This window comes from Aquila chrysaetos, chromosome 12 (assembly GCF_900496995.4).
Source record: "Aquila chrysaetos chrysaetos chromosome 12, bAquChr1.4, whole genome shotgun sequence".
NCBI lineage: Eukaryota > Metazoa > Chordata > Aves > Accipitriformes > Accipitridae > Aquila > Aquila chrysaetos.
The window spans coordinates 23235581-23307669 of NC_044015.1; the positions used below are offsets into that span (position 1 = coordinate 23235581).

The 72089-nt window shown below is 40.0% G+C and overlaps 1 protein-coding gene across 2 annotated transcripts; it reads right to left on the reverse strand.

Moving 5' to 3' along the window:
• Positions 1 to 213: 213 nt before the first annotated feature.
• SLC44A3 (solute carrier family 44 member 3) lies at positions 214 to 41296 on the reverse strand. 2 transcript variants are annotated; one of them, XM_030032817.2, is made up of 16 exons: positions 41245 to 41296; positions 40819 to 40926; positions 38164 to 38306; positions 37446 to 37582; positions 35997 to 36090; positions 34325 to 34494; positions 33682 to 33771; positions 32883 to 33007; positions 31118 to 31304; positions 22838 to 23003; positions 16663 to 16819; positions 14057 to 14140; positions 4242 to 4379; positions 3525 to 3761; positions 1591 to 1689; positions 214 to 467 (listed from the first exon to the last, which is right to left on the reverse strand). In XM_030032817.2, exons 1-16 carry the CDS (start codon positions 41269 to 41271, stop codon positions 462 to 464), a joined length of 1968 nt encoding a protein of 655 aa, XP_029888677.1. In that variant the 5' UTR covers positions 41272 to 41296; the 3' UTR covers positions 214 to 461. The 2 variants fall into 2 exon arrangements, with proteins under 2 accessions (XP_029888677.1, XP_040983886.1); XM_041127952.1 differs by lacking the exons at positions 214 to 467; positions 1591 to 1689 and adding an exon at positions 1696 to 3229 and having other exon boundaries at positions 3446 to 3761.
• Positions 41297 to 72089: the final 30793 nt, after the last annotated feature.

The window sequence follows — 72089 nt, forward strand, 5'->3', positions numbered from 1 at the left end:
TGCACTGGCTGTTCAGATACACAGAACAAATCAAAAAACAGTCATCTTGGAGTGCCTCCTCTACAAATGTGTCTATGTTCACTGATCCAGGGACGACTGGCCCAGTGTTCCCAGAGAGGCATGAAAAAACCCCATGTTAGCTGACACACCAAAAAGCTAAAAAGGACGGCCCAATGACTTTGTAGACTTAGTATTTTTAGTCTGACAACATAGTAATTTACAAGGAGTTTGTTTATTAACAACTTTCAGACCATCATAACTAGTATATTAAAATCAGATGTGCTGACACACAAAATACATTATTCATACAAACAGATTGTGTCATTTTACCAGTGCAGAAAGTACAACAAAGATTTAGAGAACTAATACTTTGTCCTGGGGTATTGGTAACCTTTACTTTTTTTCTATGACTGTTTTTGCTATTGCTGGTCTGCCTTCATACTTCCTGGTGCACTTCACATTCAAGTCTACAAAGAGAGAAAAAAAGGAGTCAAATAATGTGTAGCACTAGTCCTGTTACTGCATTTAAATGTTGTAAGAGTAAACTGGGAAAATAATTAAGGTTCTTTTGTGTCTCAAATCCACAATCCTCTCACAGGGAATAACCCCCCCACCCCACCCCTGGTTTGTGTGCTTGGCAAAAAAAATTACTGAAGAATGCAGTAACAGACCCAAACAATGAAAAAATCAAGTACAACTATCCCTCACTGTCGCAATAAGCTGAAGCAGTGCTCTGCCTATAGCAGAATGCCCACAAGATTGCGTGACAGTTTGCTAGAGCCTAGTACCTCTTGAAAGCACATCAAGAAAAATCACCAACATCTGTTACACTCGTGTAAGAAGTAGCAAGGAGGGCACAAGACAGTGGTAGTTGTGCCCAGCAAGCGTAGGTGCCAGAGTAACTTGCTGCAGAATCTTTCTCTGGCTTGGCCCCCGCCCTGATGCTGGGGGAAAATTAGCCCAGATTCTGAACTTGCTGGGGCAGCTTCTCAGGCTGGGCAATTTGCAATATTTTTTCAGATGTCAGTTAGTGAGCATTTACTTTCAGGACTTTCCCAAGCCTGGGTGTGGGGGAACACTCCCTTCTGGCATCTCAGCTCTTTAACCCTAGCATAAAACAGAGTAAATAAATATATACACTGATAGGAAAGAAAGAAAGAAAAAGGGTGAGGGCAGAGAGGGAAGGCTTCTAAGCTCTGATCTTACAGCTCTGGAACTTCAGCAGTTCCGGCGTGAAATCAAGCAGCCTACTGCTCTTCTGACTTTCCTACAGCAGACACGTGAAGGACTCTCTGAATGGGATTTATCTCCCACCCCCTTGCCATAGTCCGATCTTTCTCTTCCTCTGCTCGGCACACTGGGGAATGGGATGAAGGATGAGAACAAATATTTGATCCACCCACATTTTGCACCAGCAGAGGGTTTCCTGAGGAGGGAAAGCAATAGAAGGAAAAACAGAATACTGGGTACAGCATGTTGGTTGCTGTGAGACATCAGGAGATACGTGAGAGTGTACATCCATTCTTCCTGGGACATAAAGGCAAACACATTAGCTAGCAGATAAATGCATATCCCACACTCCTGTCTCACCATAGGTTGGAGCTCTGTCCCATCTTCATTGTCCTGGAAAGGTCTCACGCTTCTGTATTTTTGCCCTTCTGTTAACTTGTTACTCTGACTCACCAATGTCTACAAGCAAAAACCAGGGTGAGATTATTTGGGAATGCAAACCATTATGTAAATAAATACACCTGGTAAAGGAAGATAATTAGGTCAAGGCTAAGAAACTGTAGCTGGTTCCTAGCTGGATGACACTGAGTGATACTGGGAGGGACTCTGCAGAGGCAGCAAGGGTGATGAATGCAACAGAGAAGGATGAATCAAGAATCTCTGTTACATCTCCTACTACAGGAATGAGGACTCTGGCTGTCTGAAATCCCTCACCCAGCTCTCTGCCCACTGCTACATATTGTCCTGAGGGCCACAGAGCCTGCCTTCCACCCCCAGATGTTTGTAACCTGACAGTAACACAGATGTCCGAAGTCAAATGCCTTCATGTATTGGGAAACTCCAAGTTCTTGGCTATGTGAGTAAACTTACTCTTGATCATGCAATGAGGAGGAGTTTGGATGCGCTGCCCCCAGTTTTTCCAAACAAGGTTACACAGCCTGTCCTGCTTGGAAGGCTCCTTACCCCTGTGGGAAATCCTCTCTTCACCCAAGGCCCTAGGGCATGGCTAATTACAAGGATTAAAACCAGAGTTAAAGAGAAACTACCACAAAGTTTGGAAGTGGAGAAAGGAAAGCCTCTGTTTGTTTCATGAAGGAGAATTGGCTTAAGTATTTTAACATTTGGCAAAACAGAGGGAGAAGAACAGAGGTCAAGGCTTCAGAGTTTTCCATTCAGTAACCTATTCGGAACATATGCTTAAGTACTGTTCTGAGTCAAAGCCAAAGAATATCTATCTGCTTTCTTCTGTACAAAGGGTTAAGCCTATCTTTAGGCTGCCTTTGTGTTGTTTTTTGTTTTCAACAAAACTCTATGAACATTGCAGGGAACCCAACAGCAGCATTAAAAAAAAACCCAAAAAACAAAAAACAAAAAACCCACCAGTTCTTCTGACACTGTCCTGAAGAAATCCATCCAGAACATTCGTATCATATGAGCTATTCTGGCTGCTGAGTTTGTTTTTCATGAATCACTAAGATTTTCTTTGTTGCATGGTTTATGAAGGAAAAGACAGAACCGGCAAAAGTAGCATAAAAGGAAAAAACATCTGCATCTTCAGATATTCTCTTAATATGAAAGGGATGGCATATATACATTCAAATGCTTCAGATACAGCTATTAAGTAAAGCTCTCCATCACTATTAGCTATGTAATGATTCTCCATGGAAATGCTTGTAATACAATACAGTAATTATGAGGGTAAAGACACAGAACAATCAGCCCAGAGGCAGAAGAATTCAATCAAGTGACAGAAGACAGTATTTTGGCAAAAGAATCTGTATAGGTATGAAGCAGAATATCACGAGTTTGCATGAAGTTTGTTCAGAACTACAGCATCCATAGGATGTAGACGGATACCTGACCTGCTTGCTGGCAACAAGAAGCTCCTTGTTTACTTTTGCTCTTCGCTGTACAGTAAGGCACAACACAACGTCTAATCTTAGGGCACCCCATGGATTGGTCTCTGCAGCTAGCTCATCTATTCATTTATATTTTCTAATTACCAACAATATATTGAACATATATCTAACAAGGCCTAAAAAGTCAGCCATGACTTACGTGGTATGATCTAAAAGGAGGCAGCAGATCATAGCTAGCACACAGGGTCAGAAGGAGCCATTTACTTCAGTTTATAAATTCACACATGATTTGTATCCCTGAGTCCATCCTGTTCTAAGGTGTTGGGAAGGAAATAGCATGGGTTGTGGGTTCAAATTACTATGTCTTGGGGAAAGAAAAAGTCCCCAAAAGCTTAGAATGCCTCAAGTATCTTTGCTGTTAGCACTGGGGTTTACCAGCAGTTCCTGATCCACAAAGTATGGCTTCTCTGCAGATCCATCATTTGTCTCCATATCAATAGCAAAGCAAAGGAACACGGCATCCGCTGTCACTTCAAACACAGACAGAAAGCTGTGGGACATCATGTAGGCAAAAAATCCAACCAGCAACAGAGGAACTACCCAAGCTTGCAACTCCCGATGGTAGTTAAATGCCATCAATCCTCCAAAAACAGTAAAACATACAACAAACACCTGTAAAGGGCAGTGAGAGAGAAATTCAGCCTCATTAATGATGTAGAAATGTTTCTTAAAAAAAAAACAAAACCCCCAAAACCCTAAGGCAAAAACATTACAGCCAATATTTTAACAGCACATCTCATCTGGGAGGTAGCTATGCAGTTTCTGGCATCATGTAGTTGTCACACTTTGTGTTCAATTCAACGTGTAAATTCTGTAGGGCAGAGGCAACTTTTACTATGTATTTACCAAAGACTTATTGCAATGGGAACTGTGAGAGTGGTGCCAAGGACACTACTGTCATACAACTAAATAACTCTGTAAAGACTATGAAAAAGATTAAATTCCTCAAACATTACCTTCACTCCGAAACTCATTTTACAGCATTAACAACACTGAGTTTAACAAAGATTAACCTTATTTACTTTAGCTGTAAGAAAAGAGAATCAAACCTGATTTTTCACTTCATTCTTACAGAACATTTCTTACTCTTACCTTTCCTAGAAATAGGATAAAATCTCCAAAACAGCTAATGGATGCAAGTTTAGCAGAATTCTTTGCCAACATAAAGACAGCATCCTTTCCTGACGTACAAAAATTTGTCCCATTTACGGCTGTAGTTGTGTATGCATGCTGAAATTACAGAAGATAATAATGCAGTGAGAGAGCAGAGGCTCATATCTAGATTTTACTTCAGCGAGATGCAAAGCCTTAAACTCTATTTGGAAATACTAACTTTATGAATATAAAGAGTTATTTTGCATAATATGGCAATTTTATTTTAAGGGACTGTAATAACTATGTTTCTAACGTCAAATAGCTTTTCTACATAATTTCCACCATTAGTAAATGCTAGAATAGGGACTAAATAAATTTCTGAACCCACCTTTATCCAATTTATTTTAAAATATCAAAGTTCTCTACCCTAATTCTTGTTAATGAATACGGCACAATTACCACAAAACCCTTACTTACCTGGAGTCGCGCTATCCAAACTTACTTGCTTATTTTCTACAAATCTATCTCCAAGTCTGCTAGCAAACTATGCAAGTGGAACAATCAAGTTATGTAGTTATCAAGCCATTTAAAAGTTGATGATTAAAAAAGCTTTTATACATGGCCCTTTCAAACTATTCATATGCAACTGACATTCAAGCTTATGGCTATAGCCATAAAATAAACCTCTTCATGAAAGATGGGATCAATTGTGAAAACGACTGGGAAAGAACAGCTAAAGGATCCCGGAGTAGACCAGCATTTCAACGGACAGTAGGGGCGGCAGTCACAGATTTTTGATGTATTGAGAATTTTAGAAGATTTCTCTCTGTGGAAACTTGCCAAGACAGGTGGGGAGGACAGAATATCTACCTCTATGGATTGTTTTACCACTTGCTGTGCATAACTTGACATATATGTCCCATTTATGGAACTCCTCAACAAGGTTTTGAAACTGTCCCGAAAATACCAGCTAAGAAAAACAGCACTCAGGATACCTGAAATGTATGCTGAACTTTACCAGCAAGTCTTATGAGTAGTTTCCCTTTACTCAAAATATTAGAAGGTGGATTATGCCACAAAACATTAGTTACATCTGGTGTGGTCAGTAAGAACACAGTGTGCAAGAGGTGACTATTCTGAAGGAATTTATACACCACAACATGTACTCGGTGCTCAGATACTTTCTGCTTCACCTGGAAGTGAAAAAAACCAAACCTGGTTTGCTGAAAGTGAATTATACTGGCCTACTGCAAAACACTTCCTTTTCAAAAATTTCAGATAGCTGAAGGCAGAGAAGATTTATTTCTGCAGAGTCCAGTGCCACCCCACAGCAATTTCCATAACATACTGTAGTGTAGCAAAGCTGTATTGACATTATCTTAAAATATTACAGAGAAGGAAAGCAAGCAAATGCAGTCAAAGATCCTTTGTCTCTTTATTGTGGATATTATTTATTCTGTATATGACAAAGGAATTTTTTTTCTCTGATAGTAAGCAAAAAAAGAGCAGAAGTAAACAGTGACATCCTGTAAATATTGTACTTACATAGTAGCAAATACATCCATAGATGGAAAAAGTATAAATAAAGACCACGGATTTATTGCCTACTCTAAGAAAAATCAGAGACTCCACGGAACTCCACAGAAACGCGTCGAGTGTCTGCATAAAAATCTGTTTCAACAAGCAAGTTCACTTCATTCCTAAATAGGAAAAACCGCTTTCTGCGCTAGCTTTCATTTATACCGACGCTGACCCTTTCCCCGGGGAGCGCCGTAACAGGACGGCAGCGAGGTGCACCCTTCGGCTCCGTCCGGCGCCGACTGCAGCACCTTCGCCTTCTCAGTTGCCTACGCCTCTGAAAGAGAAGCGTCCTCGTCCCACCCGCCCGCCCCAGCCCGAGCGCCGTGCGAGCGGCCTGCTGCCATCCCCTGCGGGGAAACCCGCCGGCCCGCAAGCTCGCCCGCAGCACCGTCGGCCCAGGCCGCGGCAGCCGGGGAGCTGGCGGCTCCGTGGGGCCAGCGCCAGCCCTGCCGGGCCACCACCTCCCCAGCACACGGGCGTAGCGCGGGGGGCCTCGAGCCAAGCTCCCTCTCCGTCTCCCGTCTGTAGCTGTCGCCGCGTGTTTCACACGCGGATAGACCTACCCTGATAACATGCTGTGAGTTAAGTCTGTTTCATCGTTCCCATTAACAGACTGGAAATTGAGATGCAAAGTGGAAAAGGGTTTTCCAAGTTTGTTTCTGTCCCTTAAGAACTAAATTCACAGAGCAGATCCTGATCCGGTGAGGTCAGTATAAATTTTGCCAATAAATTAAACAGAGATTCTGTATTCATTATAAATAGCAAAAAGTGTTCCGTTTCAAAAATTAAGAAGAATGTTGAAAATGCACGTGCACTTGTACAAACATTGTTTCCAAACTTAAAATAAATAACCATTTGTTTGCACTCTTGAATTAGCCACTTCGGTATCTGAGGAATGTGCAACGAAAAGAATTTCTGATATTCATTAACTAGAACAGTTATCTTGGAAAGACTGAAACTAATGCTGGAGACTGAATACTACCTGCACAGGGATTTGTCATCTTACAAACCAGTTGATAAAAAATGGCATTTATAACAATTACAACCTCAACAAATCATGTAAGTATCGACTAGTCATAACATCCAAGCAAGAAAGGCAGCCAGGTAATAATCCAACATTGTAGAAGGAATAAAAGACACGGAAATGAATGAACTGCTGAAGGCTACAAAACTAGTCATTGACATAGGTGAAGCAAGAATGCTACTAGTACAAGCTGAAGACTTAGCCAAGTGATCTCTACCTTCGGCAAAAAACACACTTCTAAGGGAAAAAAAAAAAAAGTTTGGAGGGGTTTTTTGTTCAGCCTAGACTGGGGCTCCACACACTTTCCTCACAGTTCCCAGGTTCCCCATACAGACGCCATACCCTGATCCCATCCAGCCACACAGAAATCTACACGTTCTCACTAACAAAATACGTGCCTAACACTTAAGCAAATGTATGTTTCCATGAAACCGAGTTGCACAGAAATGAGCTCAAATGATTTCTCAGCCTTACCCACCGAAGAGCATCTAACACACTCAAGCTATTACCAATATTTGCAAATCATTTTGGATTTTGGACTACGAAGCTTAGATATCCCATTAATTTTCCAGTTGCAGGGTATGTGCAACAGCCCAATCCCTTTCAAAGAAAAGATAGTTGCGAAGGCTAAGACGGTAAACCGTGGTCAGTTAAGAACCTGCTATCATTTAGAAACAAGTTATTTAAATGTGGCTTTCTACAGAATGCATTCTCTTTTCCCATGCACAAAAGCTTTAGTGGACTTGAAAATGTTTGAGAGAAGGGCAGCAGGAATGATCCAAAAGGTATGGAATGTCTCCTCTCTGGGGAACAACCGAGTACACCGGGCTCTTCTGTCTGGAAAAGAGAGGACTGAAGGAGGATGTGGTAAGAGGGCTACAAAATCATGAGAAATGCGGAGAGGGTAGGTAGGGTTAGATGGCTCAGTGTTTCTTCCAGAACAAAGACTGGGCAGGGGGAGGACCATACGAAGTAGTAGGAGCCAAATTTGAATTTTCTTCTCACTGTAAGTCTGTAAGCTGTGAACTGCTGGACAAAGGATGCTTTAGCTGCTAAAAGTTTGCGTGAGCTCAAGGGAGACTGGGAAAGTTCAGGGAAAAGGAATCCACTGAGAGTTATTAAACACACAGAAAATGTACTCGGCTCAAGAAGTCCTCAAGCTGAAAAGAGATTCAGAAACAGCATGGGGACAGGGAAATATACACTTGTACTACCTTAGCGTTCACTCACAGCCACGGTTGGAGATGGGATACTGAGCTAGACAGAGACTCAGTCTGGTCCAATATAGCTACTATGTTTTTACCTTTGCTTAATGAATTGATGCTTATATAGTAGTCTCTGCTATGGTGACAAGCAAGTAATAATGGAATCGATAGCATACCATTGATCAGAAAGCGTGGGAGATAGTGGGTCAGGAACAGTCTTTATCCTTGCACCAGCAAGTTGGTACAGTATCACCACCTTTGTGAAGAACACAAGCCTCCTCTGGCTTGGAGCCTGGGAACTAGACACTAGTTTCTCAGCGTCAGGATGAATAAATAAGGAATGTGAATGTTTACATATTTCCAAATACCACAGTATGCAAAAAAACCTATTTAAAGAATAAATCCTTCTGTGCCTCACAACACAGAATGTCAAGGGTCTTGGAAAAATTGACCTGCTGGCTTCATGAGAAAGGCGCTGTGGCTCAGATCCAGGCCATAAGTTCTCCAATTGTTGAGAATAATTGCTACTTTGTGTAACAGCTGAATTCAGTCCTCCATTCTAGGACTTGCTTTAATAAAATGAGCTTGGGGAAGAGAGGATTGCCATAGCAACAGAATCTTCTTAAAAAAGAAGCAGGAGACGTGCTGGTTTCGCATCCCACTTCAGCTTTTTCTGCTCTGCTGGTATTTTCGGCCTGATCTGATCTTGTTGCTGCCAACTCTCTTGGGGGCTGCCCTGGTTAGCTACACCCAGTGCAACGCTGTGCAGCTCAGGCTGGACTTTAAAGGGTCTTAGCTTGCAAGTGTCACAGCTGCCAGTGGAATCCCCTCAGAAAACAAAATCCAGTGGTAGCAAGAGGCAATGACATTTCTGCGGCTGCTGTACAGCAGTTAGTGACTCGGTGAGAAAGCTGTATCGTGCATCTCAGATGGTGGTGGGAAATTGGAGCAACACGGGCCCGTGAGGCCCCACTGAAGAGATGAGGACACGTAAGACTGGAAGGGACTTTCAGCCACTCTGGTCCCTGGCTAGTTCAGATTAGCACATTATACAATTTCTTCTCTTACGTGGAAAGCTCCCTCTTTAAACTGCTTAGGGCTTTTCCCTCTCCCAGCCCGTACATTTGGAGCTATTCCAGACAGTTGTCCCTCTGGTCCTCAGGAACCTTCTTCCAACTTCCAGACAACATTTGCTCACGAACAGTTTACATCCACTCATTCTTCTGCTGATCTTGTCTTGGCTCTTATCCCTCCCTGCTGTTTCTCTTCTTGATATACTCATAGACAGCTAACAGGCTTGCTCTTACCCTTTATTTGTCTAAAGTAGACACACCAGGATATCCCAGCGTCCTGCCCCCACCCCACCCCAAGAGATAAGCCTGATCACCTAACCAGCAACTTGTACAACAGCATTTATGCCCCTGTTTCTGGTGCAAGTATTTCATCTCATACCTTCCAGGACCGAATCTGCCCTTTCTGCAGCCTTGTTAACTAAAGGCTATTGTCCTGTGGTTGACAAACACATGGAGAATATTCTCCTCCCCCGCTTCTAACCAATAAGTACACAGCTAATACAGAAATGGTTACTATTGATTTTTAGGCTAATTACCATCTGTAAGAAACCCTCCAATAGCCTCCCAAATTTTCCCAAGCAGTCCAAGAAACACAACTTTCCTTTATTTCCATTCCACCTTATGTTTGCAGTCTGGACTTACTGGAGAAAATCTTGTCCCTCAACTTCCCTTGCTTCCTACTCCGTGTGTCACCTACTCCCTCCATGGCTGTCATCCAGTGGGTAGGACCAACACAACTTTCTCCTTGGAGGGTAGTTGGGTGTCCTTCCCTACAGCATCGCACTGGTACACCTGGGCTCCATTTCAACCACAGGGGTTGGACCACAAGGATCCTGCTTTAAGTACCCATTGCATCATGATTACATCATTGCTGGAGTTGCTTACAGTGGCTTCTGCAGTTAGTGCGACAATGCTCTCATTTAGGATTTCTGAAATAAAATCAAACTGAACATTTCCAGAGAGTTGTTCATAAATTGCTGTGCTTAAAAGCACTGAATTATTGGTCACTTGCTTCATTGCCTTTTATTTTCTCTCTCCCACTTTTTTTTTTTTTAATGGGATAGGGGAGAGGAGGAAGGTATCAAAGGAAGAATTAGTCAGCCTTGTTCATCTCTGTCCCCACATGATTCATGCTACAGAGCAAGTAAAGACCTAAGGAATTTTATTTCCTGTTATCACATACATAAACCCCATAGAGGGAAAACAAACATATTTAAAATACGATTTCACTGGAGGTGAACATTTTAGCCAACTGTATTTTCAAGATGAATGAAAATTTAGCTTAACATCTAGAAGCAATTTTGCCAGTAACATTAAAATGAAGTATTGTTTTTGGGAGGAAGAAGTAGTACTTTATGGGGTGAGGCACAATGTGTTTGGCAGTGCAGAGGCGAACTGTGCTTACATTAACATGCATGAATTTTGCTTTTATCTAGGTCACTTCTCCACAAGGCATTTAATGCAACCTCCTGATAGGCTTCCATCCAAAGTTTAAGGGACAACCAACTGCCATGGATATACAACCACTAGACAGACTTGCTTCTGGTTTTTTTACACCAGACAGTTGCTGGCTTTCAGTATCAGTTGAAGGGTCTCGGTACCAGCAAATGCAGGCTTACACACCGCTGACTTCAGTAATGGCTACCACAGGGCCCAGAAGGCTACGCTGCAAGTAACTGTGCTGACGAAAATAAAGAAACCACGTACTGCTCAGCAACTCCTTCAGAAATCCATGTGCTGCACTTCGGAGCGGTTGCTTGCCAACTGGCTGCACATGAACTCAAAGCAGACACAGAAAAGCAAAACTATTCTGAAATAGATACATTGTTTAAAAAAAGTCACTGCAACAAGGCTGTAAAGGGGGAAAAAAAAGTGAGCACTTTGATGCATCAAAAGTTAAGACTGTCACTACAATTTAAGAAAGCAGGAGACAGAAAGACCTTGTAGCTCCCAAACCACATTAAAAAAACCAGTATATTCTTTTTACGGAAGAGAAATTTCAATCTCCCAGATTTCACTTGAGATGATTGGATATGTTTATCTGGAACATACTGAAACCATCAGAGCCAGAAGATGAAAAATCTGTGGTAATTCTGACAAGTGTTGGCAAACAGAACTGTCAAGTAAGGATAATGACTTTATATTCACAAAGCACTTTTCATCCAGATAGAACCCAGAGTGCTTTACAATTGTTACTAATGGATTATACACACACATGAATCACTTCGCCCATGACTGAAATGGAACAGCTTAAGGAGTGAACTGTTTAACAGCACATAGCAACACTACACCACAGTTTAGCACAGGATCCAGTTGCAAATCCGAAAGAAATTTAGGAAGGCAGAACGTAATTATCCACATGGCAATCTGCACAGGATGCTGGGTTTACATTACCCCTCCTCCAACAACCGCCACTGGAAATACAGCAACTGTCAGCGACCAGCACAGCACTCCGTCACGATGGGAAGATGACAGGGTACCTTTCTGGCCCCGTTTCAGTTAAGCTCCAGGAGAGCTGAACAAAACTTAGCGGAGCCTGCAGAGAATGAGCCACTTCAGGGATGCATGAAACTATCAAAGTCAGTGTGAAATCCCACCTGAAAGATGGCACCTCAGCCCGAGAAGTACTCTTTGATAACGTAACGGAGCACTTCATTGATACTGCACGGGAAGAAAGAAGCTCACGCTCTGTCACCAGTGTTACTTCCTCCAGCACCTGTTTCTCATCTGCAAGTTTCCCAAAGGGAAAACAAGGGGCTCTGTTTAATCCCGATTAAACTTGTGAATGAAGGAAGACAAAGAATTTAAATCATCTAAGCAATATAACAACAGGTTGAAGAAAATAGTGCAGAAGTGATGGGGAAGGCTTGCTTTTTTTTTTTTTTTTTTTTTTTTTAGTTTCAGGTAATTATATGCTTATTACTATAGTGAAGGTAATACTGGAATAAAAGGCAAAAACATAGTAAAGGAATGTTAATGCACACAATGAGCTTTGAACCAACTTTTGTAACAGCTTTTCCACATTTCAGTAATTTCAACTCAAAAAAAAAAAAAATCGAAATCTGAACTAAAAATACTTTCAAAATGTTAGAAACATAGGTACAAGCAATTTTTTAATCCCTCTCAAGTCCATGTTCAACACCTATGTGAAATTTCAAGGCTGTACCCAGCAGCTTTTACCACTCCGTAAGAGCTCTTAAGAGTTCAGTACTTCTGCTAATCAAGCCATATGTTAAGCTGCTTAAAACTGCAGACTTGTCTTTTATGTTTCCCTTTTTTTTTTTTCTCTCTTATATTTGGCCACAGATTTTATAAAACTGAAGATTTTCAATCTTAGTCAAAATGGTTTTTTTAAGAAATAGGCTTGAATACATTCTTTATAGGAAAAAAAAAATTAGATTCATTAATTACTCTAGGAAATACAATAACCTGAGACCAATGTTACCCCTTCATACAGATAAAAATTTCTGTTAAAATCTTACAGCATGTTCTTGCTTTTCTTCTCCTCTAACCCTCGCCCAAATTGCCCTGGATTTGGAGCACGTGGAACACCATTGTCTTTGCCAAAAAGATGTTCAAACAAACAATTCTCTAACAGCAAACACAGTATTATGATCATTAGGTTAAAAACCACAACTCATATAAAAACAGAAATTTGCCTACAATAGATTAGGAAACAGGAAATCTTTTAAGGGAACATGAGCTACAATACAGACTTCTGAAACAAAAGGAAGAACATTACAGTAATTAATTCTTCTTTTAACAAACACATAGCATACAACAGCAGGAGAAAGTAAACACTAGGATGCTGGATATCTCTTTGAAAGGCAGGAAGCCAAGGGGAAAGGGTGACTACAAATGGAAAGCCTGGAGTCAAGATGAACTCTGAGATTCCTCACCAAGTCAGTGACCATAAGATCTACCTAAAAAATGTAAGTCTGGAAAATTCATCGTCTAGAACTAGAGGTTTCACTGCACAAGTATTTAATCTAGGCTGAACTAAGCGAAAAACTTTCTCTTCATATTTGTCCAAGATTAAGCTTAATTTATGCACCTACTTTAGAGAAGAAGCCAGACCCTTTATCAGAATTGTCTTGTTTACTTCACTACTACCCTCAGCAGTGAGAACAAAGAACAACAGTCAGTTAGGAATCAGCATGAACATCTGATTCCCTTTCACATTAAGAATACCACAGTCACCAGAGATAACAAAAGGGGACTGACAAAGAGAAAAATTAACTATTTACATCAATGTATATAGAGCTGGAAAACATTTGGAGAAAAGGATCAGAAAAAGTAGGAGTCAAGTATGTGAAAAACTGCTGTATGTCAGAAATCATCCATTTCCAATAAAAACACTTTTGAAACAAAACTGCTAACAAAACAAAGATGTCTTTCAAAGAAAGAGTATATTATATCATCTGGCTTTTTCATCATGGATCATATTCCCAGATATATTGATAATGGAAATCAGCCAGGAGTTCAAGTTTCTTTATTCAGGACTTTCAAGTGGAAAATACTGTATCTAGTTTAATGACACATCTCCAGGTGGGTTTCTTACTTCTTCATTGCTTCCTTCCACCTGGACCCGCTGTAATTCAGTAGTCTGTCTGGCACAACTCAATAAAATGTTAAGTCTTCCTACCTACAGAAATAGCAAGTGGCCCTCTGAAAGGGCTATCTCAAGCTGTATTAACAAGTTTTCTAAAATCTTGCACCTTGCATGTTTGCCAATTCCCTGTTTCTTTGCAACAAGTTCCATCTACACTTCAAGACTTTTTTGTTTGTTTAGTTTAGGTGGCCAGCAGGAAACTTTGGCTTGCATGCACTGGATATTGCTTTAGTCGTGCTAAAAGGAGCTAGCATACACACACCGTTTCTAGGCTAGGTATGCAGATGGTTGAGTGACAGATAGATGAGAGAGTGTACCTGGTTAAAGTATCTCAAGCAATTTTCCTGGCACCAAAACCAGCAGAAACAGCACTTGAACAGGCACTTTGCACATGCACTCTCCTGCAATAAAATGAAATGTTCGGTTACTGGACACAGAATTAGACTCAAACAGTACTGCCGTTTTAGAAAAACTTGCTTTACAAGTGACTGACTCTTCTAATAAAGCATTCACTTAGGCAGCAGATATTTCCTTTAGGATTACAGGAACTGTTTTTAATTCAGACCCTTCAGTATTAATGACTGATGAGCTGAGCATATTTTTTTTCTTCCTGTCGATGGAAGATTCTTCTCTAGGAAAAGAAGTGCTGCAAGCAGCTTTGTGAGCTGACAGCTGCTTGGAGAACAAAACAGGCAGGCAAGTCAGTAACCCTTACAGTACTTTGCAGCGATCAGGGAGTGCACCGACAGATTTTTAACTTTTTTGTTTATCAAAAAACCTCTACAGTTCTGAAATGACTGGTACCCTAATGAACAGAAATAAAAGAATGGGCAGAAGGACTTATATGCACATGTGCGTGTATTGACTCAGAGCATACATTCATTTTTCAGGACAGGAAGAAAAAGCATGTATTGGAACAGACCATTCATAGACCATTGATTGACACCCCCCACCACCACATCACATCACGAGCTCAGAACTGTTTAGCATATAAAGATTTTACCAGGCAAGACAAGAAAAAGACATCTTGGTGGCCATGGTAGCCTGCCAAATTTAACCGGCTGTTTTTCTCAGCAAAAGGAAATTCAGTTCAGCGATACTTGTGTCTTTTTAACCTTCTTTTTCCAGAGGTCAGAATGTTTTTGTTTTGTTTCGGAAAGCAGAGATCTTCCAGTTACCATATGAAAACCTCAGGTCCCCACAACTACCATTCTTCGTGCAGAAATCACGAACCTCCCAACTTTTTTTCCAAAGAGGTTCTTGAAAATATTCCAGGAATAATTCCTTTAAAATGGTGACTGTACATACAAACTCCTGACAGCAGAGAAATACTTTAATCTTGATGTGTATTGCTGGAGAGATGATTTTACTAAAACTGTATTAACCCCAGTAAGTACTGTTTATTAAAAACCTAGAGCAAGGAACTTTAACCACAATCTCCCCTCTGATTCTGCCTGAAGACTGCTGTGTAGAAAACATCTGTGAATTTACCTGCAAGCTTGCGGACCCCTGATGTTTCCTCCTGTTCACAGAAAACAGCAGCATTTTTTGCAAGGGTGGCAAAATCTGGGTGAGCTCTACAAGAATGCAGCACCACTTCTCCATCCTTTAGTAGCACTACTCTGGCCCTTTATAGAAAGAGCCTCAACGGAAAGGGGCCATAGCCTGTCCTTTCTCCCATGGGAGGGAGCAAGGTTACTTTGTGGGGGGATTCTTCTGTGGACTGGGGACACAAGCTGGCCCGAGCACTTTATAGCCTCTTTAGCAGCAGTTACAGCTATGGGTCACATCACATCCTCAGCTGAATGCTTGGCAACTGGACCAAAAGGAGCTTGTAGCACAGCGCTATAGACACAAATAATCTTTCTTTGCTAGTTAAATCTTCTACAGCTATTCTGATTACAAAACCACGTACCAACAAGTCCACTTACTCTGCTTCCTCTAGAGGCAGAAAATACTCTACCTTCTGTCTAGCACAACTCACCCCACCTATCATCATTAAACAAAGTTCTTAGTTGACCCAATTCACCAAGTTTTATAACCAAGGCTGTCCTATGAAAGCGACATAAACCCAGACACTTACACATCTTTCAAGTATCTTATTACAAGGGGCTTTTATTTAAGCATTCATAAACTATACCCCACACACATGCCTCACAGGTACCAGGAATGGTCAATGTAAATACCCTGTCATAACTATACATAACATGCTTCAAGGCCAAGGTAAACTCTAGAGGAAAAGACCTACATTTAAAAACTTTGCCCAAATCTTCCTCTAAAATCAGAGCTGTGCAGTCATGACAGCCCTCTCTCCTTGCCAGAGTGCCAGAACTAACTGCAATGGTATGTTTCCAGCAGATGATGAGAGATGTGGAGATGCATGAAAGATAGAAAGAAGGCAAGCAACAATCAAAGCAGCCCAGCTATATTTTTTATATATCTTAAAAGATGTGGTTTGGATCCTACACAAATCTCTGGAATAGTTCTTATTTCATACATTCTTTCTGTAAACTCATATTACAAGGCAGATGAAATCTTTTCTATAAGATATTTTATATGCAACAATAATGTTCTTACTTACCTTTGCTTTTTTAAAATTTATGATGCAAAAAATTTAAATAGAGCATTCTGCCAAATCATTCCTTTGTCCTTCATAAAAACCTTTATATATAAACACTAAATAGAGGTGGTTTTTAATGTTGGTGTTTTCTGCTTTTAAAAATATCTTAGTTGAGAGAAAAAAAGGAAGAATTGATATCCAAGTTGAGAAAAAAAGAAGTTTTCTTAATGAAGAAAATGGGATAAAATATAAAATCCACATGATATCATCCATTTTTAATCAAGAAGTATATTCTTCACTTTTTTTTCATTAATCGCACCTTTTAACTACTATTTTTATAGTGTCACAGAAGTATATACCTACCTTTTGTTTTAGGATATTATAAAGGTACAAAAGAACAATCCTTGGTATTCTCAGTATTGTGACTAGAAACGCGCCTTTTATAGCAGTTCCTAGATGATAGCAAAAAAGAACTGAGATGGAAGACAGGACTGGGTGAGGTGGTGGGCTATTTTTATTTCTAGAAAGAAAAACAAACAATTTAAAAATGTTTTAGAAACTTATTTAAGAAGATATACATTGTATCTTTTGAGTATTTGGAAATTTAAAGAATTAAACTGGTATCTCCTTTCCCACTTGAACAACTCCAGTTTTCCTACTGACTTCATCTGAATGTTCACCTTAGTCCAAAGGAAAATGGCCAAGCTTATAACTTTTATTGGATTAGTTTAATTCTTAAGCAATGACGGTTTTGATGTATTCAGTAATGGAAAAATATCTAGAAAAAAACCTACAAATGGAAAATACCAGAAGTAAGTGAACATCTGAGAATACTTCCTTGAACATCTCTCTCCAGTTTCTGTCACTTCTCTTATTCTCTGCAATCTTTTATTTGACTGTTGTTTCTGCAAGATTTTAGCCTGATAGAATGAACTCTCTATTTCTGCTTTAGTGGTAAAATTAAAACTAGAAAAAAATATCACAAGCTTTCACATTTAAAATTGAGATCTACTATCTACTTTTATTGTTGCAATTTGGTAAAGTTTTGTGTTAAAATTTGTTCAGATAATACTTTTTTTTTTTTCATTGAGCAGGATTTGTTTTAAAATGGAATACACAAAAAAGCAATATCATACTATATGTTTAGAATTACAATTTGGTTAAAAACCTTGTAATTCTACTGCACACTAACCTGTATTTTTTTTTGAGAAATAATGCGTTTCCCAAAATCAAAAAGTAAGGACAAAAAATTGGCCTAAATACAAGTTTTATTTTCTTGGTTCCTTTATAAAGGTCAGTTTAATGTCAATCATTTACAGGGAGTAATATGACACAGCTCTCAAGAATTTATATAAAACCCAGGAAATTAACTTAAAGCCACTCCCCCACCCCTCTTCAAATGCTGTTAAAAAAAAAAAAAAAAATTAGATTAACACTATAAATACCTTTAAAAAATGGTTCAGAGGATTAAAAAACCCCACTGATCAATAGTCATAAATAGCCCTTCTATAAAGCAACTCTTAAGCAATTGGCCCAAGCCTGAAAAATTTACTTAGGCAACAGAACCAGCAGCAGTTTGACTAAGTAGTTAAGTACCTTGTACCACAAATAAGATTCCTATTTTCATAAGTGATTCCTTCAAAACCTCTGTTATCTTGAAAAATTAACAGTTTGCACAAGAAACTAAAAAAAAGGCAGTCATAAAAGAGCGACTGGTTGGGGCTAAAAAGCTCCACAAATATATTTTTATTAAATCCTCACTTTGGTAAGGATTTAAATCATACACACTATATCAAGGTAGGTATCACAGTTCTACAAGAATCCTGAAGGTATCACTGCAGTTCATTCAAAACACTAAATACTTTGCAGCCGAGAAGTTGTATTTAAATATGTGAATATACCACATTATTTTAAATAGGAAATTCCAGCAAAGCAGTTGCTGCATTTATTATTTTTGGTCTTACAACTAGGGGAACAGCTTGGGGGATAGTGGAATTTTATACTGAATAAGGCAGGTTTGTTGGGGTTTTTTTAAGTCATCAAATTTCTGTGTTAGAAACACATACATTGCAATACAGATGAGTTATTCTATCCATGTAGTACCAGTGTCTCCTCTTCCCTCGTACACTACCTTACATATGACAGTCTCAGTCAGATCTCAGAATACGAAAGATTAAGTTTCTGCAAGTTAAATGTTAACCAAGGATGAGACATACAGAAAGGACGAAGTTTACTCTTGTGTTAATAACTTACTTGCTACTGAAGAGAAAAATGAAGCAGGGTTTTGATACTTTTAACTGATTAATGAGCAGGAATGTCAAAGTTTGAAGTTTAGTTTAGATAAATTTCTACACATTTGGATGCTTTTCCACACCTCCTTTTCTTAGCAAAGGAATTCACACAAGAACAGGGTCTGACAAGGTTTCTTGCTTTGCTTCCAAACAGATTAGAAAAAGAACAAAACATTTTCCTTGTAATTGTGGCTCAGGGTAGGAAACATAGGAAAACAGCTAGCTAAACACAACAACAGGTGATGCTTGTGACTCCAAACAAGCTCAAGATTGGCTCCATCATCCACCTATACCCAATTACCCCTAAGGATGAAGTTTCACCCAGCTTTGTACATTATATGGCTGCAATCCTGAAAGGACTTTAGTACAAGCATACAGGCAGCCATACGCATGACGTTTTGTAGGCAGTTCATACTGTGCAGTGAATTCTGTGCAGGTAGACTCCACTGCATGCACACAAGGCATCGGGAAAAACACAACTCTGCCTGATAGAACTCGTTACAAGACTGAGTAGGGCCACAGCTTGCTTTTCCTCTTTGGAATTCCTGTTTTATGTTACCACAGGATTGTCTGATTTACATAGAACACTACTATTCCAAAACCCTGTGAACCTGTACTCTATACCACACCATCTTTTAATAATTTTCTTTCTTCTGTGCTGCCAATTGTCTTTATTTTCTTGTGAGCTCTGTGAGACTAGATATCTTTCTTAGCACCGAGTTCCTTGAATCAAATGATCATCCATACATCTCAGCTTTCATTTTAAAAACACTTTTTTTGTGTGAAGAAAAAAAAGTAATCTTGACACACCCAAAAGATGTAGACATTTGAAAGCGGCGGGGGCCGGGGGGAAGCATTTCTTTAAAAGCCTGTCCTTGTTTTCAGAGCTGTGCTTACAGTTTTCTTCAATCCTGCCTCATCTGGTTCAAAAACTGCCTAAAAAGAGATTTAGCGTAAAATACTTTAGAAACGTTAAGGAATGAATCATACATTCCTCAAGTAAATATAAATCTCAGGTTTTAAACAAATACAATAAATTACAAGATCTGTAATAAAAGAGACATTATCAGACTAGCAGAGAACACACAGACTGTACTTCCAACTGCCCTTTTACCTGCTCTCAAAACCACAAGGGACAGGTCTGACTACATACATGCTGATGGCTTTTACATGGGTTAGGTCAAGTAGGGCAAAGGATGCTCATAAATATTGCAGATGTAATTGAAAAGGGAAGAAGAATCCTTTAAAAAATTTGTCCTAGTTCATCTCTCAATGACTTTGGTGCAAATCCATAAACCTGGATTTTTGATATGCTGGGACATGCATGTATTTCACCTCTCACTGAATCTATTGGAAGTTGTGGTGCAACACCTTAGAGTCAGGTGGAAAACCCCAATCCTGAAAATGCTTACATACTTCCTTAATTTCAACCCTCTGCAGTGACATACATGCATTGGAGTTACTGAATAAGCTCAAACACGGACAGGACAGCGATCCCTGTGACACGGGCATCCTTAAATCCCAGAGAGGGGAAAAGCCTCATCTCACTGAAAAGGTAAATACACGCATAACACCTAAGCACACCAAGATGAAAATACAACAGCAATAGTAACAAAGAAGGTTTTTTCAAAAGACTGAGCCCTTTTCACAAGTCATAAAAAGTAACAGTTAAGCAAAAAAGTTCTATTTATTGTATTAAATTTAAAAAAATCTTTCATGTATTCATGTTTCATCTGAAATAAAGGAAGGCAAAATCCATTTTCAGTGGTGGTATTACAGGTCAAACATGTCACCTGTAAAGCTAATCCAGCTAAAACGACCTCCCCATTTGCAACTCCACCGTGGCTGTTGGCCGTGCAGCACATGGCTGCGTGTGCTGTGGAAGGAGATTTCCGCAGGGAAAGGCCGTGCCATTTCCTCGGAGCACTTACAAGCGAAGAAGAAAGCCTCTCTGTGAGGTATCATAAACAAACTCTTGTGACATGCCTTTATGATGCTGCCCCAGGGAATACATTAAAAATACACAGCAGACAAGCTCAGAATTGCTGGAACAGCGTGAGATAACCCTTGCCCTGGATGGTGCGACTGCTCTTGCAGCTAACCATCCCCTCCCCATTCCTGCACTGCTCTGCGTCTCTGCAGATCTGTGCTGACAGCCTTAAAGGCCAGGAAGAGGGATCACCGCCGCAGAAAAATTGCATTTCCTCTTCCAGGCACAACTCTCTCAACACAGTACACGCCACCTGGCAAGCAAGAGGAGGGCTCGACAGTAGATGTACCAAATGATTTCAATACAATTGAGTGCAGGAACCTTCTGTATTCCGTGGCCAGTTCCTGCAGCAGTAAAAAATAGCTGGAAAGCGGAAGACCCTAACAGAGCAATAAATGTCATCACAGCAGTTTCTACAGGTGCTTCCCTGCTCTGTGTGATGAAGATACGGACAGCGTCTTTGCCCTGGGGATTTAGACGGTGTGTCGTACCAAAACACACTGTGGTGCACTACCCAGTAGGTCAGTGAAACTGCATTTCTTTCCTGTGCTTTCTCAAGCAAGCCTATTTAAGTGAACAATTAGTGCCTCAGCACTCAGCTGCTCAAGCTGAATCAATTGCTAAAGCTCGAGGTACATAGATTTTCTTAGAAGAGCAGCCCATTGCCCACAGCCCCACAGCCATGCTAGTGACTTGTGTTTAGAGCTTCAATAGGAAAAAGGAGATGACATAAGAAACACGAGTTCCTCCCTTTTCAGGTCCTATCATGGTGTGTAAAATAGTAGCGTGAGACTCTGTCATTCTACAGAACTCAACCTTTAAAAAGCAGCATTTTAGGTTTTGTCCGCTCTTTTACTAGCACCAGTTCAGTGGCACGGCTGTTGGCTGCATAGAGAATCCTAGCAGAGACAGGCTCCTGATACACCTGTTAAACACTGCCCTGCCTTGGCTTTTTGGAGGAGATGAACATCGCTTAAAACAATGGCGGGCACTGGCTGTTACCAGGTCTTCTAGCTTTGCTGCTTTGGCTGGAGCAGAGCCACTGTCGCTCCGGCAAGCGGGGCTTGTGCTGCTGTCTCTGCTGGGCAGAGGGGAACAGACTATTTGGAAACCTTTCAGCAGGAGGCCTTTCTATCAGCAACTGAAACATCTAGGGATACATTCTAGAGACCGTAAGCAGAAAATTGCTACCTAGGTTTCGGAGAAGCCCAAAGTCTCTCCCTTCCCAGCCACCCAAGCCCGATAGTCCTGGGTGGCTGCAGCCAGTGCTGAAGGGTCCCCAGGCCCTCTCCCGCCAGGCTACTCGACTCACTCTCACATCACCTTGCTCAAGGGCTAGTTTTCCAAAAAATTGAGATTATCACCATATTCCTCTGATACAAAATGAAGAAATGCCTTAAAATGCCAGACTTTTTCACGGATCAGAAAATCTCATTATGGGCATAGAAGAACAGAGCAATGAGGGTGAGAGCGCTCATAAAATACTTATGAGGAAAAACGTTTTCAGGATACTACTCTCTTCGTTGTCAAAAACCTCAACAATTTATTGTCGGATTTAAATCTCCCCCTGCAATGACAGGATAGCACCACTCCAGTGCATGAAACCAATTTAATTTGATTTTACAATATTGCAAGTCTAAAAACCAGTATAAATCATGAAAAGTAGAGATTTTTCCTCATTTCTTCCACATTTACATCTCAGGGCAATATAAAATTCAAGGAAGTCTGTTTACACATCTCTAAGTTCTAAAGAGCAGTGTTAAAGCATTTACAGTTAACTGAAAATATCCGCACAGAATGAAAAAAAGAGCAGCAGACTAGGCATTTATGCAGGCAGAACAAATGGAAACCCAGAGCAGGGATGAACACTTAGGAAGAGGCCAAACTGCCTATGACTACATGAAATTACCAAGGAGCTATATATTGCATCTCCATTTGGAGCTAATGCAGGCTCTTGCAAAAGGGTCAGATGCAGCCTGTGCCTTCCGAATGACAATTTCACCAGCCACCTGAGCTCTACTGGCTTGCATCAAGGCTCAGTTTGGCCTGGTAACTCCAGCGGTAGGGGCGAGTCACATTAATATCGTACACATTGTAAAATCTTAGTCAAGATCTTGCAACAAGCAACATTATATTAAATTGGATTCCAAGATGTTGACATAAATTGCAGTCTATTTGAGACTATTTTGGCTAGAAAAAGATTGAATGTAAATGCTGGAAAATCCCCAAAACTATACAGGGTTAATGCTGCACTTACCTGTTGAAGTAACAGGTAACCACTGCCCCAGCAATTGTCATTTCCTGACAGGCAAGAATGAATTCACTAGTCCAGATAAGGCCAACAAAATGATACCATGCCATGTAGCAAATTCCAGACAGAGCTCTGTATTCTACTTGTCCTCCTGAAGTAGTCTGTGCAGTACCTGGAGTTGACATTACACCACTGTATTATTATAACACACCAGACAAGGAAAAAAAAAAAAAAAAACCAACCAAAACCCCCCAAAACATCTAAGTGCTTCTGTACTCTTTTTCTTAACTTTTCTTCAATAAAATTATAAAAGAATAAGTTCAGGTGTTACTGAATTTTATCCATTCTAACAAAGTCAGCCAAAATTCTGCAATTCAAACAGAATTTTGAAAATTAAAATCTTACAAAAAGCAAAAGCTTGGGTTTAAATTGCGATTGAAACACAGCTGCCAATAAAGTTGAGAAGATAGCTATGAATTAGTGAAGATTTCAGAGAAAACATTCCTCAAGATTTGAGTAAAGAAATGGTTCAGAAGTAAATGAAATCTTAATTTTCTTCATTCAAATCTGAAATAAACTCATAGTTACAAAATGCTTTAGATTTTTTCTATAAGAAGCAAAACACAAAGACTGCAGAAAAACATTAAGGATGTATAATGTACCATTACAACAAAACAAAATTATTATTTTAATTACTATTACTAATTAGAATCACAGCAACTAGTTTTCTGTTCTCTATACTTTGCCATCTTTGTACAAAATATAGGCACATAAAGGCAGCCTCTTCAAAAAAAAAAAAAAAAAAAACCACGCGGACATCTATATGGTAGTATATGCTCCAATGTTACTACTATATTCAGGAACATTGACAAATTTGCTCATTCAAGCTAAAAAGATTGCCTCCGCTTCTCTTAATAATGAAGAATTTATTCCATATTCAATAGAGGGCTTTTCACAAAAGGTGGGCATAACTCAGATAACTTACGAATCAGACCTTTCTCTATGCAATCCTATTTATGCCACTTGACTCTGAAGTCTAGTCAGGGGATAATGGCATCGGGACATTTGTTCCTAGTGAAAGGTCTCTAGGTCCATCACCTGCTATATTTTCAGTTTACCAAGCCTTAAGTCTATTAACCTTAAAGATAAACAGGTTCACAGTATAAAATGATCTCTGGAGGTGAGTATTTTCTTATTCTAACTCCATGAAAGAAATAACAAAGTGAGTCATAGAATTATCTATTACTGCTAGAACAGCATTATAACTTAAGCTTTAATACTTCATGTATTCATTCAGTAGACTTGGCAGTGTCAGGTTTACAGTTGGACTCAATGATCTTAAAGGTCTTTTCCAACCTAAATGATTTTATGATTCTATGTTCTCCCACAGGACAGCCCACCACTTTGAAGTTCAAAACTACGACAGATACAAAGCTATCTATGAAATGGTTCACTTATTTCTGTCTTATTTTTCTATAGCCACAGAGTTCATACTCAAGAATAGCTAAGAGTAGAAACAATAAACGTTTGTTTTCAGGTTTAGACAAGCTTTATAAGTCCTTAGAACCAAGGTCCATTTGTCTGTAAATTATGAAAAGTATTTACCTCCCCCATAGGAGCATTACAAAATTATTTTCAAGCACTTTGAAAGGATCAAAAAAATGCTACAAGGGTGCATAAATGCAGACATACGTTCTAAAAAATATTTTATTTTCTGAAGGGTTATCATTTTTAGCTAAACAGGCAAGCTCTTTGCAGTGCTGTACTGTTGCTCATTCACAGAAATATTGTTGCTTCCATTATATTCAAATGTATTTTAAGCCTGTGAAATGCAAGATACTTGGTGGTATGAAAAAGCTACCACTAAGATCTCTTCTCACAAACTCTCAGCCATTCATCCCCATCCTGTGCCTTCCTGATTTTAAGTTTGGATGCAAAAGCTTTTTGTTTGGGGTTTTTTTAAGGGGAATTTTTGAGGATAGATGGGTACATTAAAATAAACTATATGCTATACCATTCTGAACTCAAGGATTTTTCACTGACCTTACTTCTTCCAGAGGCTCTACACTGCGGTTTTCCTGCAGTGCACACAACTACCCAAATATCCTCATTAACCATAGCCTAACAGCCCTTACTAAGGGAACTTATGCACATGATAGATAGGTCAATGAGATACAAGAAGGTCTCCTACCTCCCCATTTTTATGCAAAGACATTATGCCACTTGGTAGGAGAATTAAGCACATTTTCCACCATACAATCCACCTGAACATTTCTTTTCCAAAAAAAGCACATTTCAGGCTTTGCTTCTGTATTTTTGTCATGAAGACTGACAAATGTATGTATGGTAAACTAATTCTGTTTGCTTTCTACCAGCCTACTGAAATAATCACCTGCAATAACCACAGTAATAGCTTTGTCTTTCCTGGCCAACCTTACACATGTGCACAGCGCTGTGCTCTGCTGCACAGAATTCAGGCACATCCACCTGTGAGTTCACCATTGATCACTTTGCTGTCTAGGTATGGTAAACTGTTTTTGTTACTTCACAGAAATCTGTTTACCAATGTAAACATCTGTGTCTGACTGGGCCTACTGTGCACGCATAATTTTGTCAACAGAATTACATGCAATGCTGTTTTTCATATATCAGTCTTAGTAGCACAGATAAACTTCAAAGCTATCCTGGATACCCTGTTGAGAAAAGTATATGCCATTTCCCTCATCACTCCACTGTGATCTATCTGTTCACAGAAGCTAAACTTTCTCAACAAAGCCTTGAAATACGGTTTAATTTGTCAACAGAATATTTTTCTCCAACTACATAATCATGAATTTTGCTGGTATACTATACACTCTTAGTGATAACATTAAGAAGTCAGTAAAGAACTGAAGTCCCTACAGCTGAATCGTGAAATCTGTAAACCTCTGATCAGTACAAATGTTGATCTGCTGCAAATACTTCAAAAAAAGTGTTGTTAACAATGCAAACAGGCACAAGTGTTTGCAGCAGAATTCAGAAGAGTTTCTCCATCTGACTCTGCAGCCCCGTGCTGTGCCATTGCGCCAGTCAGCACAGCAATCCAATGATACAGAAGTCAGTGTGCACATGCAGTATCACTAGCTACATTTTGGTACTTTCAGACTCATGTGAGAAGCTGTTACTCGGCAACTGCTGCTGCAAGGTTCTGCTGATGCCTGGAGCGGTAGGCTGTTGTAAGGGGCGAAAATTCCTGAGAAGTCTAGTCCAGCAATTTCCTTATCAGAAACAAAGAACCACTGACCAGAAAATACCGAGAGCCTGTTTATCAGTTCCTGCTAACATGAAAATATGATGTGTCTTTCCCATTGCTAAGTGAGGAAAGGTTCTGGCATCATACGCTGAATCTTCATGTTTCCTGCAACAGACTTTACTGTGCTATTTTATTTAGGGCTTTCCAGGTAGTGGTATTTACAGCTAAGCTAGCTGACTAGTTGGAATGTCAAGGACCCTGCAGGAAATAGATTTTTGCTGCTGGTTTTGCTACTGCACAGCTTTATGTGGCAGTTTTATTGCTCACTTGCCTGTAGGATGCACCTTCATTACAGGAAAATCTCACACCGCCTTCTCATCCTACAATACATGCATAGTATTTATGTCATGTGGACTTCACAGCTCCCGCATGCTGGCAAGTTGAAAGACATGCTTTGCTGTGTCATATGGCCACTTCAGCTCTGCAGCGAAATGCCAAACAAATTCTCAAACAATAAGACTCAATAACCCTAAGACATATCAGCTTTTCCAAAGCACAGCTGAATTCCATTCCTAGCCAGCTAATGGTTCTAACTGGTGCCACTGTTTGTGCTGTCTCAAGTCTTGTGGAGTCTTGGCATTTCTCCTAGTTTTCTAGGTCTGGAATTCAGTCTCTGCTGCTCTTACAGATTCTGAATTACCAAGGTACTTAAGCAGGTGCCTACCTTAGAATGCCTAAGTAGTCCCACTGATTTTAATAGGATTATCCACGTGCTTCAAGTTAGTCATGTGCATAAGTACCTTTCCAAGTGCGGGCTATAGTCTTCTATAGCTTCCAAGAAGTTAAGTCTTTTCTCAGAGTAACACTAACTTTTGGAGGGGATGTAAATAAGGTGCCTGTGTGGTCACATAATGATCAGGTGCACCACAGCTGAAGTGAGGATCAAGTGCTCCAGAGCTATAAGATGCGGAGATGCTATCAATAGTATATAACTAGTGAAGATTCAAGGAAAATGTTAAGAACAGGTGCAGCACATCAGCAAGCCAATTTCACTTGCCGATCTCTCTATTAGACAAAAGACTAGTGTCTCTGTAATCATTTCATTTTTTCAGCTTTCTTGGTATATTTGCATTTAAAATATAGTCTGCATAGCCCCAGAAAATATATTTGTGAGAATAAAAAGTCAAAGTGTCAAAACCAAGAAAACCACCACCTGTATTTTACAAACTGAATCCTGGAGAGGCAACTGTTTTTTCAACGGAGAAAACAAATTGCTCAAAGAGAGCATATCTTGGGAGATCTTCAGAGAAGTACTCTCAGCTGTTGCAAAAAGGCCCCAAAACTCAAAATCAAAAGAAATGTCTTCCATGTACAGGGTGATTGTAGAAAACTAGTAGAAAATACAAAGCTGTTCTGCCAGTGCATTATTAACCATACAGTACTATATGTGTTTATTTTTACAGGATGTGTAAGTACTAGTTATCCTAGAAGCGCAAAACAACCCCCAATGAGCTACCTTACTGTGAGCTGCTTTAACAGGCAGCATTTCAGAGGACTCATATTTGGGTTGAAAATTTGAAATACAATCTAAAGGAATATTCTGAATACCAAATCTAGTCTACTGTTCGTTTGTCCAAGTTTTGAACTACAAAACAAATCTGAGGTAGAGTATGGACTGGAAATCCAAACAACTATCACACTTCTTGCTGACACCGACCTCCTCTGTCACCTCGACAAATCTCTTCAACTTGAGAGCTGGATAAAACAATCCTTCACGACCTCCTCCGAGCATTAAAAGGCTAAAATTGCCTTTGTTGTCTTCGAACTCCTCTCAGGAGAAGTTACTCTGTAATCAGAGCAGCTGTAAACAACTGAACCGGTTCAGAAGAAACTTTCTCACACTACTTGATTGGCACCTAGCGGCCACTGACGCTGCTGCAAGTCATTTGCATGGTATTTACATAAACACCCCAGCCCCTGGACTTTGCTAAGAACTCAGTTTACACCTGTTGGGCAACAACAGCCACCATTTAACACAGACAGCATAATAAAAAGAATAGTTACAAATACAAAGGATAAAATTAATAGAATCGAGTTTTAACCAGAAAAACAATCAAATACGTAGAGTGGCATTTTTCTATCCGCATTTGTGCACAGGCTGTAACTTAGAATTGGTTTGGATTATTTATCAAATGCACATTCTCTTTTAAATATTAACATGCTAACTGTTGACAGAAAAATCTTACAAGGATTGACATCTACACTAAAAATATCTTGGCAGAAGATCTCAGTCAAAACATATGTTTTACTAGATTACTCATATGAGCAACATATTGACAGTTAAGTGCCTGGAAATGACCTTCCCTTCTTATGTTGAATCTGCAGAAAGTCAATTCTTTCAAAACTGAGAGTGTCCTAGAAACTTTAACATAGCTCTACTGTGTGGCAAGATTATGCTGCCTTGTGTACTGTACTGTTTGTATCACTTGCTAGAAACATCAGGATTCCTACTATGCTAGGGAGAAGACAAAAAATAAAATACCTTTGAGTCGGGAGACGCGTGCTGCACTATGAATGTAACAGCAGGTCATAAACTGTTTGAATCTTACTCTCCAAGCAAGCACAGGAAAAGAAAAAAAAGTTGAATGGAAATGTCTAGCAGGAAATAGAGAATATAACTTATGAAGGAAAATGGCACAACACGGAAAAAGCATAAAAAGCCTCTCAAAGGCAGTTTTCATTGGGTTTTATTTCCCTGTGAATACATTTGGAACTTGCTTTCGGATGTAATGTGCAAGTCACTACTTTCCCACAAAGTCTGTAAAAGCATCCAGGAAATACCTGACTAGTTCCCCATCCTGTACTTACCATCAAGCTGTGTCTGTCATATGAGCTAAAATATTTCTACCCTTCTAATGATCGCTGTGTTTCCAGAAAGCTCTTGAATACAACAGACTCACCTGGCATTTTCTAAATTTAGATTTAACAAGGGCAGGCTTCACATCCTTATGTGTGCACATTAAGAGTACCAGTGAATTTTCCTGTGGGTGATGGGTCAGCTCAGCTTAACATCAAGGATGTAGTATCTCCTCTGATAGTTATTGTTAATTATATATTTAGCAAATCTGTGTGTTATAATTAATTTTATTTACCTGCTACTAGATTTACTGTAGTTAATGTTTTATCTTAAATTGCATCTGATCCAAGCAGGTGCATGAAATGAACAGTTGGTTGATAGCTCAGGAGATGCTCCTTTCTATAAAGGACTGGTCTGAACCAGTAATAAGCTACCCCACAAGGCCAGTTTGAAAACTACTGCTGCCTGGCTGATACGTGCATAAATGGGATGACGATTTTGCAGAAAAGCTAACAACCAGACAAAGCTGTGTCTAGCATGTAATGCTGTCTCTGAAAAGGGAAAATCCAACCAAGAGGAGTGTGGAGAAGGAACATGCACGATACCTAAAGCAAAGTGAATCTGCTTGACTATTTAGTCAGCCAGGAACAACTCAAAACAGGACAGCGGGTTGGACATTCGGCCTTGCTAGGTCTGACCCTTTTGCAGGAGAAGCAGGTTATCAGCCAGAACAAGTCAGACAAGTTCTAACAGATGTGAGCTAGTGGAGGAAAGGCAGCAGAAACAGGGAGACCCTTGCAAACCTGCATGACTCTCCAATGAAACCTGGAGGGAAACAGGTCCTAGTCTAGCCTAAGCAATGGGTGAGTGATTTGCAATGCCAGCATGGACTCAGACAGACAGATTCTCATGTTCAAGCGAAGTGTGTCTTTTACAGAGACAGAATTAACAGGGTGAGGCTGAGATGGAAGCAGCTGTGATGGAAGAGGAGTGAGGTACCTGACCCATGGAGGTGGGGAATACTGCCAGTTTTGCCAAATGGGCTCAGCTACAGAAAGGTTGGAGGCTTTTCTGGCCTAGCAGGGTTCTGGAAGCCTGTACAGAGGAGTTACTGCAGCCACTGTCTCAAGGGGTGGTGGAAACACAAGATAAAATGGTAACACATAAGCATTTGAAGAGTTAGGCTGCGTTTGTTTTTCCACACAGAAAGCACTGCCAAGTTTCAGAAAAGAGAAAACCTGTACGTAAATATGGGAATGTCAAACAACTGCCTCTACCCGCATCAGTTCTGCATCAGCTCCAACCCAAAGGATAACAACTGACTCCTAGCAGTGGCCCTAGAAATTTAAAATTTAAAAAAAACAAAACAAACTAAAAAAACCAACCACCCCCAAATCATAATACTTCCTACGTACAAAGGCCGATGTCCGCATGAGGAGTTATCCCCAGAGCTACACAGAGTTTAGCTTCCCTTCTTTGGGTGATGTTGCACAGAAGACCTACCTCCCCTTCCCTTGGATGGTGTGATGCTGGGCCAAGGGACAGTACCCAAATTACCCCCATTCAATCAGTGACAGATCTTACAGTGGTATGTCCCTCAGTAATGCCACTTCCATACTCAAAATCTGTTCTCACAGATCTTTCTTGGTGATCAACTATTTCTACAGAGTACCTCCCCTACAACTGCAAGAACCACTGGATTAATCCAAATACTGTTGTACCAGTCTAAATAATGATAGCAGTTGTCACTGAACTACTGCTTAGAAACAATGTTCTGCATCCACGACAATTGGACATTGTTTGTCATCAGAGGAGATGAACATTCTCATTTCATAACAACTGCACTAAAAGCTGTCTCGTCCCTCCTGTTACTTTCTTCACTTAAATACATCAAACATATACTGTATCTACCACAATCTAATCATGAATTAAATAATTGAGAAAGAACAAAACTGAAGTCCACATATAGGAGCAAAAATCTCTCTCCTGTAGTGCTATGACTCACAGAACTACTGCAAAGTTGAAGACTCCAACAAGTGGGGAAAAAAAAAAATAAACAAAAAAATGAAAGAGTAACACAGCTGTGTAACAATGCTAGCCCACATTTTGTACGCTAACACCAGGAGGACCCATATTTAAGAAGTGAACTTAGGAAACAGATAGCATTCATCCAAAAACATGGAAAGCATATACTTACCTGCAGTTCCTAAGCTAAGCAGTACAGCAACCCAAAATACCCAGAACACAATGAGAATCAGAAAGGTCCAGAGTGGTTGGAAGAGGAGCAAAGGAATTCTGCCAATGATTTTACCAACAATTCGAAAGAGCTGTACAGTGAACTGAAGCCTCTTTCTTAGTACAAGTATAAGGGAAAGGAGAACAACCTGTTACAGGAAATAAAAAGACAAATTGTTGGGGTTTTGTCCTTAAGTATCAGAGTTGTCAAATGTGGAATCAGGGGGTACAGATTCCACAGAGACATGACAGGAAGGCATTCTACACAAATTTATTGTGCACTGGAAAAGCTTTCTGAGACACTGCTTATATTCTCAAAGAGCCTGTAGATTAAAACCTGGTTTTCTGAAATATTTACTACTGTTTTTTTTTAAAACAAAATAGGATACATAAAACTGTAATTCACCTAATGGAAACAGTCTGGTTTGCTTTACAGCAAACACAAATGCATGTTACACACTATACATTGCTTTCACATACCCTGTATGTCATGAACATTTAAACTTCCTTCCTACTCAGGTCAGCTCGCTACTGTTCACTAGGAGGATCAGTCCTTTTCTGCAGAAAGGACAGTAGCACAACCAAACTAATTTGGGAGCTGTGTATGTATGGAAGCAAAGCAGACATAAAATTAAACCTCATTTAAATAATTTTTTTTTTCCAAAAGTAAAAACAACAAAACCCTGAGTCAAAAACTTCACAATGTCCCCAGTTCTTTGTATATGACAAGGAACTGAACAGCAACTAAAAGCGAGGTTGGAGTCTATAAAATAATAAATGCAGCCAGTGGCAGTTGCTTCACTAGTTTTCTTGCCTGCTCTAGAAAACAGCCACCACATCTGAAGAGAAGCATAACCTGCAGCAGTGGATGTTCCCACAGTTCTGCAAAAGATAGTCAGTTGTACTGGAACACATATGCATACAAAAGAAACTTTTCTTACCCCGTCAGCATCAACAGAAGTAAAAAGGTCATAACTTACAGAGGACATGAAAAAAATCTGATCTGTGACACATTTATATTTGTCACATAAACTGTCAGACTGTTTACAATCTGGTGAACTCCAGTTTATGGATCCTACTCTGCTTTAAGAAAACAGAAGAACAATCATTTTGACAAATGTCTTATGAAGTACAAATTGTCCGTACGCTCACATCGAGCAATGACTCCTTTAACATTGCAACAGCAGAGTGAAAAAAAAATCACTTTAAAAGTTGCGAGCCACACTCAGATTTTCTGTTGGAAAACAAGGTCAGCGAGAGAAAAGCAGAATTTAACCCCATAACTTGAAGGCCTAGACACTGCTGCCTGTGCTTCACTACCCCTTTCATTGTCTAAAAGAACTTCCACCCCTTTCTCCTACTGGTAGGGTAGGCTGAACCCACAGATCTCACGTTCATATCAAGCCAGTGCCCCTCTGTTCACTCGACATGATTCTCCAGTTAGCTGACGCAGAGAAGAATGGGGATGGAACACAATTCTTGCGTTTCTACACCACCAGCGCTAACACCGTTTGTACAGGTTGGAAGCGTGGCAGAGCCTTGTGCTGACAAACAAATTTCCCAGTGAAGATATAAAACTATTTCAATGAGTGTAAGCAGATCTTATAATGGATTCTCATTTGCAAATTTGAAAGGAACGAGGAATTATATTTACTGTGGCAGAACCACTGTAGTTCAAGTTTTCAAGTTACAGCCTCTGCCATTGCTTAGGGTAAAATGCTACTTACGGTAACTATTGTTGAGAAGATAGCATATCCAAGTAGAAACTTTGCATTTTCCTTTTCTGTTTCCAATTCCGTGCTGGGATCGTTCCTGTAGTCATAATAGAGCCACCAGAGAACACCTGAGACAACTGAGCAAACAAGAGCAGCGTGAAGGCGGGCCGCGCTCCCCAGGCTGCGGCACAGAGCCGCGGCAGGCTGCTGTCCGCCCGGCCTCCCTCCCGGGGCTCCTGCCCTCCCGCCCGGCGCGAGCTCAGCTCAGGAATACTGTCGCGTAGCAGCGAGGCACAGTAGCAGCGACCGCAGAGAAAATTCCCATAGCGGTCTGTTCGTCTGAGGTGAAACCGCGGCAGAACGTTTGGTTTTCTTGCAGTTATTCTACAGCTCAGGCACGTAAGCTCACTGAGGAGATACAAAGCTAACTTTCATGGAATGGCAAGCTTTAGCTGGACCCATTCCTATAGTTCTCCCTTTCCAAAGCAGGCCATGTAAAACTTCACCGAACTTTCTTTGAAACAGTAGCATTTTCATAACTGCGTTCATCTGCCAAAAGAAATGCTGTTTCCAGGCATCTATAAAAAAAATAAAAATCACCATCGTCCCAACGCTCAGCAGCTGGAACAGCACAGCCAGACCTTGGCACCAAAAGGCAAGCAGGACTCCGCTTGCAAATGGCTGTGGTAAGCTTAAGGTTACTGAGGATGGCCATGGGGAAAAAGGATAGCTGTTTGTTCAGCTGCCTCTCCTTCAGTTCAGTGAGATGATCCATTTAACTGAGCATATGCTAAAAGGTAAATATACTTACATAACAACCCAAATACAACCAGTGCAATCAAAGTATGGACCAGAAGTGTCCGAATGAATCTGAAGGCTAAAACCAGTATAAAAGAGAAGGCTGAAAAATACACAAAGCAAGTTTATTATGACTGTTACAACCCATTTAACTTAACTCTTATTTACTTTGAATATAAATTCAAGGTTTTTACAGAATTTGGGCTTTTATTTTTAAACAGCGGTCTCAAAAGCAACAGCATTTAGTAAAGCTGGCAACCTTTTTAAAATTTAAAACACACAGTTACCTGTAACTTACTAATAATGAACTCGTAACTGAAATACTTCACCCTGGGAATTATTAGCTTTTGAATAATATTTTGTATAAAATTTAAGTTTAAATGTTCATGGTGATGCCATTTTTTTTTCCCCATTAACGATATCTTAGACTCCCCTGAAATGAGGTATATGATCATATCAAGGAACACAGAATCTGGTATTTCATAGAGCTGTATTAAATGCCTCCTGATAAAACACAATCACTCTTTCTTAAAAACAACTCTGCCCAGAAATATGAAAAAGATCACTTTTTAATTAAAAAGGTAAAGTTAATAGAAACATTTGAAACCTCACATTTTAATTGAATATCATTATTCACTTTTTATTTATAACCTTACCTAGTGCAAGGACACTCAGTCCTATCACAGTATCTCTTCCTGCCAATATTGCACTCAGAACTCGGTGAAAAACATCCATTTCATTAACCATACTTATTAAGACAGATGCATATTTGGAATAGCATTCAGGATTTTGTGGAACACATCGATTAAATAATGGAAAAGATTTACTGGAAGGTTAAAAACAAAGACGGTAAAGAAATATTAATTACTGGACAAACAGTTTCAAATCCACAGAGATCCATTCCACCATTCTCTTTCAATCCCTCTGCAGTACCCTACCAGCATCCTCAACACAGTTTTGCAGCCACTGCCGGCCAATCTGATCTGTAACCTGGCAGGCATCCTCCCTTCCCCGGGAGGAGACCTTGCACGTGGAGTCTGACACAACAGGCCACTGGGCATGGGAGTGGTCTGTTACAAATGGTAGTTTTACGTTTCATCTGCAAAATAAAACTCCTAGCAGCATCATGCCTGTATCGCTGTACCAGAACATCCATTCAAGATCAACCTGGGGGGAAAAAAATGAACTACTATCTCAGTCACCATCAGCACGTAGCTCCTATTCCCACTCTAGTCTGGCTTCACCTGCTTAGCTCCCATGTGTTTATGTAAAACCTAAACTCACATTAACATAGCTGTAAGCTACGTTGTCGTAGATAATTCTAGACCACAAACACTTTGCATTGTTTTTATGCTATTCAAGCATTCTAAAAGCCACATCAAAACAATGTCTGTAAGGTACAATTAACACCACCAAATATTTACATACGAAATTATTTGGCACTCCCAGCCAAGCTTCTTGAATATATTTATTGTCCCACTTTGGCAATACTGTCAAAGACATATTCATACCTAAAAAGGAGAGGTTTGTTCATCAACAGTTAAAAACTTCCCTGACTAGCTTTGCTTCTGCTATGAAGTATTAGTGTGCAAGATGAATAACTTTGCTGAGTTCCTTGCCAAACAGAAAAAAGCCTAAAAAGTCAAAGTAGTAAGTAAAACATGCCATATTTCTAAATCAATTTACATGTCTGCCTTTGACCCACTGTACGTAGTGTTTTTATGTCTCCTGCTCTCTTCCGTTTGCTTTTTTCCTCTATTTTCTCTTGTTCAGAGCAGATGACTTAGCTCTGTAAATATGGAGATTCCAATTCTTTGCTGTATTTTCATGACGCAGTGGAATTTAAAATCATGGGTTTAAGGATTTTAACTCACAAATGCCAAACGTTAAAGACAGTGCCACCCCCGGATCTGTGCTTCAAGCCAGCTGGCTATGAAATGATTCTGATGGAAATTTCTGGGTTCAGGATAATAAGCAAGGCCCAAGACCACAGCTCCTCTTCCTTGGCATTGAGGGAGAGAGCAAAAGTCTGTGCAGGAGAGAAGTCACTCCTCTTATGGAGTGCTTTTCTCCTGATTTGGAGAGGAAAAATCACTAAAGGGTAGAGGAATGGAGGGAATGCAGTCCTTGTTCTTCCTGTGGGACAGGACACTGGCATGTTCACAGGCACACATGAGAACTCATACGGATACATGTACAAAAATAAACAAACAAAGCAAAACCATTCTGACTGTAAAGCATCAAGTCAAATACAAAATGTAAGGAAGTAACAATCCTTAAGAAGCTGTTTGGACTCAAGGGTGTTGTAAAGTACCCAATCGTTCTTACCTTGGTGGAACTGGCAGTGTGGGACAGAGCTCAGCTGCCTTTGGATTTAGCGTGTAACTGGAAATGTTCAGGTTGTAAACGCAAAGACAAGAACCTAAGAAGAAAAAAAAAAAAAAGCTAACTTGATATTAGTATCGGTTAAGTTTTGTTTACACTTCTGCTTTGATCCCTTAGCAGGCCATATTCATCCCTGATATTCCAGTGGGAATGTAAATAACAAATTAGTTAATTGGGTAAACCTAAAGCAACCTCTGTGGAATCTTTTGATCTTTTGCCTTCTACACTTAACTATAATTACCATTTACTGATCTTCCTGGAGGGCAGGCACACTATTTGTTCCACAGTGCAATACTTCAGCTCTAAACTTACTCATTAAGATAGCAGAAAAACCTGAAATGACAGAAGCTACAATAGAACTAGGCCCCTCATGATTTAGAGCAGAATATATATCTATCCAGAAACTTAACATTTTCTGGGCTCTAGGCTAAATATTACCAGGTACTCTGCTAATAATACTCTGCTCCATTATATAATGCTTCTGGGAAAGAAAGGCTGGATACATTCAAGCCATTCGAAATGCAATACTGCCCTCTCCCTCGAGATAAACATGCAAGCAGTTTTAGCATGTAGATGGAATTTCATGCAATTATATTCAGTTACACTGGAAATACTTGTATAATATCACAGGTGTTTACAGCTTTCTGTACATACTAAATGATGGCAAACTACCCCAAAATGAAATTAAAACAAATGTTGTCAATTTAAATAGCAATTCTTGCCAAACAAAACAAAAAAGAATGGAATTCTGACCTCCAATAAAAACAGCCACTAGTATTCATATGGTCTGCAGTTTACACATACTCTGTGGAATAAGTTTTAGGCTACAGGTTATTTTATTTACACGTTGGACATGAACGAACTGGAGCTGCCTCTTTTGCACAATAGCTACTTCTGACATCATATTTATCTTGAACAGCAGAATAAATAAAAAATTTCTAGGTGGAATAGCAAACTTCGGGATCTGATATCTAAAGGGATAAAACCACTTGTGTATCTCCAGGATTAATAATTCCACCATAGTTTTAATTAAATTTAAAAGAACCAATTGGACAAGTTTCTCAAATAGCATATGAGCTCTGTTCACCTACTGGCACCCCCACCAAACTACGCTAGTTCATTCGCAGCAGCCAGTTTTCTGCTGCATAATCTCAGCATTGTGCAGGAATTAATCAACAACTTTTGAATTGGCATAAGAGAGCTGTAACATTTCTAGAAACTATGGCTTTGAAATAAAGCAGAAACAAGACTTTACTTTCTGTTGCCATGGTCTGCTCAGGAAATTAATGGTAAGAAATGACTCCCTAGCGTAGCAAACATAAGAATAACAAAGTGAAAGCTGCTCAACTGTTCTACAGATACACTAAGATACTCATATTCCCTGTTGCACACCATTATTCCTTGCAAAACTCTGGAGGTCTTCCAAAGAGTTGAGTTGCTCTTGTGGACAACTAGACACGCACAAGGAAAGTGAACTGATTTTGAGGCTTTGCATTTCCAGGCTGCATGAATTCAGAAAGAACACATACCTAGAAAGAAAAAAAGATCCTCTTTTCAAAAAACAAGCTTTCTGTTTTTTATCGGTTTAAATTCTGAGCCTTCTTTCCATCTTTTTAAAGCGCTACAGAGCAAATGAAACTTTTGTCCGCATATAATGGAAAAAAATGGAGTTTGAAGTCAGAACTTAAGAAGCAATTTGAGAATATGCTACATTTTTATGCTTCATTTTATGTTCTTAAATGCGATCAGAAGCTGCCAAGGTGGGTGCCATTCTACAAGGACTAGTTCATGGGAGTCGACAGAATGACTGGGAACTTCGGCATGCAACTTCCTTAAGTACAAGGACTTGCCATATAGAATGACTGCTGGCTTGGCTGAAGTCCTGTTTAAGGTCCTGTTTAAGAAGAAGCCAGCATAAAGCATAACAATGTAGCACATTTTCAAATTCTATCGTAACTTTTTGGTTTCATGCACCATTCTCACACTTTTTTTTGCCTTTCAGTATAAGCATGTGTATATACACATATGTATATGATTGACAACTAGAAGATGTACACCTTATTAAGTTCTCAAACATTTGATTTATTTAGACATTATCTGATGTACTTACTTTTTATTAGTCATGTCCTGTCCAGAAAGGGGTGCCCCTTTTACAGGTGTGTTCTTCCTACCACATATGTTCCCGAAGCTGTCATATCCAAGCACAAGCCTTTCTGCGGCACCAGCCATCACGGCATAGCCAGTTATAAACATCTGTTAAAATATTTTTTAATGTGAAATCACGCTACGAGAGCTTTTCCTTCCCATTCAGTAAATACTCCTTTTAACCCATGCATTTTTGTCTTGTGGATGCAAAGAGTTAAATCTAAAATTCACCCCTCTGCACAAGGCTGGAGCAAGTCATATGGACGAGTTCAGCACTATTGCCTCCTTAGAGCTTTCCTTCATCTATTGTTGAAACTATATAAATTAAGCAGAGTATCACAGGAGAAGAAAGATGGGGGTCCTGATTAAAATAATAGGAAAGCAGTAGTAAGGTGCTAAACACTGCCTCTACCAAAGTTCATGTGTGTCACTAGGCAAGGTCATCCAAATGGTAATTTTTCACACGTGCTCACTGCTGCTCCTTTTTCAGGGTGCCCTTCAAAACACACCTGGGCAATATTATCTCCTGAAATGCTGAGCCCTTGCAGCTACTCGTGAATTTAATCAGAGGTGTATTCTAAACACATAAAGTGTAATTAAAATGCAGGTTACCTGAAATTTCAGGAAGATGCAATCTTTAACACACGTGAAAAACCTGGAGAGTGCCACACTGTGCACTTAGGTGACACTGCCCGGATCTTTTAGATGCTCTGCTCTTGGATCAAAGCCCTGGTAGATCAGCTCCCTGTAAACCCCAGGGGCAGCTGAGCACCTCCGTTGGCCAACTAGCAGCAACCCTCAGTCAATGTAAGACACCTTGCCTAGGAATGCAGCTTAAACCCTGCTTATGTACCCCATGAAGGCCAAAATGCCCCTTGAAAAGAACCTTTCCAAGTGCTAAGAAGCAGTAGTTTTTCTTATGGGAAGCTGGTGAAGTCCTGAGCACTACTTTACCCAAAGGCTTATTTACAGTACTCCAGTTATTGAAGAACTCAGTGATATAATCATCTTCTCTGTCCCATGGGGTGTAAACCACATTTCACACACACCAAGGACAACAACACTAAGTTCCATGGCTACGCGCCAACTGCTGGCAGCAGCAAGACTTCTCAGTCCCACGTTAACCGCTACTACTTTGCATGGATATTGTTGAATATCAGCTATGCCGGAGACAGACTACACATATCAGATCCAGCACAACTGCTTGCTTTCTTAAGGTTTAGAGCCTTTGTTATTCTACTTTTAATACCTGTCACTAAAGATGGAACCTGGGTAAAAACTGAGCCTCATAAACAAACGTGTAAGTATGTGCTTCCTTAGTCCCCAGTGTAGTCACATTTTTGCTTATATGTCTGCAGACTAACTAGTTAAATATCTTTTTTTTAAGTTATGACTGTGTGTTAATGCCACCTCAATATGGAGATTTTTGTAAAGACTCCACAATTAAAGCTGACATACTACTTGTGGAGGTGATATTGCTACAATAACAAAATATTTTCAGATACAGTTTATTTACATAGCAAGTATTTGTTAATAATTAAATTGTTCTCAGAACAAAAAGGAGAAGTGAGCTGGCATTGTAACTCAACCTGAAACATGCTTTCAGAAAAATTCTGGCATTCCTTCCAAAGATGGACGTATGGCAAATACTGTGTACATGCGATTTTTTTTTTTTTTAAGTGCAGAATGCTGAATACAAGCCATAACTATTGTTAAGTAATAGATGGCTGTATGACTGCTGGCAGGGTGTGTCTATACATGCCAGTGATATGCATTTCCACAGAGTTATTAATGTGGTTTCAATTTTTTTCCACTATGTGAAAAAAATCAGTGTCACCAAAAATTTTTTAATCTCTTAAGATCAAACAAAAGAAAACCAATACATATATGCAACAAGCTATTTCACAGAAACTGAGCAATAAAAACAATGAGAGAAAACAAACAAAAATCCTAAGTCCTCACCATTTGAGAGGTTTAATTTTCAGCATTCCCTCCACTGATCAAAGCACTAGGCAGAAGGCAGCATGTAAAAAAACCTGTCCTGTTCACAAAGTTTGGCTTCCTCTTATGCAGTATTCAAAATGTGTAGGTATTCTTCTGCATTAGTTTCCATTAAAAGAGTTATTTGGAATTGAAAACTGATTAATGGTGTATTCACTAGAATCCTGAGTAGCCTCAGACATATATCATGAAAAAACATTCATACTTAAGAAAGACAAAGCCTGTTCCCAAAATCTTGCATGCTGTTCTAAGCACAGGACAGATAGTGACTTGATATAACATCAGACGGACGTGTTGCAAGGTGACAAGACTACAGTGAACGAGATAAGTAGAAATAAAAGCCCAGTCAGATCCTGGAGTAATTTACAAAAAAAGCGATAAATAACCCAGCCCTGTGTATACATGGCATCTAAAGCATATAGGCAGAACTTAGAAGTCTGCATAACAGACACTGCAATAAAGCACTGTGCTGCTGCAAAGGTCAGTTCTGTCCCAGTGCGATCCTGGGATCCCAACACCTGTGCCTGTGGTAGTTTCAGTTTAGATTTAGTATACCCCTGTGCAGAACCGCATTAACTCAGGATCTGATTTTTCTTCCAGAAAAAAAAAGCACGCTTACCAAACCAGCCCAGAAAAGAAAGAAGAGGAGCAACCAGAGAGTGTCTGTGCACTTTCTGTAGATGACCGGTCTCCATTCCCTGAGTTCAGTAACACTATCTCCAGAATCCTAAAACGAAACACAGACAGACAAGAAAAAACCAAAAACAAACCAAACCCCCAAGCTCCCCGTGAAATTAAAACAATCAAGTTTCAAACGGCTGAGAGTTCTGAAAGAGCACGACAACCTTGCACTTAAAATGCCAGGCCGCCGGTAGCTCCCTGCCCGCAAGAGCTGCGCAGCTCGCCCGTAGCGAGGCGCGCTGCCAGCCCGCCCGCAGCCCCGCACCGCGCGGGGCAGGCCTGGCCCCCGCCGCACCGCCAACTCTCTGTCCGTGCCCCCCCCCCCCCGCCGCTGCCCCGGGCACCGCTCCGGCCCGGCGCTCACCTGCTGCCGGCCCCCGCGCCGCTCCATGCTCCCGCCCGCCGGGCCGGGCCGGGCCGGGCCGGGCAGTCCTCGCCGCCGGCTGCTGCGGGCGGCCGGCGCCTGGGGCGCACCGGCTCGGCGGCCCTAGCGGGCGGCGCTCGCCAGGGCACGGCAGCGGCGCCCGCCGTGCGCGCCGCGGGGCCGCCGGGGCGGCCGGGGCATCGCGCGGCGGGCGGTGGGCCGGCTCCTCCTCCGCTGCTGCCTTGCCCTCCGCCCCTTCCACGCTCCTCCCAGCCGCGCTCGGGCGCCGCTCCCGCCCAGCCGCCTTCGCGGGAGGAAGCGGCATTTCTCGGCCCGCAGCCGAGGCGCCGGCGGGCCGGGGGACGGCAGGCGCTCCGCGGGGGCGCGGGCGGAGCTCGCCTGCCCTGCGCTCGCACGATTGATCGGTCTCCCTGGAGGGCCGGGTGGGCCGCTTCGGCTGGGGCCGGCAGGCCGCGGGGACAGCTGTCTCCCGCAGTGCGGCGACGGGCCGGACCCCCGGGCGGCTGGCGGCCCCCCCGCCCCCGGGGGACGGGGCAGGCCGCGGGGCAGCGCCCGGGGAGAGGCCCGAGGGGAGCCTGCAGCTCGCTCGCAGCGCAAGCTGCCAAACGGGCTCTGGCCAACGCGGGAGGGGCGCTTTTCACCCTTCACTGGCTGATTTGCGGTAGATTTGCGGTCGCCGGTACAAAACGCGGGCCGTTTCCTTGCGTGAAGCCAGCTGATGCCGATACCCCTTTGGCTGTTCTGGCTGCGTTATCAACATACAGTGGGTCACAGAGCCTTTTCAGCGTGTTGGTCGGTTTGATGTTTGTACGCTTACATTACGCTGACGCGGGTTAGACCACAATTACCTCTCATCGATGTCCGTAGGGATTTTGCGTGAATCGGATCGGTGCTTGCAACTTGAATGACCAATGAATGCAGAAATTAGTAGCCACCTTTCGTAACCTGTTTTCTCGGTGCTCTCCCCGTTGTCTATTTATATGTTCACTAAGTTCAGCTCGATAACCTAGAGAAAGTTAATATTACAAATTGAAAAGATGTTAAAAGCACGGTTTTGTTCCCTTCCTGACAGTCAATCTTTAGGAAGTAATGCAACATCTGCAACTGCAATAAAATCGGGTTAAATTGAAGCTATTTTGGAAAGCTGTTTAAGAGTTTGTCCATCTTGTACAGGAGACAGAGCATTAGGCTGGTTTTGCTTAGAAGAAAGAACTTATTCCAGTTCTCAAGTGAAAATGCAGAATGAAACTTTGGTGACAAATTAGCATAGATGGAAGTAAATTGGTAATATCAGAAACTGGGATTGAAAAAAAAAGAATGAATCTCTGCCCCAGAGCATTTCAGAATCCTTCTAAGCTAAGTGGAAGTAAATACATTTTTCAAAAAAGTTAACATGCAATGTTTCTGAATTGACTTTTTAACTGATTTAACAGAGCTCGGTACAATTCTGATTTAAATTTACACACACCTCCACAGACACCACACCACCCCCACCACCCCCCGAGGTGGTTCTGAGAAAACATCACAGGAAAGATTTCTAAAAGCTCTCTTATGTCTTATGAAGGATTTATTAACCCATTTAGTTTCCAGCCAACTCACAGTTCTTGTCTTTATCAGCACTGTATCTTTTAATGCTCATTATTAATCAATTTGTAGAGAGTTTTCATAATTTGTGTGAAAATTAGAATAAGATTCTAAAATTTAATACATGTTGCAAAAGTAATTTTGTGCCTGTAGAACCTACATAGAGAAAATAACTTTTCCTTCACTTTGTACTATTGCACTTTAAAAATATGTGGAAAAAGCCATTTTCCCTTGAAATACAAATGTGAAATTTCATGTGAAACTTAAATTTTTTCCGTAAGAGAAGTTTAGTATTTCAATTCTATCAAGAAAAATAACCAAAATTATTAATAAAACTTTTAACCTAGACACAAAGAGTAACCTCATTATCTGATTAAGAAAAATCATTCTAAAAGAACAATGCCAATGATGAAGGCTGATATTAGAATTTGATGGCTTGCTGTCATCACATGCTAATATTAGCTTTCACTGTTGATCTGGCCCTTTTTGAATTATTCTCTTTAAGCTTTGTGTTATATTCTTATTGTGAATAAAGGAAAAGAGCAAGTGGAACAAATATTTTCAATAAAATCCAGATTCCAAGCAACTGAAGTTCATGGAAAATCACTGGAATCAGCAGTAAGGCCTGCTTTTACCAAGCAATATCAATCATAATTCTTGTATTCCTTCAATTTGGCTAGGAAAAGTTATCTCATACTTGATAGCAAATAACCCAGGATTAGAATAGGATATTTTTTAATGGTAAATTAAATATTTTATTTGTAGTAGTTCCTTCTCTCAATTTCAGACAAACACCATCAAATAAAACATTTATTGTATTTAGTAACGGATGAGTAATTTTATCGCGTGTCACTAGGTGGTGCTCTGCTCCATCTTTAGAGTTACCACTGAGCATTTCGGATGGGTGAGGTGAGGCTTGTGCCACGATTAGCCACTATTCACAAACGAGGATTTTCATGTTACAGTTGAAGAGAACACCAGGAAGCAAGGCTCAGGTCGGATAAGGGATTTAAACAACCACATCCAAAATGTAATACCGAAAACTTTTGCTTTATATTTGTCCAATCCTGCGAGTGCCCAAATTGCCAAGATTGATTTTAAACTTTCTGTCCTACCAGTTTCACCGGAAGGAGCTTGGTTCTGCAGCTGAGTAGTTGAAGCACTCAGTGGGGAGTAGGGAGTTTTAGAACTGACGTTTTGTAGGGTTGATCCAGTTTAACCTGAAATAGAAATGAGATTTTAAAAGTTCTGCAAAAAGAGTATTGGATTACAGAATTGTTCCTTTTATGACAGCACTAATGACTTGACCAGAGAGGTGTACGCTAGCTTGTGCTTGCTCTCTCTGGCAAGAAGCCCAGGTTGGAGCCTTTGGTCTCAATCCCCTGGTCCACATGGACAAGATGCTGACTTCATAACATGCTTCATCTAAGTCTTTTATCCAACTGCAGCCACTTTCCTGGGAGATTAGTATGATGAGGGTCCACCTTCACTTACGAGTCTTCACTGCTCTCTCAAGTATGTAATGTTTCTTGTAAAGGCAAAAAAAAAATATTTAAAATCCTGGAGCACCCAGGAACTCAGAGTGATTTAATTGTGAATTAAGACAGTAACCATTCAACCTGCTTCGTGTGTTGTGGTGGAACAACCACGGGAAGGGAGATGAACTTTTTCATTTTCAGGCCTACTTGTAGTTTTTAAGAGTTTTTTTACACTACCCACCTTCAGACATGTTTATCAGCATCAGCAACAGAAATACTGCAGCAGTGAAAAATCATGGGCATTTTCCTATTCTTTGTTTTTCACAAAGTCACCCAGAATAGAAAGGAGAAACCCAGACATAAACTCAAGCTTCCTGACTCCAAGCCTCTGCTTTAATCACAAGGTTCTTCTTATTTCTTATGAGTGTGGTGTTTGTTCGTGGAGAGTGAATCCTGGTGCTGCCTGCACTTAAGGCTTGACTTTCTTGCCAAGAAACTTACCCGGTTAAAACTGGGGCAGGAATGTGGGCTGGGAGAGGAAGGTCTTAAATGAAAGCATGACAACTCCTTGCTAGACTGGTTAAGTGAGATGACTGCCCCTATCCATATCCCCTTCTGGGTCAGACACGGAACAGAGACCAATAACATTAATAGCAGGACACAGCACCTGAGAAAGTCAACCTAAAAGCAAGCATTTTCTGCCTAATTAGAGAAGGTGTAGCTGAGCATTATTTCCATTACTCTCAAATGATCTTGCTTATGTACAGTAGCTTAGCAAGTATGCACTAGTCTCCATATGTAGCTACTTTACTTGGAATATCCTGAATTGAAACACCCAGAGACTGAACGTAATGCCACCTATTATGTTCAAGCTGCTAGTAAGGTTTTCTGACAATTTCTACTCTAAGACCTGGTGTTTATGACCTTGCCTCACTTGAACCATTCAGTCTGAAATTTCTTATGGCAGGTGCTGAAGATTTTTGGACAACTTCAGCACAAATTATTCAGTCATTTCTAAGAATGAAATTAAAGGAGACATTATGGTATCCCCTTTTTGGGTAGTAGTAAAGAAATTCTTATACACAATTTGGATCAGAGATTTTTAATGCACAAGGAGAAAGAAGTGCTGTCTGCTTTTTCTAATGTCTGAGAAACTTCATCCACATTTGCCCAAAACACTTAGATAAATCACAGCGTATGGTCAGTCAGCTTGCTGACCTTCATAGCTAAGGAATCTGAAGACAGTGTCTGCATGGCCTACCGCTGAGCCTGCCTGAGACAGTTTGGACTACCCTGAAATGGGCTGCTGACCTGCCACATGCTTTCACTGTTTTGCCTGTGCCTCAGTGATTGTCCTGATGGTGGCCAGGCACAATGGACAAAGAAGCATCCTGAGATGAATGTAAAGAAAAACAAAAGGAGAAATGGCTATTGCTGTTACACAGCTTCTTGGAGTTGATGATAAGGAATACCTTGGTTAATAAAGGAAGCAGGGCCTAGGAGCTCTCTGAGAAGGATTAGGGGATTCATAAAGGTCAGTATCAGGAAGGATCATTAAAGCATTTAACTTAATGCTGTACACAGTGGGCCATTATGCCTCTGTTGAGCCACAGTGATTGTGACAGACCGAAAGCCAGGACTGGCTCAGCAAAGACACTAGAAACAGAAGTCTTAAAGGACAATGGAAGACTATGTATGACAGTAGGGGAATGGCAGTTGGAGGGAGGACTGGCTGGTGAGGGACAGCATGCAGGGTAGGAGGGAAGGGTAGGACTGGATGTGAGTGAGGCTGAGAGCCAGGAGGAGATGGCTGGAAAAGGCAGGTGAAGACTGAACAAAGAAGGAACCTGGGAGCTAAGGGAGGTTAGGATCGGTGTAGGGAGGTGTACAACTGGCCAGGGAAGAAGAGGGTAGATCAGAGGAGCATGAAAGCTATGTGGGGATTAAACAAGGAACAGTGCAAGTCCTGAAGGTACATAAAAGATTAAGACTGTGGGGCACGAGCAAAGGAATCCCGGGTCTGCTACCACTCCCTTTCACAGCTGGAGCATCACCTCTCCTCTGCTGTCAGCAAACATCCACAGTGCTGACTTGGAAGTGCCCTGTCACACTCTGGCCTGACTAACAACTCAAATCACCCTACCAGGTTTCTGATCAACCTGCTAGTACTGTCAGTTACTCCACTGGGTCAACTGGCAGGGGTCTGTCCTATGTATCTAGGGAATCCAATCCTTTTGATGACTTGAGTTAGTGTCTTCATGATGCTCCATGTCAGCTTTTCTGTTTGCTCATCTAGAAAATCCCACCTGATAATATGTTTATAGGTGGAAAGTTAACTACTCTGTTATCCGTATAATCATGAAAATGCTCAAAAGATAAAATAAACAATTTTTGCTAGTAATTTGACGATTTTTTAGGCGCTCCACTTCTCAGTCTTAAAAGTCACTTGAATTTAACAAGTCTGTAACCAATTAATAAGCCACTTATTTCCAGCTTCCAATAAACATCAATCCTACCTTCTTCTGGGTATCTCCAATGCATTGAGGAGCTCTATTTTTTTTTCAGAATATTGATCTAAAAGAACAGAGTGTGCACATCTTAGAGCCCAGGTATATAGCTTTATCTTATTACCACTAACGACCACCCCTCCTGTGAGTTACTAACCATATGACTCATTCAAGGAAGGAGTATAATGCCACAAAGTTAATTTGTTCCACTTTTCACATGAGCAAGCAGAGATCTGCACAAACAGCCACTTCATCCCTGTCAATATGCAAGGTGAGTACGGTCCGACCCTAGGAAAGTGTTCTGAGTGTGTTTGCTGAGCTGAATCTGATAATAAACTTTAGAGCTGACTCATTTCAAGGTTTTAGAACAGAGCAAGAGGATCAGTGTTTCAGGATTACATGGTACTTTATATACCAACCCGGACAAGAAACAGCACTGGAGCTGTACCTTTGTGGGATGTCAGAATTACAATGTACTTACTCAATGTTCTGACTGGTAAATGGCATGGTAGCATCAAGATGAAAGAGCTTTAGTTGGAACTACTTCTGTTGTTCAGGACTGTTACTGTCCCTCTCCAGTCGAAAGAGTAGACATGCCAGTACATCTGAGTGCATCAATACAAAGAACAGAGAAGTAATTGTATTGCTCTTCCCAACACCCCAAAACAAGCCAGGGAAGGGAATTGCTTGAGTTTCAGAGAAACTGAAAAGCAAAAGATGTGGATTTTTAAGGTTGCAGTGGCTTGTTCTGTAAATTACGTAAATGGAAGGAAGGATGGAAGGCATTCTTGAGAGCAGCAAAGAAAACAGAATAACCTAGGATAAACCCAAATCAAACAGGCAGCTAGCAAAAGCATCAAGCTGGACCACACAGAGTCTGTAGAAATGTCTGTGACCTACACAGTCAGGTCTAGTTCTGAAAAGGATGAGAGGTTTTCATTAACTGGGTGGAGACCAGGGCAGCATGGTTTTTATCAACACTGAGATAACAACAGATCCATGACAAGGACTAGAGGGAAGTCCTTCGTGCCAGCACAAGATCCTTCTCCGATAGTTTAGTTCTTGTAAGGACAATTTATATTAATGGATCCAGCCACTGAAAGTTTGCCAATGAAAAATAATTGTGTAGAATCCAGACAGACGGTTTGGAATGTAGGCTTGACATTAGGCCCTTTTAGAAATGCTGAGTTTGCACAAGGAGCTGCTGCTGCTGCCGCAGATTTCCCCACATGATGTCACTCTCCGGCAGTTTTGTCAGCCCTGATCTTTGCCTACAGCAGAAGGGTTATCAACTCCAGATGGCAGGTCCATATAGAGAGCATCACTTTGTTTATAATATCTTCTAAGTGACGTAAGTGCCATTTTGTTGTTGCTTTTGGTTTTGGACTTTCTGGGCACCGCTTTTCACCGGTTCCTCTAGTGACTACTTAAGACTAATTTCATGGATTTATCATGACTAGACATTTATTGTATGGAAGTTTAAAAGCATGTACAATTCTATCTGTATTTTATAGTTGTCTTTTTAAAACAAAACCTGCTACTGTATAGTGAGGCTTGGACAGCAGCATATGTTTTCCTGTTTTTTCTTCTTACAAATAACACAGTTTTTATATAGGGTAGGCATTAGACCATCTAGCCTATTCAATCCTAATGCTCCCAACTACACCACAGGCAGCTAGCAGAGAATCTACTCAAGTTAGTAGGCTATTTGTAGAATTCATTGTATTCACTGCACAGTGTGGCCTATTACTGAAATTACTATACATAAGAATAACCATTACTTTAGTCAGGAGTTCCAGCATAAGGCTCTTCATGTGTAATAATGTGTTTCTGCATAATTTTATGAAACTGGACAAGATCCAAAGTTCCACTGCAATGCACATTAAAAAACCTCAAAGACATGGCATCTTCATTGCCTGAAAAGAGAATACTGAACAACATCCTACTTTGGTCAACCTGTTAATAGCAGGAGGAAAGGTGACTATCTGTTTCCTTAGAGCCAATAGGCTCCACTGCCAAAGAATCAACAATCTTCTCTATAAACTCTGATGTTTGAAGAGCAAGTTTAAAAAATATGTATGTGGCTAGTCATGTTGAGTCAGATAATGGCCCACAAGTCTCTATTATTTATCTGATGTATTCTTTATACTACCTTTGGTTTACCTTCATGTCTTTACAGAGACTTCTCATAAATTACCTGCTCAATTAAAGTTTCACCATAATTACTCATGAGAAGAAAAGCAACAGTGAGTTGAATGCAGCCGTGGAACCAGCAGTCAGTGGCAGCATTACAGAATATGTGATGGCATGAGTTACGTAAACAGTGTATTCATCTTCATTAAAGTTATACTGAATCAGCACCAATGCCACATATGAGAAACTCTCTCAGATGAGTAACTCTAACTCATAGGACTTTGGTAGTAATCCTTATAGGCACAGCTATTTACATGATAAGAGTCCAACTGCTGAAATATTTTCTAGAAGAACAGCGGTCCAGTTCTGCAAACCCTAATTAAATGTTGAAAAGCTAGAGAAATAATTCCAACTCTATTAACAATTCCTGGGATCCAACATCATATGCTACTGTTTCAGAGAGAGGAACCCTGAAATCTAGAGTATTTTCCATTATATTTTCCCCATTATCCAAAAAGATACAGAATATTGTTACGTGTTATATATCGGACTCTCTGGTAAGGCCTTATCCTGCACATATGCATGAAGTTAGAGCAGCTGAATTCTAAAAACAGAAGCCTCACAGCTTCATGTCATTGGCCAGCCCTACTCTGTTTCAGGGCTCCATCCATTTGCCTCCCAGTAATTCAGGTATCAATATATAGTTTCATACAATTTTTAATCACTTTGCGTTGATGTTTCCATTGATCATTTAAAGTGAAAGAAGGAACAGTTTTCCTACAATAGCAATAAGAACAATATTCACTAATTTTGTAGTATTGTCACTAAAGTTAATTTTGTTCCATTTCTAAGATTAGATTTAAGAACTGCATTCTTCTGAGACTTCTTTTCAAGTACTAACACTGCTTCTGTAATAACAACTCATCACTCTGGTCATAATGCTTATTACAGAATCCTAATGGAGCTTAAAGCAATGTTATTTTGTAAAATGTTTTTGTGGTGTTAGGTAAAATGTGACACAGTATTACTTTTGTAGTAGACATTGAGACCTATGTAAAGTAAAATGTACATAAATGTCTAGGTATTGTTGCAGTATTGATTTATTTTAATCTTTGCACATAAACCAAGGAGTGTTACTCATCTATTGCAATTAAAAAACAGAACAACAGTATTCCTAGTCCGTCATATTATCAGTAAAGTTATGGGATAGCTACTGTACTGTGATAATATTCACGCAATAAAAAAGAGTTATTCTACTAGCTGTTCCTACAAGAGCTAAGTTTTTCCTAGTAACTGTGTATCATTAGAGTGGAGTAATCTATTAAGTAATGTATGATACAAAAACACTTGACAGCAGGTAAAAATATCTTCTTTGAGTAGCTATTTGAGGAAACAACATTTTGCAGCAATCACTGCATGTTTAATAATGGAAAGATATTTTGAAAAGAGGATGTTGACCCTCTTTCTAGTGACTAAAATCTGAAGTAGTCTGAGCAATGGTAGAATAGCTTCCTGTTCACGTAACATGTTTGCACAACATAATGTTGCTGATAGCGCTAACTAGTAAAGTGTATAACACTCAAAGGATGTGCATGCGTCTGGGAATTCCCATGGTCCTTCCTGTCTACCAGTAAAGGGTATTTGTAGGCATAAGACAAAACTAACATCTATGGGCTAATTGTGCAAACTCTTATTCATACAGTTTACCACTCTTCACCCTGTTGACCTGTGAACTTTACTCTTCAAATTTCCGTATTTAAATAGTCAATTATGAGCTAGTAGTAATCCAGCTTTCTGTCAACACTTGGCTCAGAAAATAAATAACATGCTGTAACAAAAATGACTTTAAATTTGATTCTGTTTTGTGTATGCAACAGTTCTAGGACACTTAGAGGCAAAAGGTGATTCTGCTCTGTCTCCGGCTTGTCTTTGAACCCATAGAAACCCACAGGTCAGGTAGTGGTCTAGCTGCTATTGCTGAAAGCAGAGTATTTTGAAGCATACCAGGACATAGCAGCAACTTGCACTCACAGTGTGCCCCCATACAATTATTTTTTGGTAGTAATTTGCTTGCTCATTCTTGCAAGAAAAATTTGCATATGATTGGGCTTATATGTAGGGATCTGGCCTCTAGATGGTTTCTCCCTTCTTCTGTGCCTCACTGACTGCTGTCAAGCAAGTAGCTTCACCTCTCCATGTCTCAGTCCTGCCTCTTGCTTGGTAAACTGGGAGCAGCTGTGTTCATCTACTCTCATAAAGCACTCTCAGATCTATGTGTAAAAAGCAAGGCTCTGTTCATTGTATTAATCTGATTATGGTCTGGTATGGACCATACTAAGTGTAAGGAGAAAAATATGTATATTGCATGTAAGTTATAACTTTGATACTAATCATGTAACAAGATTGTTGAAGTTCTAAAAACAGTGGCCGGTGTACATTAATTTTCCTATTTCCAGCTGATTTATTTAAAAAATTTCAAATATGCAATTTTGTACTAGGAAAATAGGCATAAAAACCAAATATATTTATTTTAGATAATGTAATCTGAATAAAAACATTCAACTGTGATATGTTTCCCCCAGGAATCAGCTATCTGCAAAGAAGCTTCAACATTCACATCACTGGGAGTCACAGCTGGAGCCAAATTTCCTTGATTTTTTTTTTTTTTAAATCATTAATAAAATGGATAGTTTTGTATGCCACCTCTACACAGAACAATGCAATTTCCATTCTCACTAAGGCAGTCCCAGAGAAGTATATATTGTATGTGTATCTAATGCTTTGAAAAAGACAATAGCTATAACCGAAGGAATATTAGCATGTGTGGTCTGCATTACTTATCACTCTTCGAAGAGGGTTATGAAACAAATGCTGGGGTCCAAAGTAAATAGTGTCATGGATGTAGCCTGATCAGATCTGTGGGAAGTAGCTGCAAGTTTTTTATGCATATTAACAAGCTGTACTCCATGTTTCAGTTCTTGTTACTGTGGCATGCCCTAAAGCCTTTGTTTAAAATTAAAAGCATGAAGATACTTATTTTCCAAAAATGGTAAGTTATTTCTTTGTACCTTATTTTTAAAGCTCATCTGTTAATAGGTAAATCAAGCCACTAGTCATATCTTTCATGTTGCAGCTTGCTTTTCAGGCTTTTCCATGAGAACACAATGCTGGTACTTTAGTATTCTAGAACACTTCAGATTTCTGGAAGTATCTGTAATTTTGATAACTGGAAGGAAGTTCTTTATTGCTTATACTCATGTCTGTTGCAAGTTTTTATAATTTAGAAATCCTCATGTGCAAATCTCACTTCCTTCCCTGTAGTGATCAGTGAAATAGCTTTTTAATACTGGGTGAAGAGCTTTATTTTTCATGCAGTTGTCCATTCTTCTTCAGATTCAGTTAATATATATCATGTGGCAAACAGTGCTAGGTGTAATACAGAAAATTTGGTGGGATATAGAAAACAAAACAACTGATGTCTCAGAAGCTCCAAGGTTAGAAGCAACAGTTCTGCAACAGAAAATTTAGGGAGAGGGAGATGGAGTGGAGAGATGTGCTTCAGGACAATGATATTAGCTCTTGGGTCATCAGGGAGGAAACAGGCATTCTGAGTGGAGATAGCAAACTTTCTCAGACAATCTCTTGCTATTTTTTCTTTGTTCTTACTTATAATAGAGAGAGAATGAATTGAGAAATCTCATGAGTCTCACTTCTAGTCATTATTTCAATGGCAAAATATAGAAACAGACCAAATCCTGTCTGTCTCTTCAGAAACATTCAGAAATATTGGAAAATATTAAACAAAAGAACAGTGAGGTTTGGGGACAAAACCAAAAGCAGGCATTCAGTATGATTCTCATCTGTCATTGCTCATTGTGGTAAAGGGGAAAGTAAGATGTGGAAGAAGATACTCTGATTGCTAGTATTTGCTCTCCTTCCTGGTGTCTCAACAAATTAATTCTGTAGCTGTCACATCTCATGCCTGAACCTCTCTGGGGATGCAAACACCTTTGTCAGACGGTCCCAGTTTTCTGGGGTTTGTGCATATTGATTCAGGGACTTTGAGTTAGGCATACTGTTATTTACCATTGTCATCCAGCCTTTGATGGTCTCAGAGTACAGACCATATAATAATAGCTTCTGAGATACTTACCATCTGTAACAGTAGTTACTGTGTATAAATTTTCCTTCTATAATGAAGCTGATTGAATAATGATTTTTTTGACTGATTCAGCCTATTCTTTTGTTTATGAAATGCCAGTGACAATTTTTTTCTTTATGTTGACTTATTCAACCAAAACATTCTTTTTGCTTGTTTTACTTTGTTGATGACCAGTTCTAAATCCAAGTTGCCTGTTCAACTGTGACTGGCTGAACAAAAATATGTGTTACTGTTTGTTTCTGATGATAAGAGTCTGAAAACTTTTATGGAACAAATACCAAACAGTTTCATAATACACATTCTGCACTGCTAAACTGAAATGCTCAAGTGTTCTTGCATGTAAAATGGACGCAAACATGAACAAGGTAAATTGATTAATTTATATACTGTCATGGTTTAACCCCAGCCAGCAGCTAAGCACCATGCAGCCACTCACTCACTCCACCCCCCACCCAGTGGGATGGGGGAGAGAATTGGAAGGAAAAAGGTGTTGAGATAAGAACAGTTTAATAGAACAGAAAGGAAGAATCTAATAATGGTAACAGTAACAATAGTAAAATGACAATAATAATAAAAAAAGGATAGGAATATATGAAACAAGTGAGGCACAATGCAGTTGCTGACCGAAGCCCAGTTAGTTCCCGAGCAGTGAACCCCCTAGGCCAACTCTCCCCAGTTTATATGCTGGGCATGACGTCACATGGTATGGAATATCGCTTTGGCCAGTTTGGATCAGCTGTCCTGGCTGTGTCCCCTCCCAACTTCTTGTGCTCCTCCAGCCTACTTGCTGGCTGGGCATGAGAAGCTGAAAAATCCTTGACTTAGTCTAAACAACACTTAGCAACAACTGAAAACATCAGTGTGTTGTCAACATTGTTCTCATACTAAATCCAAAACACTATACCAGCTACTAAAAAGAAAATTAACTGTATCCCAGCTGAAGCCAGGACATATACTCCTCTTGCTGATAATAAAAACCATATACATTATTTGCCCTGGGCTTTTTAAAATCTGATTGGTATATGGGTAGCAGCACAAATTAGTATGTGATTGTCAATATACTGCATATAGTTAGTAAAGCTGAGGAGGTAATTGCCTGAATTGTATGTGTTTAAACAGTGATGACAAAATATCAGAGCCTATTAAATAAAACTATATTAGTAGTTAAAAACTATAGTTAAGTAACTGATAGTTAGAACTACATTAAAACTAATCATAGATGCCTAACCTATTCTGACGCAGGCCTACCCACTTGCCAGCATCTTTTCCAGGCATATATATGCCTGTTTACAAGTATGCCGCGACCATACATTTAACCTGAAAGTAATGGTACTATGAGGATACAAGTGGCCAGATACTTATAGTTTCAGGGCATTCCTGAAACCCAACGTAGTAAACCAGCTGGTAACCACAGGTACACGCTACACAGCCACATGTCACTTTGCAGTATTTTCTAAACTGAAAAGTAAATTGTTAAGTCACAATATTATGAACCTTCAGTATGAATATGAACTGCTGAAACAGCGGTAACTAGGGGTGGATATATGAGCAGACAATGGAGAGATGAGCAGACAATGCAAAACTATCCATCTATGCTTTGATTCATAGAAATGAATGGGCCAGGCACAATGAGAGGTGGGCAGATTCATTACGTTGTTTCATTCTTCTGAAAGGAAGCAATGTAAGGAGGACAGAAAATAGAATATGCAACACATTTTCTTTGTTTCTAATGTACTCCTTTTATGTTTTACTTCATCTTTTTTAGCCTGTCACACCAAATTTGGGAAAGAGAAAACAAATGAAAAGTGGGTAAAGGAAAAATGAGCGATAAAGATTGAGTCATCCCTATTCACAGCCTCATCAGATGGGGCTTGCACGATTCAGGTTGTCTAAATTGGGGTAGCCCTGTTGTTACAGCCAGTTGGACAGACAGAAAATGTCTCTGGAACAGCCAGGCTGGAATTTTTACAAGAGTTACAACTGACTGAAACCAGCTGTAATAAGAGAAGAAGTGGACAAATATACTCGGTAAAGTCTAATAAAAATAAACCTTGTGTGCATGCCTATACATCAGGTTGAACTCTAGGCTGGCAGTAATCAGCCTGTTACTCAGGGACACTGCAGGTTAGCAAGACATCAGTAGGTAATACACAAAACGACTGCAAAAAGATTATTCCTCTGTCCACCTCACATATGCACAGCAGTGCACATAGTTGGCAGAGCTGTGTCAGCGCTTCCTAGCAAACGTGGGCTGTCCACAGCTCCCACAGGTCCAAAAGTCACATTATGTCTATATCCTTTGTATTTTTCATTAATATGTGTAGAACAGCTAAGTTGTAATACTGTAAAGCAAGAACACTGTGCTTACTCAAACAATAAGTACTTTTCTTATTTATCTTCCCTCGAAATACTAAATAATAGTGGGTTATGTAATGGCTTTTCCTCAATACAGTCAAGTGGCTACCTTACCAGAAGAGGCTGCAAACACCAATCTAGACTAAATTCTATGCTCATCCATGCAATGATGGGGCACAGTACAAAAACAAATGTTTTCCCTGCTGCAGGGGTCCTTCTGAGACAGAAAAGGGACCCCAGAATATATTCCAGGGCTTGACTCTGCCTCTCTGAAAGGGAGCAGATAACTGTTCCTCATGCTCCACCTCCCCCAAGCCATAGTGCTTCGAAAATGTAGGGTCTGGTAACCTTGTATACTCTAACTGAACACACATTTCATGAACCGTATAAAGTGAATTTGCTATGCTACTTGTTCTGCTCTAAGGCTTTAAGATGATGCCAGAATGAACAGGCAGGAGCAAACCCTGTATCTTGAAGACAGACATATAATAGAGTCCGTGTCTGGTATCAATGATGTTGCAGAAATCACAGAAGCAAAAATTTTAATTGGTGAAATGGTCCCTTCCTTCTTCACTAGAAAGCCAGCACTTTCTCTAAAGTTGAGTCCAGACCAGTTTTGACCAAAGTTATCTGATTATGTTTTTGGCACTTACCCAGGGTATCTGTTTGACAGCGAAAATATTGTTCTGTCATTATCCTGCAGTTTATTCCTGGTTCCTAGAATTACCCTAGTAATCTTTTTCTTTCCCATTCTACTACTTACTGTTATGATGCTTTTCCATTCCCAGAATTGTCAGTAATCTTCTTACTCCCTCTGTAAGTTAGTTATTGACTGATTTAGGGAACAGTGTAAAAATGTCTAAACTGAATTGAACTGAAAGACTGTAAATAATGCAGTAAGGAGCTATGCGGTATCTTCAAGGCTTTTAAACACAACAAAAATATTTACTCAACAATCATCTCTAAAGTATATTCTTCAGGAAACAGCTGCTCTAAACAGTCTTCCCTGTTCATGGCTTAAAATTAAAAGCAAAACAAAATAAAACCATAAAACTGGAAACAAGAGATGTCATTAACTCTCCTTCATTTATAGTATACAGAGTCCAGCCTTGTTCAATTTAATACAAGTGTTTATTCCTCTGGAAAAGTCATGACTGCCAATAAAAACAACTTGATGTATGATGATTAGCGGTAAATACAAAATGTTTATATTGTGTTATGTATGTAGCCCTGAAAAAGTTATAACAAAATTGAGTCATTGCCTTGACTAACTTAATCAGACATAGAAGATGTCTCAGATGGGGGAGGTGGTGCAGTGGAAAAGATGGAATAACAAACATAAGATGCAGCCTCTTACCAGACATACACTAAGAATGATCACAATCGTTATCTGCTTTGCCATTAGCAGGACATTGTTATCTGAACACACTATGAGAAGTGAGGCTTGAGGAACCATATATAAGTAATGCTGGCTTCTGAAAAGTTGTACTTCGCCAGCAAGGACAAAAATGTCTTTTCAAACTAACAAGACATTTTTATAAGTCAGTCCCTATGGTACTTTGTTCACTGCAGACACTGCAGAAGATGCAATGCCAAATTCATCCCTGGCATCAGAGCCAGTGCTATTATCTGCAGGATGCAACTGATAAAACTTGCAAAGGGGGATCCCCTTTGACATACTTCTGTGATGCATTTTAAGAAATACAGTTTTACTAGATATTGCAGAGAACGGGGACATGAAACTCCTTGAAGTCTGTCTCCCTGAAGACACTGAAGGGAATACTGTTTCATTCATTCAGAGAAGGGCAACCAGGTTGGTGAGGGGCCTGGAGCACAAGTCTTATGAGGAGCGGCTGAGGGAACTGGGGCTGTTCAGTCTGGAGAAGAGAAGGCTGAGGGGAGACCTTATCGCTCTCTACAACTACCTGAAAGGGGGTTGTAGTGAGGTGGGTGTTGGTCTCTTCTGTCAGGTGGCTGGTGATGGGATGAGAAGAAATGGCCTCAAGTTGTGGCAAGGGAGATTTAGGTTGGATATTAGGAAAAAATTCTTTACTGAGAGAGTTGTCAGATGTTGGAATTGGCTGCCTAGGGAAGTGGTTGAGTCACCATCCCTGGAGGTATTAAAAAAGCACGTAGACAAGGTACTCCAGAACATGATTTAGTGGGCATGGATGATGGTTGGACTCGATGATCTCGAAGGTCTTTTCCAACCTAAATGATTCTATGATTCTATGATTCTGAATCGACTTGAAATGTAAGCAAATGGATATTAAACGTTTTGATTCATGAGTATTTTAATGTGATGTTTTTTCTGACTGAAGATGACAAAATATGTTATTTTGTCATTCTGGCACTTATTTTTTTCAGAACTCTGTGAAAATGTTGATATTTCACTTGTGATGAAAATATACTACATGTTTTAACGATGGCATTCCCCATTCTGATTTTTGCATTACTGGGTGAGTTGACATGGATCTATTTTGTTTTAATAAGACTGCAGCCAAAGTATTTTTAAAAAGTTAAACATTCATTAAATACTTTTGTTAATATGAAAATGTTCTCAGTGCACTAATGAAACACTATAAGTAAAATTGAAATCTTCACTCCAGACATGTTTCTGTAAAGTAAAAATATATTATTTACTCTCTCTCAAAGTCTGTGTAGTCTGAAACTTAACTCAAGCACCTCCCTGCCAAATGAGTCTCAGAGTTTGAAGGAACTGTGGATTTGCATTTGAGATTTAAGACTCTAACCATAGGTATTTATTAGGAAGGATCCAGACACCACTGGAACTGCATTTCAGACCCTAATAATTGATTTGGCAATCCTCAAGAGGATTTACAGTAACACAGGGACATGTCACAACAAGATGAGAAGACAGCGTGTTTCTTTTTCTGGTATATGTCAAGGTCAGGGACCCTATTGCTAGAAATAAAGATGTTTTCGTTTTCTTCTGATGATCAAAAAATATATGTCCTTAGATAGTATTTGAGAACTCTTTTGGTTATGATGTCAAATCTGGAACTAGGAAGGACTTCACACTTTCGTTTACTTAAGCAGACAGAAAAAAAAAGAAAATAAGGTAGAAATATGTAAAATTCACTTAATGCCATAATGACAAGAAGAAATTCAGAGAGACAAATCTCTTGTAGTTTAAGAGTACTTGTAGTTTAGGAATAATGATAACCACAGTTATCAGCGGACTCAGGGCTAAGAAGGTCAGGCCATAAAGAGTACAGTATAGAAAATACTTAATCATGTGCTTTTGTAATTCTCACTTGGTTTTAGCTGTTAGTAGTGTGTCAGGAAAGCAAAAGCCCTTCTTCATACCCTCAGGTCTCTTTTCCACTGCTCTTTCCTGACTCTTTTTCTCCATTACTTTTTGCAGCCCTCTTTGAGAAATCTAACAGCTGTGACAGCTCATGGCCTTGCTCTTCTTTCTCAACCCTGTTGGAAGAAGTTTATCTTAAAAAGAATGTATTTAAATTAAGGGAACTCCCGCCTGTACAGGCTGTACCAAGCTGGGGTACAAAGAAGTCGTGTTGGTAGAGGGAGAAGGACAACAGGTCCAACTAGACCTGGTCCAGCTAGAGCCTTACTGAAGCCAACAGAGTGCTTCCTGCAGCCCACCACTGACTCCACCTTGGCGTCTCTTGTGGTGGCAGGGCACAGGCTGAGCATTTTGGGGGGAGCGCACTGAATGCTTCCTGAAAGAGCTGGCTGTGCATAGTCTGGGATTGCAGGTACTGTGATGCTGCGAAGGGATGAGTAACCATGCATTTATGACAATTATCCATAATAGCCTTCACTTCTGCACATCTCTCAATGTTCCTGTTGTCTTTTTCCTGCTCCCTCACTTTTGTCACTGTCAGTTACCTTTCCTCGTGGCTGTGGGATGTAACTGTGGCCCCGGTAGTGCAACCCTGTGCCAGATTTGGCCTAAGTCAAAGATGCCAAGGCACCTTAAGCAGGAAAATGAAGGTATTCATAGTTGCTGCCCATCTGAACAGACTGCAGCCCTTCCTTAAGGCTATAAAGGGCTTATTCACTAGATCCTCAGCCCTGTGGAAGCATTTCTTCTCCCAGGTCAGTGGCAGCATGCCCTGCCACTGCTGTAGCACATGGTATTCCAGAAGTCAGTTACAGAAGCTAAAGGGTCAGCCACAACAGTCAGTGCAGAGACCTGCCATGCTGGGAACCATCTGAGAGTCATGACACTTGAAACCTTGTCCTGTAGTTCATTTCACACCTATCCGGCAGACCAACATTTAGATTACTTCACCTAGCAAAGCATAAAACCAGTGCTCATCTGAAGATAATAAACCACAAATTAGTGAGGTGTGGGCAGTGTCTGGGTTCAATTTTATATATGCCACCAAGCAGTCAAGACAGTGGGACTGAGCTCAAAGTCTGTGGACAGGGAGAAGACGGGAGACACGGGTCTGGAGTACTGGGATGAGGTGTGGTGTCAGTGGGGGTTCAGCACAGAGCTTCAGGGGCCTGAGCTGAGAAAGGTGGTAGGACAGGCAGGGCAGCACTGAGGAGCTGTGGCCTCAGTGCTCTTTTGGAGGCAGAGCAGACACGGTGGAGCAAAGCTTAGGGGCTGGGAGGGTGATGGGAACCAGGTGTGGCGAGAAGGCAGATAGCAGGGCAGGGTTCCAGGGGCAAGGCAGGCATGAGGGAGCGAGACCTGAGGCAAGGGAGGACCATGAGAATGAACCTTGAGCATAATGAGGAGGTGCAGCTCATGGCACCACTTCAGATGTAGGGCAGGCACAGAGACGTGGGGCTTGGGGCTGAGGAGGGCCACCAGGATGGGCCAGAAATATAGCGAGTCCCTGGCACAGGGACAGAGAAGAGAGCGCCCGGCAGCACTTCTGACGCACGGGCACGCGCTGAGGCTCAGGGTCTCAGGGGAGGGCTGCTAGGCCCGGCACATGCTAATGAGCTGCGCCAGGGCAGGCACAGCTGTGGAGACCGGGGTGCGGTGAAAATAAGGAGCAGCACAGCTGAGAGGCTGTGAAATGTTGAAATGCCCAGGCAACGATAAAGAGGAAGGAGAAAGAAAGAAATCACATAGAGCAAGTGGCAACATGCTCTGTCCCATGATCCTTCCTGGAAACTCTAGGCAAAAAAAACGGGTTGCTGTCTTAAGTGATTTGTGTCAAGTGGCAACAACATTTCTGAGGGGCCAAAAACTGTCTTGAGTGTGCCATTGTACAAGGCAAGAGACTGTAGCCTGATGCTCTATTTTTCTTTGCGGCAAAGTTGATTGAACAGTTTGCCATTCTCCTTTTCCCCTTCTCCAGCTCCTTAGCAGAAGGGTTACCTTTAATATCTGCTCTGCCATGGGACAAACCACATTTCTAAATTATTTTAAACTTCAGAAGTGAAATAGCTCATGGTATCACTATTGTTGTTGTTATTATTTTGCTTCTTTCTCCAAAATGTCTCCTTTCCACAGTTTAAAAAAGAAACATGAATGATATACTCTCTGTAGCCAGTTAAAACTGAACATCTAAAATCCCCAAAGAAATGAAAAAGAATTCACTCTTATGTATGTAACTTGCTGAGTAATGCTATCCCTTAAAAAAAATAATTCTGCTCTAACTCTTGCAAACTACTTGCTATTCTTTCAGACCACATCCTCTAGAAACAGAAGATCTTACTACTCCGTGTTGCATAATGTCTGGGGCAGTTGTGCTGTTTATCAGCTTTATTGGCACTTAATGAGTATACAAATATTTTCCAGTTCTTTTTTCTTGTTATGTCTCTGTATGGTTATACTACATGCTGTGTCAGAAATTGCTATGAATAGGACACTGTTACATTCCTTAGCACTGAGTAGTACTCCTTCTGTAGAAAGAAGAGATATAATTTGAAACTGAGCTTTTTTTTTCCTGTGTGGTGCTAACTATGAATGTACATATATATTTACACATATGTATATATGCACGTGACATGCGTATGTATATAGCAATACATATACATACTGCTATATACATGACGAAATACTGTCTTTCTGAACGTTACTGTTCATATGACCTATATTTTAAATATAATATCTTGAACATAAAAGATCGTGCAACCAACCTGCCTTACAGATACATTTTAGAGTTTAATGCCTACTGGTAACAAGAAAGAAATAAATACCAAAATATTTAATTTTGTGTCATAGAAAAGAAAACCCAATACAGAAAAATAACAGTGAAATCAAAAGGAAGGAAGTGCTTTCTATCTACCTTCCATGTCTAATTCTGCATTCCTTGAGAACCCAAATTCCCATCAAAGTTGATAAAGCACAGTAAAGTGAAAGTTGGGGTTTTAAAAATCTATTCACACATGTTTGTGAATGAATATTGACATGACTACAACAGTTATCTTTAGGACACTAGAATGGAGAGATGGAAGTTTGTTTACCTCGGAAACAGTTCTTAGTGTAACAATAAGAATCTGCACACTCAGGTGATCTTCCAGGTCTTTTTTTTTTTTTTTTCTGGTTAAACATTTCCACGATTAAAAGTGTCCAGAAACACACAGTGAGATATGGAAGCTATGACAGTATGCTATTGAGTACATAACCTCTAAACACCCTGGAGGTGGATATATAAAAATATGAAATTAATTTTCTAACATTTACCAGAAACTGCAGTGAAATCTGCATTACTAGAACACTGAACAGCAGCTAAAGCTGGGATATGTTCATCTGTGACAATAAGAGAGTACACTTTTCCATTTTAATAGAGTAGCTGTTGAAGTCATATAACCTTTAGTCACTATCTTTTACACAAATGGAATATATTTGAGAGAAACTTTGTCTAACCTCTACATCAAACTATATTTGTTGATTTCAATCCATTTGCCAAAGGCTTTTCTCCGCTGACCCAGAACTTTTGCTTATTATGCACATTACTTTAGGCCACTTCCTTTGATGAGTCTCTACAGTCAATCAAATACTAGTATTATTTCACGGGACATCCATTTTACAAAACTGTGAGAAAAGATCATGGCTCTCACAACTACATTTGAGCAGAGCAGATATGCAAAAGATATGCCCTCTCCTTACAGAAAATATAAAGATATATATGTTCATCAATATAAACAAATGCACCATAGCTGTAAGCAGAACTGACAGATAAAGTTTGCAGGTAGCTTTGGCCAAGGCACTTAACTCTCTGTGACCCAGTTTCCTTATCTGAGAATGAAAGACAGTATCACCTAGATTTCCACCTTCCTCTTCCAGTGTTTCTCAGAAGAAAAAAAAAATTGTTGTTAGTATAATTACTTTGGTTTGCTTTCTCCAAAATACCTTGAAATATGAGAACAAATATAAACTCATGTTCCTTTTTAGTGAGTCTGGTAGTAGGGAAAGAATACTAAATACTCTTATGTCTCATAGTTTCCTACTATACACTACCACAACAAAGGAGTACTTTATGGAATATGATCAGTAATCATTATTGTGTTGAACTACTTGAAGATAATTAGTTTGGGGTCAGAGGCAGGGAAAGCTCAAAAAGCTAAAATTTGGGTTTGATTTTAAATGCACAATAGGTGTTTAACTATATCTTTGAACTCTTCAAACCTACCAAGATTTTGAAGTTGTGATGGTGACTTCATGAAAAGTGATTATCGTCCTTAAAGAATTTCTGACTGTCATATTTGCTTATACTTGCAATGGAAATAACGTGAACACAGTATTTCTCAAGAAATTTCAATGCTTTTGGTTTTTGTGCTGGTCAGAAGTCCTAAGTCTCTGGTTTAGGAGGTCATTTAATTCCTTTTTCTAGCATATGCAAATTTGGTATGAGATGGTACAACTTAAACAATATTGTGATGAACAAGATTTTCATGTTTGGGAACATGATTAAAATCTGGCTTGGATCACATACACAAGCAGTTTTAAGTTTAACACAGGAAGAACATCTGTGATTAGCAAATAATATAATGCATAACTATTCAGTGCCCAGAATATGCAAAGAATAAGATACAGAATACTAAATGAAAGCGACTACCATGCACTCAGTTTGGGCAACAACACTACAAATACAAACAGACATTATGCACAGTCATGGCCTCTTAATATTGAGACTGTAATTTTTCATGTATTCTTCTTCTAAGCTACCAAAAAATTTTTAAGCTATGTGATTTGTTAATGATAGCATAAGGCGTGTGTCTGTTTGCCTGATGATGGAAACCATAAAGAATGCCTGGCATTTATTCTTTTTGTTCATTTCTGAGCATTATTTCAGGTACTGCTTGAGTCTGTCTACATGCTAGACATTCCGGAGCCTGACTGTTTATAGGATGTCTGTCTTTATGTGACATTTGGCACATTTTTGCTAACACAAATGTTATAGATTCAGAGAACTCTCAACTCAGAGATTTGTTTTGCGAAAGCCTAGTCTTGTTGACTTTGAAGGCATGAATCTGTTTTCATGGGCTTTTTGAATAGGGTTGGTTTGTGGGAATTATACTGACTTCTCCTCAAATAGCATCTATTAGGTATAAACATTTATCCACATGTTCAGTCTACACTTTGATAGCTCTGCTTATACAGTGTTTTAAAGTTAAGTGTGTGTTTACAATTAAACTGTGTATCCAGACTCTCTGAACACCAGTCTATGCTCACAGGTGGGCCCTGGGTGAATTTGTTAGCGTTGGGAAGAGACCACTTGTGTGCCTTCTACCCTGTCACACAGGCCTATTAGTAGTGTGGGTAAGGTAAACATGGACATAGCTATGCCTGCTCAGCCCAAGTCTGCCACTGTACATCCCATAATACCTTGCAGCAATATCAGATGACAGCCAGCTTGCTATACTGTTCCATGACTTAATGTTTCACATAGGCTTCGTAACCTGTATTTCTGATAAGAAACTTCTACCTCAAGCAATGCAGATATCTAGAACACATCATGCTCTTAGCTCGCTTGGTGTTGGGACTTATATTTCATTTAGCAGTGTAAAGGCAGACTACACACGAAAAGAGTGTTAGAGGGTTACTTCATACATGTTTCCAAATAAATAAATAGAAAGAAGAGATCTTTCTGTATAAAAACTTTGCAATATTTTCAATAGATTTTCTTTCCAAATTTATTATTTCCAAATACTGCAGAAGAGCCAGAAATTCAGTATTTGATGTCTTCCTGTAGGGTCTTGGAACAGGCTGCTGGAGTGGGAGGCCTCTGGCATAGTTCTGGGTACACAGGAATCAGACGTTAAGAGCAAAGTCCCTTTGAGTTTGGAAAGATTTCAGCCATACTTTTGACTTTAAAAAAACCATCTGTCTTTGTTCATTTCCAGCATATTTATTTATTTTTAGACAGATGATTATCATTAGCCTGTTGGTGGGGCTTAGCTTCCTGAGGCACTGTCGTGCTCTCCACTGCTAGCTATTGCTTTTTCAGTTTCTGAATGAAGAGCTTTAGGAGTTCCTCCACTACCATGCAAATGCTATTTCTTACTTTACTTCTGCAGGTGATCATATGACCCCACTACTCTGCAGCCAGGAAATAGCAGTCTTGATCAATTTTCATTCGTTTAATTTACATGTGTAAACCCTTTGGTATTTTTCAAAAAGTGGGGGAAAATTTTTCAAAAAAGTAACAAATCAAGTAACAAAAATCAAGAAATATCAAGACTCAGCAGCTTATAAAGACAGCAGAAGCTGTGCAGTCTTCTTCATCCAGTATGCAAGACTGCCTGTCTTCCTGCATTCTTATTACAGTACAGTGTTTTCAACACACTCTGAGACACCAATTCTTGGTGTTTTTTTCTCAGCAGTAACCAGTGTGGTAGGTCATAAGTAGACACGACAAGAGAAGGAAAGAAGTTGCGCTGATGCAAAACTCAGATGCTAAGAAAAAACCTTGTTGTAGGCTACATTGATGGAAAAATGTTGGTAAAAGTCAATGAAGGCTCATCAGAACACACACAAGCATACCAGGTCAGAAGCTAGCCCATTTTTTTCTGCAGTAGAGTTTATCAGTCCACCTACCTATTTCCAAGTCTGGGTTTGGATGGTGTATTTTAAGAAGCTTAAAAAAATACCTTTGGATGCCAAAACCTCATTTTTCAAAATAGTTTCTACTAGTGCACTATCTCCTCATTACTTATCTGGTTTCTGTGTGCAATAAAACTGCAATAAATCAGCAAATTCCTGGTATTGACTGGGTCTACCTACTCACAATTGTGGCTGGATTAACAGTGGTTAAGAAAACTCAGTGAAGTTGGGTTTCTAAGAAAATAACAAGCTGAAGTACTGGCCCTATAGCTAGTAGAAGAAGGAATCAAATTGCTTTGTTCAGCTTTCTTTTAACCAGACACTAACTGCACATATCAGTGGAAACACATTCTACCATAATAATTTGTCTGTCATTGAGTTTTTCCTTTTACCAGTGTGAGAAAAGAAACATATTCAGCTGGCTTCACTGCTGCCCCCTCAAGTCTGTCTACTCAACGCAAGGGAGTCATTAGAGTTACTTTTTTTTTCCTTAGACTGGAATTTTGTGTGTTAGGGTATAGAAGAAATTAATTGTCTCATCTGTGGCTTAAAATCTATGCCAAGATGATGACCGGAAAGTTTCTTAAATTAAAAGTCATATTGTACAGAAAGAAAATCCCTTGGTATCAAAAAATATCTGGTGTTTGCTTTTTGGTAGTTGTACACTTTCAATTCACAGACTAGCCAGTTCATTTTCAGAGATTAAAATATTATTAGTTTTTAAATTTAGTAACTTTCATCACATCGCTCAGTTTTCAATTGCTCTATATTTCTCTGCTCCATGAATCTGGAAAAGATTGACATAAAAGTGGGAGGCTGTGGAAAAGGAAGAACATCTGACTCACACAGTTAGAAATCATGGCCAAACCACTCTGCAAGGAGGAGGTAGAATGTCCTGGGAAAACTGAAAATTAGCTGTTGGAAACAAGAAATGCCAGCTGTGTTCAATAGGTCTATGTGAATCTGTGTATTTGGTCTATTACTCCAGACATGTACTCAGCTACAGACATTTAAAATTAACATGCCAGAAATTGACACAAGTAACAAATGAATTAATGAAACCAATTAAAAGAACTGCAAACTTACTAAGGCCTCTCTGTGTTTGAAAGAATAATTTAGATATTTCTATATTAAAATTACGTGGACATCTGTAAATATTAATAAAACTGATCATTACTTGAGTAAATCAGAAGTTTTGACTAAAAATCCATTTTTTGTGCTCAAAAGTGACACAAACAGTTGTTTAATTAAAAGTTTGTACTCAAAGACAACTCTATTGTGGAAAAGAAGAGAGCCCCTTTTTTGACTTTTGGAACTGTTATAGTACACTACTGTTATCCATGTGACTCGAGTCAGCTATCATCTTTTCCTTATTACTAGATAGCTGGGGTTTATTGCTTATTTGCCTTTATTGTATATACGGGAGCTCTGTTTTTAACAAGCAGAATTTTATTTAGTGACGCTCTCTATCAAATATATCGACAGCTGAGATTTCAAAATATTTCCTTTGCACATGAAAAATAAAGTAACTGGGACACCGTAACTGTGAGGATTGCAGCAGGGCATATGGGACCTCTCCAAATTCAATAAAGTGGAGAGACCTGATGGGACAGGAACAGCACACAGACACTGCCAAGTGCTGGCTAAGGTCCCAGCCCTCGGGCATGGCCACCTTTACCTGTAGTAGGAGCACTGCAAGAGGAGCTGGATATAGGGCCACCTCCTTATTAGACCCCAGATTGGCTAAAGGGCATAGGTGCTTAAGAAGATATTTTTTTTTCCCCATGCAGTGGGCTGAATCACTCCATTTTTTTTTTTTTTTCTTAATCTGGCTAGCAATAAAGACAGAAAGGTTTTCTGTTGGAGCCATGGCAAACATTGCTTGGGCTGGGTTACCTGTATGTAATGGCAAACGTGAACAATACAGCATGGGAAAACATGGATCCAGAAGATGTGGTAAACGGGAAGCAGCAGCAAAAACAACTCTATAGCAGATTCTGATGAAGAAACAGCTGCAACCATTAATCACAAATCCTATGAATAATTATTAAAACCCACTAATAACTAGCAGCAAATCCAACAGAAACTACAGGAAAATCGGTCCTGTTAGCAACTATAGCAACACCTTGCATAACATTGCAGTTATAACAGCAGCAATTCTAGGGAGAGAACTTACAGCAATTTCTGCTCTTGTCTGTGAACCCATGAGAACTGAAGTCCCTGCCGTGGCACTGCGAGATGCCACAGGAAATATGGAAGTCCTCTTAAAAAAGGAGTACAGTTAACTCAGAAGGCACCGCAAAAACTTTTGAGATCAACCACTTAAAGGAATGACAGAGCCACCCAGACAGATTACTGTCTCACTGGGAAATGCCATACAGTATGAGGTGCGGGGCAATGAAGCACTACAGGTCTCTCCATGGAGTCAATCTAGAAAACATTGGCCCAAGTAAGAAAACTTAGTGGTGGTGAATTTGGCAGAAACCACCCCAGAAATCCAGCCTTGAGCAGTAGCCTGGTAGTTTAGAGATTTGTATGTATGTAGAGACCAAAAACTGAGGCATATTGCAAAGGTGATATGGAACACGGGAAACTAAAACAACTTTGCTGTATCTTTGAGACAGACCTTGGTCCCACCAGCGGTTTGTATTTTAGCTACAAGTGGCAACATACCTGATGAAAAATTACTTGGAAATGGAACTGGGATACCAGCTGAGAGTTGGGAGAGGGATGCATCTTGTAAGGGACAAATCCAAACATTGAGCCCTTTTTGCATAGTTGGGCTTAAGTTATCCTATGTGTTGTCAAGCAACCATGAGGACTTACCAGTTGCAAGAGATACACAGATGAAGAAAAAGAGGTCTTTTCTTGTTTCGTCTTGCGATCAGGAGGTGACAAGAGCAGAAGCTGTCCCTTTGTGTGGCGTGCCATCTCATTCTGTATTTCAGATACTAGGGAAGATCCACCAGATAATGCTGTCTGTCACGTCCATGTATGTATGTGGGCTGCCTCTGTGACAATATACATTTCTAGCCTATGCACAGGAAGACAAGTAAGATGTTAACTGTTACTAAGCAACTGTGGGATCTAGTAATATAGGCCTAAGACTGGGATGCATGGACCTGGCTCCTGAGAACAGTCTTGGAACATCAAATGGAAAAAAATTGTCCTTCTTCTGACCCTCCCTTGTTGAACATTAGCCAGTATTCTGCTGAAAACGGTGCTGAGAGAGCAGGGAGGTGTCTGTGGCCCAAAGGAACTTGAGGGAAAAAAAAGCCTCAGAGTGCAGTGCAGTACAGAAGCCCTGGGGAAATATCTTGGGAAGCAGACTGAGCCCACAAACCTTCTGCAACTGGCTGACATTCTCCAGTATCAAGACAGATTTTGTCCAAGGTCAGAGAACTTCATGTTTTGTACATGCTGTTCAGCAGATGGTTGATCAGCTTCCTTTATTCTGAGGTTTCCTGGGGTTTATAATCCCCAACACAGCAGCAGGACAGGGGATTGAAAGCACCCAAAAAGAGACAATATGTTCTTTAGGGCTTTTCACCATTTGAATGGCCTAAATGGAAGGCAGCCCAACAAAACACTGGAGTTCTTCCGGGCGTATGATCAGAGGGTCTATTTGTTCTTTTGTCTTTGGTAGTAAATGCAGCATCCAGATCCAATATTTATTCAACTTCTTGGATTAACGAAACATTAGAAGGCTCCAGGGAGGCATGATATTATATAACCACACCTGATATGACTACACTGGCAAACAGCGTGGGTCTCAGAATTCAGCGCGCCTCGCTGCATGTTCTGGGCCCTGACAGGTTCAGAGTCTCCTGTTTATGCTACACAGAGTCCCAACAATATTTTAGAAAGTGCTCTGATTTCCAGGCAGGTGATACACCTTGGTGATCTCTAGCAAGCACTTCATGGGCAGAGCTCTTGCAGAATGTGCAAACTGCCCAGGAGTCTCCGTGTCAACTTGGCTAAGTGTCAAGTCAGGCATGAACAGACAAAACACATGAGGTGTGAAGAATTAAACTGCCTTTCATCAAGAATTAAGATAAGTCCTCTTTAGGTAAGGCAAGATTTTCACTGGAAACTCCCGTTCTATTAAGCAACAGGGGACATTTTGGGGATGGTTTCAATGATCACAAAACCATTAGATGATTTGCTAGGAACAAGAAAGTAGAGAGTACACTACAATGTAGAGAAGCCCTGTATAGAGGCACTTGACAAGACACAAAGCCAAGTATGTAGCATTCTAGATTTTACTCTGTAAATGGGTGCTTCTGAATGCTGTTATTACTCCTGTGGGATTTTGGTTGCTACTCAGTAGCTGACATAATTAATTACTACAGTACTATGTGTGTGTAATGTGGTCAGTATAAACTCACTGATACAAAACTTGTACATAGCTCTTTCAAGAGATACATGTAATTTCTTTGCTATAGGTAAAAGTTACTTAATTTCTTATATTTTTCTTTTCATTCTATTGCTTTTCAATTTATTAAAGTTTTGGAATAGGCTGTGGAGTTCAGTGCTACACTGTGAACTTATTCCTTACTCCAGCGAATACATAATAGAATTGGGTTCTCTGATTGTATTTTGCTTGGAATAGAGCTCACAGGCCAGAACCAGCATCGGTATGAAACCTGGGCATACTTTTGCTAAGGGTTGTGCACTTTTGTTCAGTATATTGCTTGCAAACTGCTAGATGATAATGCTTAGAGTCATAAAAACTTCTCCACCACTTCATGTGATAAGAAGGAAGGAAATACAGGTTTGTATGAAATAGCTGTGTTATAGAAATCCACATAAAGGTGATTTTAACTTCAAGATTGTTGTCTAATAGAGCTGCTTAAAGATTCCAGAGGGCTTAGGGCAAAAAATTGTGGCCTTTCCATTGCAAAATGGATTACATAAAGCTGAGGCCCTTTTCAACCCTTCAAAGGAAGAAACAGAAAGCAAACTCTCTAATTTCTGCCCTCTTCTGCCTCCCCCTTCAAGACACAGAATTATACTCATGCTAAAATACAAACTCCATCCTGTTGTTCTGATCTGTTTCACTATACAAAAATGCAGGAATTAACTATAACACCTGCCTACATCTCACTATATAACAGTTGACCACTGGCTCTTTTCTTAATATACCATGTAACTAAGCTTTAATTATTAATACAGAGACATAGCTACGGGAGTGTTGATAAAGGAGGGGGAAGATGTTATCTTTATTAAAGTCTTTGCCTAGCAGCATGGCTAGTCTTAAACAATGCTTCAGTCCTGAATGGAGAATTTACTTTTGCAGATAATAAACTGAACACGTTAATAAACTATTAGCTATATGCTCGTAGTCTGTAGATAACTCCAGACTGCCCAACTATTTCCCAAGCAACTCAAGCTCTTCTGCATCTTCTGCTTCTTTCCTGTAGTTACACAAGGAATTTTGCACATGCTCCGAGTGTGGCTCATCTGCTTGATGTGTGGCAATTTCTGGAATTTCCATATGTGCTCAGAGCCACTCATCATGTAATGCATGATGGTATGGGAAAAAAGCAGAGCTTGGAAAAAGATATTTTGAAATCAAGCATAGTCACCATGTTTGTGGCTACAGATTCATGTCAACAGCAGCTCTATCATGAGGCACAAGAATCCTTCATTAGCTCTTCTCTCTCTTTATTATGTTTGGAATGAAGAGTTAAAAATTCAGAACAGAAACTCATTACTAAATCTCTTAAGTCCAACATCATTAAGTTATTTCACTGCAGGAGAAGGGTATCCCAAATATTTGTTAAAAAGCATTACTAGCACAACTCCATACCAAGTCCAACTATTCTTACAAGAAGAGGTTTTTTTCTGAAATAGGCTGAATTTGCATAAGAAAGAAATTTTACAGGAAACAATCATCAATTCTCCTAGCTTTCTTACATCTGCCTTTTTTATACTAATCTTTCTCTATTACAATAGTTCTGCTAAATCCTCTCTATGCTCTATTCAATTATTTTCTCTTTATGTTTTACTAATTTTTAATAGCCTTGCATAAATACAAGGAAAAGAATCATACAGATGCAAAAAAAGAACCAAGATCAGGCAAAAAAGCAAGTAAAGACTAACTAGAATTGAACTGATATTAACTGCTAAATGAACATGAATTATACAAGGTGAATACATGATACAGTACAAAACCCTGCCAGCAATCAGCTTGCTATTTCAAATGAAGATGTTGTCATTTTGGCAAAGTTTGTTAAGTATATAAATACTTATAAAGTAAATCCAGTGACATGAATCCTGGAAATAAAGGAAATAAACACCGAGCTTTTACTGAACACAGCATTCTAATAATACTTGAATACCAGAAAGTACTGTGTGCCAGCTGACACTGCATCTCTAGATATTGTTATAGTTCTGATTTTCAAAACTATTCAAAACCCCCATCACTGCTCACTGAAGCCAAGTAAAATTGACAGCTGAAGGAACTGTTCTGTTCTGTCGGTTTAGGCAACTATTTAGTATTGTCTCAAAATAAAGAAAATAAATGTGAAATTAGCACAAGGATAAGATGTGGTCAAAAGACTGAAGGTCTGTTACTTGTAATTCAGCTTGGTTAGAGC

Excerpts from the sequence above, each read along its gene's own strand:
- SLC44A3 (XM_030032817.2), bottom strand. The coding sequence starts at position 41,271 with ATGGAGCGGCGCGGGGGCCGGCAGCAG. Across the intron at positions 34,495-35,996 it reads ACACTGCCAGTTCCACCAAG|TAAATCTTTTCCATTATTTA; the intron begins GTAAGAACGATT and ends TTAACCTTCCAG. Across the intron at positions 4,380-14,056 it reads GCTTGAGATACTTTAACCAG|CATGCATACACAACTACAGC; the intron begins GTACACTCTCTC and ends CTGTAATTTCAG.